The 70,298-nt window shown below is 41.2% G+C and overlaps 4 protein-coding genes across 5 annotated transcripts in view; 2 read left to right on the forward strand and 2 right to left on the reverse strand.

Annotated features, from left to right (window-relative positions):
- MRPL47 (mitochondrial ribosomal protein L47) overlaps nt 1-3,711 on the reverse strand; it is a 5,312-nt gene extending 1,601 nt beyond the window's left edge. Inside the window, exons 1-5 of the mRNA XM_026045232.1 lie at nt 3,635-3,711; nt 3,288-3,409; nt 2,715-2,775; nt 2,112-2,208; nt 1,116-1,246 (exon numbers count right to left, since the gene is read on the reverse strand). Of these exons, the coding sequence (XP_025901017.1) occupies nt 1,116-1,246; nt 2,112-2,208; nt 2,715-2,775; nt 3,288-3,409; nt 3,635-3,711 (488 nt within the window). The remainder of the gene's footprint in view (nt 1-1,115; nt 1,247-2,111; nt 2,209-2,714; nt 2,776-3,287; nt 3,410-3,634) is intronic.
- A 129-nt stretch (nt 3,712-3,840) lies between these two features.
- Nucleotides 3,841-7,383, forward strand: NDUFB5 (NADH:ubiquinone oxidoreductase subunit B5). The gene is made up of 6 exons (XM_026045341.1): nt 3,841-3,964; nt 4,276-4,361; nt 5,027-5,093; nt 5,836-5,897; nt 6,306-6,412; nt 7,147-7,383. The coding sequence occupies exons 1-6, from the start codon at nt 3,841-3,843 to the stop codon at nt 7,265-7,267; spliced, it is 567 nt and encodes a 188-aa protein (XP_025901126.1). The 3' UTR covers nt 7,268-7,383.
- Nucleotides 7,384-18,640: 11,257 nt separating this feature from the next.
- Nucleotides 18,641-52,915, forward strand: USP13 (ubiquitin specific peptidase 13). The gene is made up of 19 exons (XM_026045285.1): nt 18,641-18,739; nt 22,605-22,665; nt 29,954-30,075; nt 30,507-30,649; nt 30,861-31,045; nt 34,966-35,060; nt 36,760-36,947; nt 38,748-38,819; nt 39,076-39,169; nt 42,513-42,638; nt 43,490-43,643; nt 43,783-43,957; nt 45,011-45,099; nt 45,441-45,605; nt 48,740-48,883; nt 49,584-49,750; nt 50,264-50,426; nt 51,983-52,067; nt 52,784-52,915. The coding sequence occupies exons 1-19, from the start codon at nt 18,641-18,643 to the stop codon at nt 52,875-52,877; spliced, it is 2,421 nt and encodes an 806-aa protein (XP_025901070.1). The 3' UTR covers nt 52,878-52,915.
- A 10,168-nt stretch (nt 52,916-63,083) lies between these two features.
- PEX5L (peroxisomal biogenesis factor 5 like) overlaps nt 63,084-70,298 on the reverse strand; it is a 94,009-nt gene continuing 86,794 nt past the window's right edge. For both annotated transcript variants that reach the window (XM_026045383.1, XM_026045382.1), the window contains 7 exons: nt 69,447-69,563; nt 68,255-68,398; nt 67,345-67,415; nt 65,891-66,088; nt 65,334-65,499; nt 64,854-65,011; nt 63,084-64,077 (listed from right to left, as the gene is read on the reverse strand). In XM_026045383.1, the coding sequence (XP_025901168.1) occupies nt 63,873-64,077; nt 64,854-65,011; nt 65,334-65,499; nt 65,891-66,088; nt 67,345-67,415; nt 68,255-68,398; nt 69,447-69,563 (1,059 nt within the window). In that variant the 3' untranslated portion in view covers nt 63,084-63,872. The remainder of the gene's footprint in view (nt 64,078-64,853; nt 65,012-65,333; nt 65,500-65,890; nt 66,089-67,344; nt 67,416-68,254; nt 68,399-69,446; nt 69,564-70,298) is intronic.

The raw sequence follows: 70,298 nt of genomic DNA on the forward strand, positions 1-70,298 counted from the left end.
TGTTCAAGGCAAAGCGATTAGACAATATTAGCTTTGCATCTTCCCTCTTGAATTGTACTAGACTTGTTTCTGCTACAGGTTTTTAATGCCGGTGTTTGAGCGTAACATGAAGTACTAAAGTGCTTCAGCAAAAGAATATTTCCCCTCTAAGCATAAGATTCCCTTATTTCTGTTTGGCTCATAGAGACTTACCTCCAGTCTCCATTGCATCCAGAGCAGGCTATTATTTATACACTGCAGCTACCTGCATGCGCTCAGAGACCCTTTTGTGTGGTGTCCACCCAGCCACTGCTTTAACTGCAGGCTGGACTTTCAAATAAGGGTCTAATCTCCTCTCTTTGTGGGCATTGTTTCCCCAAGAAAAGAGAAGCACAGAAGCGTTATCTACAGCAATATAAATCCAGGGGATTAGTATATTTGATACTCTATTATCCATATTTATTTATGGAGTGTTAAATATTTAAAAGTTATCATTACAATAACACATGCCTTTTTCTTACCTACACTTTCACTACAGAATTAAATTGCATAAAGACCACTTTAAATGCCAATACAATAAGGGTAAAACACTGCAATGAAAGAGCAGTTCCTGCCAAGGACATCAGGATCATCATTACAGATTATTTAAAGTTTCTGGACATTAAATAGTTTTAAGGTAGAAAGTTAAAATTAAGTATCTGTAAAGAGTACAGCAGCAAAAGAGCAGCAAATTCCAATGTAAATATCCTCCCATTCAGTATTTTGGGAGATGCAGGACACAGCAGTTATCCTCAGTGTGTGGATGCTGCCCTACAGCAGGAGCCTCCAAGCCAGTTCAAGCTGAGCAGTACTGCTGCTGCATGGATAGATGCTAAGGAACCACCACAGTAACAGACATCCTCTCAATAGAGAAACCATTATTTTCATAGGACTAGCTCTGTTTCATTTAAGGGGTGCAGTTTAATGACAGAATTATTTATCAGGAATTACAGCAACATAACCTATCAAAAAGCACCCAGGAGCTGACTAGTAAACATGCTTCCCTCTGCATGCAGGTTAGAACAAAAGGATGTTTTATGCTATAGACAGAAATACTATACAAAAAGTTTGAATATAAAAAAATATATTTTCCATACCAGAAGGTGCGTCCTAAGAAGTTCTGTCTCCACTCACCAGGTACTGGCTTTTCCTGGCCAGTTTGTAAAAGCCTCAAAGCATCTTCTCTTTCTCTGACAACCGTATCTATTCCTTTCATAGATTTTGCTACCTGAAAACATGAATTAGTTGCAGGATAGGCCAACAGAATACAATCTGACAATTTAAAAGAATCTCAAGTGAAGATCTTTTAAACAAAGTTTAAAAAAAAAGATATAGGTAAAATATATTAGAAATCCCATCATGCGTAACCTCACATTTATGGACTAAGTGGAACAGCTTAGCAAGGCCTACATAGCAGCTACATAAGTGTGTACTGGAGTACTACAGAGTAACTGTTTTTAAAAGCTCCCTAAGTTAAAAGGAGATCACAGATGCAATAACACACCATCTGAACATTCATTAGGAATTAGCTGCCTAACGCATGAAGACTACATGATGGCTCTAATGCTGATGCCAGAAGTACAGACAGCTCTGAGGCAGGAGAAAGGAGGAGGAGATATGTTATGCACATTCATGTCAGGTGCCCTGGGGTGCCTGCATGTTATTGTAGTTTGCACTTTAGAGCCTGGTTACAGTATTTGGGTCTGTTAGTCCGTTAGAAATAGGCACTGACCAAACTCTGACATTCAAGGTGAAGGTTTTTAAGTCTGTCATATAAGATTATTGTAACACACATTACACATAGCAATGTGTTAAACTCTCTGGGATAATTTTAATAAGCTGATTGCTAATATTTGATCCTGGTGCTGTCAAAGTATTTAACTGCTTATTGGTTGCCGCCTTCTTTTGGAGTGAGGCTCACAAAAGCAGACTTTACTTTTTCAGGTTTGGCCAAAATGAATTTGGATAAATAATGAGATATCAGAGAATGTATTATACATCCAAAAATAAGTTTCTAGAAATCTTCAAGGGCAATTTCTGGGAATGAAGGCAGTAAAATATTCCACAACTCATAGCTTATAGGAAAAGGTTACCTTTTCTAAGCGCTCTGGACTTGGCATGGGCCTGTGCTGTCGCTTTGATTCTTGTTCTAAAGTTAAAAGCATGTTTCTTTCCTTCAGTAGGACATACCTAGACGAAATACAGTAATGCTTCAAAAATAAATTCTAGATTCACTGGCAAGTATTCACACACTACTCTGTTGGATGGAGTACAGCTGTCCAACTTATAGTCACATATCCTACGCATTAGCTTCACAATAAGAACAAAAAGATCCCAGTAGGTTGGAGAGAGCCTGCAGAGGTGGGCAGGGCTCATGTACGTGTCCCTTTGTACCAACTTTTTTTCTGTGTTTTGAAAAACTCCAAAGTTCAGGATTCTACAGTATCAATCTTGACCTCTTTGCCCCAAACCTGACCCCCCTCTACGCCGGAGGCAACTCTGTCACCACCACCACCAGGTGCATTACAGTTTTCATACTCTGACTAGTACTAGAACTTAGGCTGCTCCAAGGCCAACGCAGATTTAATCGTGTGGTGCTGTACAGCAGGCAACTTACTGATTAATGCAGTCACATTTTTGTAAAAACTGCAGAGCTGCTTTAAAGAAAGAAATGTTAGTTCACTGAAGCTTCTTACCAAAGTTTGTGCAAATCTTCGCTACTCTTGCCCCTTAGCTGCTTTACATCCCATGCATCTCCTGTAAGTTACCAAAAAAAAAAAAGCACAAATCAGTCCAACAGCATTTAGTTGTTTTTCTGAAAACTTCTGAAAACATATACTTCCTATGTAGACCCTGATTGTTCAATAAATAGGACCTGCTAATTAATTTAAAATACTACCTCTTAAAAAAATTCTTGTTTATACTCAGTTTTGCTTTGAATATTCAATTGCCTGTAAGTCCTTGGCAAAGCTGTATGATTAAGTAAATAAATGAAGAGATTGTTCAAATATACTGCTGGAAAAGAAACATAAATGCATCTACGTAGAAGCTAGTACCATGTAAGGCCAAGACAGGTGATAAACCCTGAATATTTTGCTTGCATAAGCACAAAATACACAAAGTTAGTTATCAAGCATGTGGGCACATAAACATATGCGAGCAATATGTCAGTTTTATGTCATTAAGGAGCACTCTTGCGGGGAGAAGCCCAGAGCTGAGCGGGGCGCGGGCGGCCCGAGGCCGCACGGGGAAGGCACCGCGGCGCTCACCGGACTTGACGCTTTTCGCCCCCCAGTTCTCCGGGTCATCGAAGAACTCCTCGAGGCCGCGGCGGGCCGGCGTGGCGTGCACAGGCCTCACGGGGGACCCAGCGAGCGGGCCCAGCGCTGACCTGTGCAAAAAACAACGCGAAAGGGGAAAATCACGCTCTGCTAGGTGAGAACGCGCATCTCGGGTCCGTTGGTAAGGGCGCGACGCGGCCTAGGGGGCTGAAAGGGCAGGGTTGAGGGTGAACCCGGGGAGGGGGGCCGGTTCTAAGTAACGCGTGGAATGATCGCGGAATAAACACGACTGGAATAAACACGACTAGGGTTTCTGCGCCGCGGCCCGTTCGTACCCGGCGGGCGGCGCGGCCAGGCGGAGCGCGCCCGCCAGGCGCCCGCACAGCGCGCGCACCGCCATGGCGGCCGCCATGACACCCGCTGCCCCGCCGGAAGGAGGCGGGGCGCCCCGCCCGCCTCCAAGATGGCGGCGCGCTGGCTTCACCGCCCCGCCCCGGGAAGGGAGGGCTCGGCCGGTGCCGCCGCCGCGCCAGGAGCAACCATGGCGGCCGCGCTGCTGCTGCGGGCCGCGGCTGCCTGGGCCGCCCGGCGGGCTGCGGGCGGCGCCGCCGGCACCGCGCGGCTCCTGCCGCCCGCGGCGCCCGCCCGCCTGCCCGGCACCCTCGGTAGGGCCGCGGCGGCGGGGAGGAGGACGCGGGCGGGCGGGTGACCTTGGGGCGCGCGGGAGGGGACGGCGCCGCTGTGGGAACGGGGCCCTGCGCGGGAGGGAAAACCCTCCGTGCGGCCTGGAGGGGGCGGCCCGGACACCCCCTGGGAGCGGCAGCCCCCCGGGAAAACCGCCTGCTGATTGCCGGGCCGCAGCTGGCTGTTTTACCCTGCGTTGCTGTCCCCACCTCGGCTGTGTTGTGTTGGTGAGCAGGGTGCGGGCACCGAGGGCAGAGGGAAAACCGCAGAACTCCCTGGGTTTCTCTTGCAGCTCCTGTCCGGCACAGCAGCCATGGGAAGCGAATGTTTATCATCAAGGCAACGAGTTTCTATGATTCCCGGTTTCTGAAGCTGTTGGTGAGTTTAAAGGATGCATTAGGTTTGGTGTAATAAATCACCACCAAGTTATGTAGGAATGGAGATTTATGAAAAAGGTGGTTGCTACTTGTCACATAGACAAGGATTTCCAGTCATCCCTCTAAATGATTTGCTGTTTCATTGATTTATTCGGCATATGTTGTGAAATCAAGGCAGATGAAGTAAAAAGATGTAAGATTGGCTAAATGGTGGAGACTGGTGTGAGCTTTCACGTCTGTGTAATTTGCAGGTGTTTCTGTTTCTCTTCGCCTCTATGCATCTCCCCAGTTGTGGAAGTGATTATACCACCAGTGATTATATTCCTGTTACGTTATATAGTGTTACAGGGAAATGCTGAAACCCAGTATCACAAGACGCTGGGGCAGCGTTCGTGCAAAGCACTGCTGTGTGGCTGTCTTCAGAAGCTGTCCTCTCATTTGAAGGCCAAATGCTGAACCAAGTGGGCCCGTGGACTGCTACAGCATTGCTGTTTCTATGTTTGAGCTTGTTAATCAATTTTAATGCGCAGTATTACTTTATACACTACATTCCTATGCCGCCTGCAAGTACAAGTCTTAATGGTTTTTACCTAATTTTCAGACTAACTTCACCTTAATTTTGTCAGGCTACTGATTTATTTTTATATTTTTTAATCCCCCATGCAGAGGTTCTATATTCTTTTGACTGGGTTACCAGTGGCAATACTCATAACATACGTGAACATCTTCATTGGTGAGTGCTCTGTTCTGCTTAACATAAGTACACAGTGAAAATTATTAAGTGGCTGAATAGAAACTTTGCTGGGTAGAAATTCCGGTTCTTCTATGGTTTCTTCTTTAGAAGATCATGAAAGAGGTTATGTCAATAGAGAATATTCTCAGTTTCTTTGTTGTTTTTGTTTGCCTGTTGATTTTTGTAAAAGCTTTTTTTTTAATTTGGAAATTCAAATGAGTGCTCTATTTTTTCTGAACATTTAGGATTACTGAATGGTTCTACTGTATTCCAGTAAGGAGGTGTCTCTACCTGGTTTTACATATTTCTATAAGAATTCTGCATATATTGTGTGTTGTTAGCTACCCCAAAATAATGATAATAATTTCAAAAGACTAGTAATCTTTGTTTTAAATGTAGTACTGTAATAATTACTATTGAATTGATTTAGTCGAGAGATTATAGAAAAGTATACTTTCATATTTTAAATGGGCATTTGTGTGGACTTAATCTTAGTTATTTCTTCTGCATAGTTGCCAATTTTGCCCTTTGGTTATGTGATTTTAAAATCTGTGAGCTAATGTGATATACCTGGAAAAAATCAGAAGTGCATTTTTTTTTTCTGAAGAGGATTCTATTGGAGGGAACCCTCTCCTTGTGGAAGGGTTTTTTTTTTTTTTTTTTTTTTTTATGTGGAAGGAGGAATATGTAGTATTTTGAAGATTACTTATGTGAAATGTTCATCTGCTCTTTTACCTGTCAGGTGAAGCTGAGCTTGCGGAGATTCCTGAAGGTTATGTTCCAGACTACTGGGAATACTACAAAGTGAGTGTAACTTTTAGCAGAAATAGCTTTTTTTTCCAACTAGTTTGGGGAAGAAAGTGTGTGGAGTGAGATAATAGGGATGACCATATCCTCTTGTGGCAGTTCAAGGAAGTTAATTTCATTAAAATCAAAATACATTACATCTCCTCCATTAACTTGTTTTTAATTTTGCTACAGAATATTCTCCTACAGATCATCTTGGCATCAAAATAACAAAGTTAAATACAAATTTTTAGGACTATGGTCTTATAAAGAAGATGAGTATGTATTTAGCTTTACTGTAGTCATCTGAATAGCAGTAGTTGGAGTTAATCGTGTGTTTGGGATTGGAAACATGCAATGTGATTTATGCATAATAACATTTTACTTGGGAATTATGTGAATAATCTATGCTTTTATATTTGCTAGCATCCTATAAGTCGTTGGATAGCTCGTTACATCCTTGACCCTCCAGAAAAAGATTATGAGAAATGCATGGCTCTGCTTGATGTTGAAGCCAAGAAAGCTGAAATGAGGTAGGGTTAAGAAGATTTTAAAAGTGGATATATGCCATGGTTCACAGTTGTATTTTGCTTAAAATGCAGAGTTGGTTGCTGACATAATGTACCTGCTTGTCAAGCCTCACTTCACCTGGGCACTAGCTGCGCTGTCTGGTGTTGAAGCCTGTTGTCTGTTGGTGTTTTGGAGTCCCTACCTTCCTGATATTAACTTTTCCAGAACTGGAGCAATCCAGAGGCAGTCATTCAGAACAGCAGTGCCTCTCCAGAACAGTTCATGTTTGTACAGTTGCGACTCTGTGGTTGTAAATCAGGAAATGGAGAGCTCCTGTGCCTCAGCTACTCCACGTTTAAGTTTATTGAAATGTTTCTTTTGGAACCAAGATCAAGTAGGTCCAGCTACCACCATGATCGGTTTTTGTTTTCCCGTCACCTGTTTATTTTTGACTGAAAGCTGTGTCAGAAACCCATTTGCTAAGCAAGAAACTGACAGAGGTTCTGCAGATCCTTTAATTACTGTTTTGTAAAATGGTTTCCTTGGAGGGGGAAAAAAAAGAAGAAGAAACAACAGAAGAATGTATTATTTCATGTTCTAGTTGAACTCTTCATGTTTTGTTACTATGTATGTTTCGATAGTACTTTTAAATGCAGATGCTAAATTTACTGCTGTTGTCAGCAATGCACTGTTACTGCTAAGCATTATTGTCAAAAAAACACCCTATATGTTCACTGACTCTTGTTTCTTTCTAAAGGCTGATGACATTGGAGGCACGCAGATTGATGAGGGCAAGGGGAGATGGACCTTGGTATCATTACGAAACACCTGATAAAAATCTTACCGACGATTCTTTCAAATCCACACCTGACAACTAAGAAGTCCTAAGACAGTATGCGGAGTTTTAAGTGCATACCAACGAATTGTGACTGAATTATGCAATATGCATCCTGTTGTTCACTGAACTAAATAAAAATAAAACTTTTTTTGTTGATTTCAGTTATTTGAAAGAAGCTGTGGCAGCTAAGCGAGTGCAGCTGTTAAACTTATAAATTGGAGAAAAGGCCTCAGGTCATTTGGTAGCAGTGATTTCCTTTTTCCCTGGAGTATCAACATAGATGGATGGCCTAATCTGTGTGAAGCAACTTGATAATGTTAGTATCCATCATGTGATTTCTTGTACCCAAACTTCTAAGCAACAAGCAACTGTAAGGCCTTTTTTTTTTTTTTTTTTTTTTTTTTAATGTTTAAATACTCAACCTGGCCATTTCAGTTCAGACTTCCATTTCTAGCAGATCTAAAGTGGAGCCAGATACTCCCTTCATGGGAGAAAATATCTTCATTGAGGCAGGCTTAAACAAAGGCAGTGCTCTGTAACATGCGATAGCAAAATTTTACTGAGAGGTACTTACTCTTACCTCATTTTGATTTTAAAAATGAGTATCAGGTGACTTGGAGAAATGCATGTCTAGTAGTTCTAGGGAGGATTGTCTTTAATTTTTAATGAGCTTTTGATTTTATTATGTCAGCTATTATCTGTGCTTTGAGAAGGCTCAGTTGAGACAGAAGCACTTGTCTAAACCTATAGCGGTTATGATTTATACTATCACTGCAGAACTAAAAAGAAAATGAAGAAATTTTAAACTTTAAGAGTATTTAGTGGATATAAATTTGGTTAAGGATTTTGTGAATGTCTTTTGCATACTATTGAAAACATCCTGCAGTTCTTAGTTCTAAAATCTATAGTCTGACATGTAGAACTTGCTTCATTATTAGGAAGAGTCAAAGTGAAGAAATATGAAATTAAATATTTCCTTCGTAAATTATGTGTATCTATTTTTGATACTGTTGTTAAATGGACAGTTTTCTTCCTGTAACAAGCATAATAAGGTGAGGCTTATTAGGCCTCGTAGAGGCCTAATACAGAGGCTATTACAAAAGGATCACTCGAGATATGAAAAACAAGGATCAAGATGGAGAGAACTGCATTTTTTTTTTTAATGGATAATAGCTGTTAGGTAAACAGGTATTCTGCTGTGTCATTTCAATTTTTAGTAGATACATAAAATAAGTCTTAAATAATACCAAGATGAAAATTTCAAAACCCTTATCCTCCAAATATATATATAGTATAGAGAAAGACCATGTAAGAGAGTTCCAAGATGTTAGTATTTAGGGTATCATATAAAGACCTCTTTCTCTAAGGTGGTGTGGAATAATAATAAAAATGTACAATTTCAAAGTTCTTACGTTCTTTTTCTATACTATTTTGAGGGAGGAAAAAAAAAAGTGGAAAGATTATTTATCTGACAGGCTCCTGCCACTAGAGGGATATGTTTCTGCAGATTTTAATGGCCGTGGTATTCCTCTAGTTATAAATCACAGAGTGAAGGACTGTGCCTCCCAGAGTTTGTGGTCCTAAATTACCTGAGGATTTTTTTTTTAAAGGAAATAAGCCAAATTTCTGTAGCAATTTTTTTTTGTCTTGTCATGGTTTTAGACTGCAAAACTAATGAACTTCCTTGCACTGAACAATAGTACTTAGAATATTTGAAGTAAACATAGCCTCATTTGCTGTTTCCTGCCAGTGCCAAACATGATAAAGACGTGAGAATTTTATGGCTCTTTGATGTGAATTCTCTTTTTGTGCAAGTCTAAAGCCATTTCACTGAGCTCATACTTTGCTCTCCATGTTTCACAATTTCCAAAACTTTGAATTTTGATTGAAAAACCCTGCTGAGCACAGATTGTGCTGGTTACTCACTCCTGCAGCCCATTTCTTTATTGATGGATACAAAGTCCTCATTTTTTCAGCTCTACTATTAATTCAGAGCCACTTTTTCACCCTTCAGTTTTTGAGGTAAAGAGCAGTTCTAGCAGAGATCATCCATGTACAGCTTGCTGCTAAGTGACACGAAATCAGTGTTTTTAGTTACTATTTTCCAAGTCACCTACTGGGGAGTCACCCACGAACCCTCGCAGATCCTGTCAGCTACAGCTGCGAGGCCACTTAGATGAATTACATGGCTTCATTTTAAATGGATCCATCATTTCTTTAATCCTGATGATGGTCCCGACAGGATGCTCCTTGGACAGACAAAAACAAAACGGGCATTTCGTGCATCTGGCCGTAGCTCTGGTTCCTCCTCCCCGTCCCTCACGCGGAGCGCGGGTCAGACCCGCCGCTCTGCCCTGGCCGCCGGGCGCCATCTCGCGCCGAGGCGGTTCCCGCTCGCGCCGCCCGCAGCGGCTGCGCCGAGGCGGGAGCTCTCCCTGCCCGGGCAACCGCCGCCCTGCCCGGGCTGCCCTGCCGGCGGCGGCGGCGGCGCTGCGGGAGCTGCGCCCTTGGCGGCGAGCGCGGCAGCCCCGAGTCCCCATAACGGTCGCTCGCGGCGCCCCTGAGGGGGGTCCCGCCTTCTTCCCGCCCCTGCTGGGACCCCGAGGTGCCGCCGCAGCTGGTGCCGCTGCCATTGCAGTATAAATAGCATTTTCCCGCCCCCTGCCCTCCCTCCCTCCCTGCCGCCGCCGGGCCCGGCTCCCGCCGCCGCCGCCGGGCCCCGCTGCCCTCCCGCCTCCATTGCCCGCGCGCGCGGCCATGCAGCGGGCTGCGCTGCTCGGCGGCGAGGCGCAGATGGCCGCGGGCGACGTGGGCGAGCTGCTCGTGCCCTACATGCCCACGATCCGCGTGCCCAAGTCCGGGGACCGCGTCTACAAGACGGAGTGCGCCTTCTCCTACGAGTCGCCCGTGAGTGCCGCCTCCGCGCCCCTCTGCCCCTTCCCTCCCTGCCGCGCTGCGTCCCGGGATTCCCGCGTTTCCGTTATTTTTCCCCCCGTTCCGCCCGACGCGGCGGTGCCTGGATGCTTCCCTGCTGCCTGCGAGAGGAGTTGGAGGTTGTCCGAGGTGTGCGCAGCCTTTGCAAGGGGAAGGAGCTGACCTTCCTGCTCGCTTTGTCTTTCTTTCCTTTTTTTCCATTTTTTTTTCTTTCCTTGTTAGGAAAAATGGAAAAAATGGTGTTTTATCACGCTGTATAGCTGCTTATTTCTTTATGTTTAGGATCTTTTAAGGAAAGTCTTCAAAGAAAAGGTTGAAAGTCATGGTGAAAGTCTCCCTGAAACACTTTCTCTCCAGGGATTTCAGTTACGTCCCTGGACTTCAGGGAACTTGTGCTTCCCCCCTCGCCCGTTTAGTTTGCGCTTAAGTGAGTGTCTGACCTAGAACAACCTTCTGTCACCTTATAGTTGCCTTGCGGAGCATCCCTGAGCTCCGCGGGTGCATTTTCTGTTGCGGATCTGGGGCCTGACTTGGTTCTGTCTTTGCTGAGAACGTTGGAAACGCCAGCTAAATAACGAGCGGATGCTGTGCCAGAAACACGTGCTTGGAAATTACGTTGTTTAAACAGAGTTGAAATTCTGTAGGAAGTTGCTCCTCTGCATTGAGCAGAGATTTCTCAGTGGCGCTGGGGGTGAGATGCCGAGGAGATGTTGACGAGAAGCTGAAGTTGGTGACGGAGCCTAAAGGCATCGTGACAGTCTGGTCAATGAGAGATGGGTTTGGAATGGGTTTTTGAGGGCTTTCTCCCCCCTCTCTTTAATATTTTCCTCTAATGGACAAAATCAAAATTGCTTTCAGAGGTGACTCAGCTGTCTGGTGCTCATCACGGCTTGTTGAGCAGAGGTTATTTTTACCCGCGCTCTTCAGATCTCAAGTGTCACCCAGCGGCCCTGACCAGCCCGGGAGGCGGTTGATGAAAACTGCCAAATCAGACTCTGCTGCAGAGGTGCTAATTGCATTATATCCTAAATAAGGTGTTTGAGCGGGGGAAATCACTGCACAAGAGTCCCCAGGTTTCTGTTTGGGTGAACGAACACCTGGACCTTTGGGTCCCTTGGTCCTTATGGTTTATGAGAAGTTTCTTTTAATCCGTTGAAAGGGGTATCAAATTCTGCTACAAATTAAAAAGCATTAACACCTTTCCCCCTGCTAAGCATCAAAGAAATAAATAAAGCCTTTGCTGTGTTTCTTTTAGCAAAATTGTGTATTTGAGTACAACTTAACGCATTTGAGCAAAAATCAAATAAACATGACAAAAACTATGTATAACCACAGTGGAAGAGCTGGAATCACCAAGTGTCATTTTAAATAATGTTTCATTCCGTTCATTTTAGTAGGAGGAGACTCAGGTTTTGGAAATGTTGCCCTCAGCCATTATAGATTTTTAGTTTAGAGGTATTAATTGGGCAAAAGACTCTGACTCAATCCCTAAAATTTATTTTAGACTAGTTACTGCCTGGTTTTTCAGCTTTCCAGCCTGTACTGGTCCTCGACTTATTTGGGTAAGGGACTTACTTCAGAAAGTATATTTGTTATTCTCATGTAATCTAACAGATATTTGGGTATTGCTTCTAGTATAGGTGATTTTAAAAGATAAATGTGTGCTTTTGGGGGTAAACCCCCATCACTTATGAATTGAAAATAGCAAAATTTTGTTCTTACAGCCTTTCATATGGAAGGAAGGTGAAAGAAGAACCCATGAACCCATGGCTAAGGTGTTTATCTTGGTATGCTTTGTATTAGATTGGCTTCATGACTTATTTTCCTAGGTCAACTATGGAAAACCAAAGGAAGCAACTTCCTGAGGTGTCTTGCCTGTCTGTCTCTTCCTGAAAGACATGCATTTTTCTCTCCTATAACATTAAGCAATCAATGTTAAAAACATATCTGCTAGGATTTATTGTCAACAGCCAATTCCCCCCAACTTTGTCAACTGAGCAGGTGTTTTGTGTTTTCCACTGTACACTTATTTCTCAATATTTTCTTGCATCTTTTCATTTTGGCATTTCAGTTATGTTCTCTTTTACACTTGCATCTTCAGCACTTCTCTGCTTGGAGTCAGCTCAAGGTGAAGTGTTTTGTTCTGCCACTTTTCTTCAATACCAGATTTTATTTATTTATTTTTATGGTGTTGGTGGGGGAAAAAAAATGTTTCTCAAGCATTACTCTTGATTCTTCTTCTTCCAGAGTCCTTCCCTATTTTGGAACCCAAAACTTTAGGCAATTAATTTTTGCATGCACTTCTCTTAAGTGACAGACCCAGTCACATGGCATCTCTATGCTTAATTTTCTTTTTCTATAAAACTTGTGAATTATTACCTTCCCTGCAAAGGGAATATTGTGATCTTTAAAATACCCTAAAAGCTGTCAGATCTATGGGTATGTGGTACAAAGTGCTATTTATAGGGAGAAGGGTTCTCCAGCAATTTTGAAGAACACCGGGAGGAGTGGGACAGCGAAAGCCAGAGTTGTTTGGTCAAGTGATGCCAAATATCAGGAGCTACTGTGTGCAAGTGGCTTCATCTTTTAGTTGACATTGCAGCACACTCAGGTTCGTACAAAATATTGATTTGGCAGAGTATTTCTGTCAGTCTGTTGGTTGCATTGTCTTGTCCAGGTTTAGCCAGTAAAAGTGTCACTGGAGATCCATGCTCTGGTAGATAGAGGTGGTTTTGCCTCCCTTTCTCAGCATCTGTTGACTCACTGTTATCTTCGAGTACATTTTAAATCTTATTTCGCTGAGTGGAGATCTGAGAGCAGTAGAGACTTAGAACTGTGCTACAAAGAGTGGCACTGGTTTCCTGATCTCAAACATGAGAGGGTAGAAGTTTAAGTGGATATTAGGTATATTTTTTTTTTTTCCTGTGTGGATTAACATTGGCACAACGATCTTCTCAGAAAAGTAGCTGTTAAAAGGCCCACAAGATAAATGGGAATGAGATTTTTCTGAAATCTAAAATTCTTGTCCTTAGATTTGACCCATTTCCAACAGACAGTCCTAGGGTTGGTTTCCAGGGAAGCTGGGAGGAGCAGGAGGAGAGTTTCTGTGCATTTGACCACCCCATTGGCAGTTCTCAGCTTGACAGCCTTAGAAGATGAGAAAATTGTGTTTTATGACTTGATTTTTAATTCCTGTCTTTTTTTTTGGTGGCTTCTAGAAGAGCTGTGTTTCCTTGATGAGGGCTTCCATTCCAAATAACCTTTGATTCCTTATACTGGAGTTCAGAAGGGAAGGAAGGCAGCTTTACAAGTACAAGCAAGGTTTGGTGTGAGTATTGCTCCCTGTAGTGATGGGTCCCAGGTGCTGTAGTAGCTTCCACCTTGTGGCAAACTGAAGCATGAAACCCTGTAGCTCTCCTTCTGGAGACCTGGTGCACATTCCCTCCTGGTGATGTTCTTATTTTCCGGTGCCTGTGCTGCTCTAACGCACTTTTTTTCTCTCCATTATTCTGTCTGCTGCAACCTCTCTTCCTTTGCTGGCAGCTGAACTTGACTTTGTATCATCCAACAGAACATGAGATATAGAGAGATTTTATTTACATAATCTTTTGTCCACTGTGGAGCTTGTTATTTATGAAGAAGTGCAGGATTCAGCAGGAAATTCCACCCACCTTTATATGGGATCCCTTTTCCTCAAATCTGATTATTGAAGATCAGATGTATTAGAGAGAGATGATAGCCAGAAAAGGGATATAAATTGGATTATGTGCAGACTATGCATGTGGATGTGCTCTGAAACATGCCCCAAGAAGGGCATTGAATGTTGCAACTACAGCACAGGTCGCGAGTCCAACACTGCCTTAGGACAACCAGTCTCGTTGCTGTAGATTACCAAGATTGTCTTTGTTTGTGAAGCTTAATTTGGCCTCACACTGCTGGAAAATCTTGTTGCTGACAAGAACTTCCTGTGTGGATATTACTAACTTCATTTTTGTGGCTTGGGAAGTTTATAGTGGTTATGTTAGGATAATTCCCAAAGGCTAAGCTGTGCTAATGCTCTGCTGTTATCAGTTGAAATCCTTGAGAGTCTGCAGTGTGTAATGGGCATCAGTGACCATAATGTGTGTCATTTTCTCTCTGTAAATATATCCTTTCTGGCTGTTTCTTTGGCCAATATTCCTTGGAGAAAATTAGAAAGCTTCTAGAATGATAGGCAGGTATCTTGTCTATATCGATGGAATGGGAGCATCAGTGAGAAAAAGAAATGTAAGAAGATTGAATACACCCAGCCAAGTTGAGTATTACCTGCAAATTACTTTGTCTAAGTGGCAAAATACACTCGAAATTACTTATACAATGAAGTGCTTTTTGCTGTTACCAAGGTCCTTAGGTTCCTGTGACTTCTTCTGTCCTGGGCAGACAGCGCTGCCTTTGTGACCAACAGATTTGTACAGCTAGGGCTCTGCGTGATGCAAAACTGTCTCTAAGTGCTATGGAAGCAGCACACGTGCAAGTACCCGTGTGGTGCTTGGCTTGAGCTAATGAACACTGCTGGATCTGAGCTCGCTGCCAGTGTCTTCTGCAAATCACAGGGTACAACATGATCCCAGACAGATGGGTTGTTGGGTGCGAGCTCTCCAGTCTTTGGGGTGGGTCGCAGGCATCCCTGACCTCACATCACTTTGCTCATCGTACAGGCACACTTGAAGCCTTGTTGCTGCTGGTATGAACATAATTCCTGCTTCAGGATGGTGTGTGGCCTGGAGTGCTGTGTAGCTGATGGACGTAAAGGAGATCTAGGGCCTTGTGTAGGGAGGGTGGTTTGGTTTCAGTTAGCATATGACTGGCCATAGTGGGGTTAGGTGGCATTTTTCACTGTGGGCTTTCTTTTTGTTCTACCTGTTAACTATTTGTGTGTTATTCTGGACAATATTCACAGCTGAAACATGTTACTCCATTTTAGCCTTTTGAAGAGTCCTGTAATAAAAGACTTGTCATTTAATCACACTGTTGTGGGTTTCAATGTAGACAGGGCAGTCACTCTGAACAGAGCTGACACAGCTCCTGATTTTGTCAGGCCACATTTCTGTGGAGACATATTGCAGAATACAGGGGTTCGGTGACCAACCCTGTGTCATAATTGGGACTTTTTATATTATCTGTGATGGGATGGACAAACAGTTGATTCTTTATATTTGGGCTTTGGAGACTCATGAAGACTAGAGCTGCAATTCTACTCCCTTCTCTAATACTTTTATTAGTAAATTTTACCACTGTTTTGGTGGATCCAAAGCAAGGAGCTGGGCTGCAGACATTGCATCTGAGTCTGTAACTAATATGTTATTAGATACATCACTGCAATAGGTCTTTTATAAACTCATTATTGTTACTGAGCCACATGAGGAACTGAAGTTGCTAAACCCTACGCTTCCCTCAGGGCACTAAATGACTTGAAGGCTGGTAGCAGGATACAGACTTGTAAGTTCACATCTAGATCAGATCTGTTAGTGCCTGATGCCATGAAGGGGTGTGAAGCGAGATGTTGATCTCGCCCACTTTCCACGTGCACCAGTGGATACTTAGGCTTTCTCCAGCATAACCATTCACGTACTTTTAAAATGAACATTATTTGCAAAGATTTCCATGCTGCAGCTATGTAGAAATGCAATTCCTTCCAGAACTGGTTGTGTTCTCAGTGGGTGGAACTCGCCAGCACAAATCCTCTTAGGTGACAGTCAAATGCACTTTGAGCACCAAACTGGCCCTTAATCCTTTTGCAGCCTGTTGCAAGGGAGGCTTTTTCACCTGGTGGAGAGATTTCGCCCCCCCCTTTTTTTTTGGTGTGACCTTCAGGCTTTTGAATGTTGTCCTCTGCAGGCTGGATGAAAGAATAGCCTGCTTGCTCTCTCCAGGAGGGATAACTGTTTTGTTAGTAACCACAACCAACTTGCTCAGATTCTACATTTAGCCTGGATTCTGAAAGTGTCAGGTTGTTGTCATAGGCTGCTTATCATAAAAGGTTCTGTGCTGTCTTGGACTTCATCCAAAGGAGGAGAGAAGGATCTCTAAGAAAACAAATTTGTAAACAGACTTCTCAAGACCCCTGGACTGCCAGTACTTTCTCATTTGATTGTCCATCTATGGGATCCTCTTGCAGAAGAAACAGCCTTGGCTTTATCAGAGAAGTAGATAATACATGATGGCTTGGAATGCAGGATGTAGAAGCAGAGAGCCAAGGTGTTGCTGGCCTTACACTAGATAGATTATGTAGGAGTGAGTGGACTTTAAAATCATATTTTAAACTATATTTTAAACACTATTGTATATTATGAATACTTTAAATATTAGGCATGAAATTTTCTTTTAAATGTTGAGTTACTTTTGAGGACGATTGTAGTTATTGGCCTTGCTTGAACAAGGCTTAGAGGTTTTCCAGTTTAAAGGAGTTGTTTTCGAAACAGAGTTCTGAGTGTTGTGTGGATCAGAGATGAGATGGCTAGAGAGTTTCTTACTCACTCTGTGGAGAGACCATCCTTGTGGTATCTGGATGCTCTTTCAAAGACTTCATGGCATATATTAGGTTTGAATGACATAAAGCTTCAGCCCACAGATCTGAATCCCGGAATGCTCCGTTCAACTTCTTGTCCTTTAGAGGCAGGTAGAGCAAGGGCCCCGCTGCTCGTTCTGTGTTTGTCATTCAGCTAAATGCAAAGCCGAAGCTCATCTCTTTCGGCTCGTGTTAAGACAACCAAGGCGGAGATGTTTTTAGTTCTGCAATCAAATATCATTCTCCGATTTCCCCTTGTTTCCTGTCCTACCCCAGCTCTGCTGGTTCTTGTTCTTTTTCCCGATCTCCAGGGCTTCTGCTTGCCACTGCAGAAGAACCAGTATTTACTGGTGTTCACTTCTGGCGGTAGTAAGTATTGATAAAAATAAGCCTGTCTTAACAAATTCATGTAGAGAGGAAGGTGGCAGGTCAGAAGGAAGTCTAGATTCATTCAAGTTTTACACTTGGTAAATATACTTAGTACGGTCTTTACAAAGAGATGGGGAGAATTTCCTGGATTTAGAGCAGCACATTGAAACCTGATTTTGGGGACAGTACCGGGAGAGGAGAGACTTGTCAGGCCTCAGTGGTTTGTGTCTACCCTGAAGTGAGCAAGAACTGCTTTCATGTGGTGGCAGGACGGGCAGCTCTTTCCTTGCCCTGAGAGAGGGGCCAGGTTGGGCTCAGAAGCAGAGCAGGGATTTCTGCCTCCAGAGCTTTGGGGAAAGGTGCACCTGGCCCTTTCGTAGCATTTATGTGGCACAGTGTGGGATGGTACTCTGTCAAAGTTGTTGGGTTTGCACACATGTGGTAACTTGTGCTCTTCTGTGAGTCTTGGAGTGACCTTTCATAAACCAAGTGGTTTCTAACATAATTTGGTGTTTACATGTCCTACAGTTTTGGTATATAGAATCTGTTTTTGGTATATAGAATCTGCCTCTATATGCAAAGGTTGCTGTAACAATTCTCAATCAATGCATAATTGCAAGCGTGTTCCTAATGAAACTCTTGGTGACTTGTTACGGAGATGCTTTCTTTTTGCCTCCCCCTAAATGCCTATAGGTGAGTTCAGCTCATGCAGTTCTTAGGGAGCTGAAGGTGGTGGGATGTTTCATGCCATCCAACAGCACAAACGAATTCACAATAGAAGGAGGGTCACAGTGCTTCTGCAAAGCCCATTTTTTGTTATGCACCCTCTCTTCAAAACAATGTGCACTAAAGAGGGCTTGAAACATTGATCCAGCACCTATGGGCCAGTGGCTGAATGTCCTCCTGGCAGTCTGAAGGGTGAAGGGGAGATCTGGCAGTGAAACAAACCCTTCAACACCCAGCGTGTGGGAGAGCAAAAAGTAATGGGACCCCCACCAGGTTATGTTACCAAAACTCCTTGCTTCCCGCTTCTAAGAACTGTCAGCTCTCTTGTGAGATCTCAAACAAGATGGTGATCAACAGCAGAAACTGTGTCTGAATTCCTAGACCACCAGTTTTGCACCACTTCCAATCAGGAATGTCACTCTTGCAGGCAAGTGGCCCCCAAATGTTTTAAAATTTAAAAAAAAAAAAAAAAAAAAAAAAAGTTTATGCTTCGTTGTTTCTCTGCCTGGCAGATTTCCATGCCTACAATTCCCTCATGGACTGGGCGCTCAAGTAGAGTTTTTCAAGAGCAGCTTTTGACCTCCAATTTAGACACTCTCTAAACTGTAGTTTTAAAGTAACCCATTTCAATGCGTTGCTACGTGCTGTGATATCATGTGCAAGATTCTTTGAGGGCTGATGATGTAAACACTGTTCTGTCGCATGAAAGTTGTATTTTAAGTTTTTCCTTTTTTTTCCCACTGCTTGCTGATCCCTTCCTATCCTGTCCGCTGCCTTCTCTGCTGTAACTGTTTGTGTCATTCCTTCTAGGATTCGGAAGGAGGTCTCTATGTGTGCATGAACACGTTTCTGGGGTTTGGAAGGGAACATATTGAAAGGCATTACCGGAAAACAGGACAGTGTGTGTATATGCACCTGAAACGCCACGCGATCAAGGTGAGATTGGTGGTTTCCTAACAATTCTAGCCAGTTCTTGGGGGTCTTTTGCCTGTTTGGATGACACATTTTGGAGACAGACCAAGTTTTGAATGAGGGAAATGAACGTGTTTGTATTTGGGGTTAGCTGTCAAATTCAGGTTCTTAGATCCCGACCCATCATACAGTTTCACTTCTGAGCCGAATCACAAGCTCTAAAGGACCAGTTCTTAAAGGCAACTTGTTGCCCAAAGAGGCTGCTAATTGCCCTATTTCTGCTGATTCTTTACTACATGCTTCCATATATTATATACATATTGTATGTAACTAAATACTTCATAGCAGCCTGCTTTTGAAGTGTAGATTTACTGGTTTCAGATTTGGCTAGAATTTCTGGGGCTCTTTTTTATGTGAGGTTTCAACTCAAGGTGACAGGATTTCTTTTCATCCTAAGATTTATACCGTGAGCTTTAATCACAGCCTGACCTGTGATTTGAAACTCATCTTAAATTGATACTGGATGCTAGATCTAGACACTGCCTACAGACAGTGTTACACCCTCCCACACATGGATGGATGCCTTCAAACTTCCTGCTCACTGTTCTTCCACAATATCACAGCACATTAATAATCATTTATAACTAGTGTTTCATAACATCTGTTTCTATGCAGTTTGTCTGGTATCTTTAAAAAGTTATTAAGACTTCTAATCTGAGCGATATGGGTAGCACTGGGTTTGCTTCTGCGTTCTCCTGTGAACTCTCTGTCTTTTGGGCAGTTAGGGAGCCTAAAATAGCTGCTCAGAGTGGGACAGACTATTTCCTGTTTCATTCTCCAGCAGTGATTCCCCTGGGTGTCAAGGCCCTGGTGCCCTGATGTGACTGGCTTTATTTTTGCTGGAGGATTGTTCATATTTTATCTGATCAATTGTGGGGAGGCAGATTACAGATGTCCCCTGAGTTGGATTTGGTGGTGGTGTTTGTTCTAATTTAAAATTCTCTCTCCTTTTAAGAGTGATAATTACATTTTCTTCACATTGTTAACTCTAAGTTCTTGTAGAACCTAGGCTGGTTTCAGCAACAGAGTGACTTAGGGACTCTTGAAGGCTGGTGTCTCTGACTACAGAGAGTCAGGCAGAAATCTTGTCAGGATTCCTGTGTTTAAAGTTCTTCCAGCATTGGTCATCCAAAGCGACTTGGGAATTTTCAGTGTTAAAGGAAACTGGGATTAAAATGAGCACTCCCCCTCAACAAACAAACAAGAAAAAAAAGAATCCTGGTTAAGGATTTGACCTGAAGGGAGAGAAATAAATACACTGCCTGTTGTTCAGTGTTTGAGCACACTTTGGACTGAAGTAGTTCAGTGGCTCCCATCCCTTCCTCTTGTGAATCATGATGCAGCAGAGGGAATGAGTTGGGTGTACAGGGGTGACACTGGTGCATGGGACACACTGTCTGCAAGAGGCTCTGACTGTCCAGTTCAGGTGAGGATCGTGTCATCTAACATGGACTAAAGATTGGGTTCCTCACATGTTAACTGTGGATTTTTTATTTGCTCTCCAAGTTTTCTCTGATGGATGTGGAACATTGCCTTCCCTGAAAGTCTTATGAAGGGCCTGGCACATGCTACGTTGTAGCTTTGGTTTCGTAAGCCAAGCTTTTGATGGTGTAGGATACAGTAAAGCCGGAGGTATTGGGTGTACTGCTTTAGGATTCTCTTGGCCAGGCTACTATTCCAGCTCGTAGTTCCCTTGGCATCATGTTTGCAGAATGCAACACATTGCTGCAGAAAGGCTTGTTCGCTTCCAAAGGTGTTTGGAATAAATACCAATTATGTGTTCACAATTGAATTAGAAAGCAAGGGTCAGAAGGGTCAATAAAGCTACAGGGATTGCCAGCAGCAGATCCGCATCAGAGGCATCTGCTCAGTCATCAGAACTGTCTGCGAGAGCAACTTAGAGAGCACCTTCTGGTAAAATGCTTAACTAAATCAACACAGTGTGGGGTTTTTTTGTTTGTTTGTTTTTGATTGTTTTTGTTTGGTGTTTTTTTTTTTTTTTTTGAGAGAGATTAAAAAAACGATTGCCCAGGTAGTATTTAGCCTAAGGTGGAGGTTTAGCTTCGTGCTACAGTGATACTTCAGGCCCTGTTAAAATCATCAGACAGATCAGTATGAAATATGCTTCAGTGTGGGTTGCCAGATATTAGACAATGGCACTTATGTTATAAGAACATAGCTGTTGATGCAGTTTATGGAGGTGTAAAATAGGAGAACTGACACCTTGTGTGAGAGACATCACAAACAGAACCCAATGCCAGAGCTGATGTGTTGTGAATGAGAAACACGTTCAGTGTTGTCCAAAAGGTGGAGAAACTAAGGCAAAAAAATGTCAGGTCCTGATTTGGTTAGAAATAGCAATTTGGCATCTACAACTCTAGTTTAGAAATATTGAGCAGCTTGACAAATCAAGCTGAAGAATTTAATGTTAGGCTCTCAGTCTGGAAACACTCCTTGTGACTGTTTCTTTGAGACCTGTGGTCTTAATGACTCCCCTAGCGTCCTACTTGGTCATCAAAATTCATCTGGAGCTTCTCACTTCTGAAAACAATATTTCTTAGTAATAAAGCTCTGATCCTGAGGACGTGTATTCAAATATTTTTATACTCAGTTTATACTGTATCTTGATGTTGCTGCTTTAGAATAAAAAAAGATGCTTGGATAATAGGTTTTGTTCTTAAGTGCAGCCAAGGAGATTTAGTTGGTGTCTGCTCTTTCTAAGAATGGAAAAATTTCCTCTGGCCTGCAAGGCCTTATTGATGATTCAAGCAGATTTCTCTGGCCAAAGCTTTATTTACATGGTGAAGGGAACCACCCAAAATATGTGACCCTTTCACCTACCGGGGAGCGGAGGCAAAACATGAACTTTCCCTCAGCTGACAGGTTCTTGGCTGCTTTCTCTCCACCTGTTGTATCCTAATATTATTAAAAAAGAAGTCACCTAACAACCTCACCACTCACACTAACATTATACACCAGATAATAAATCTTGTTGGCATTATAGCTACAGAGGCTTATTGAGAGATTTAATGTATTGACGTATGTTAACGAACAGCTTAAATAGGCAGCATGTATGAATGCATTGACTTAAATGTTTGTCCACCTCCTAGCGTTTTGTCCAGTAGTTTGAGGTATTTGGAAGTGAGAAAATTGTGCTTGGAATTGAGCGTCAGTGGAACGAATGGGAATTTACTGTCTCTTGCTGTGTAGCTTAACTGTGTAAAGAATAATCCCTCTCTGAACTGTTGCTTAGGTTTTGCCAGGTTTCCTCCCTACTCTCTAACAGAGCATGGCCATAACTTGGACTGATGCTAGTGGAAGCAGGCTTAGATTCTGACTGAACTGATGGGATTTTTTTTTCTGAATACAAGCAAATTAGCTGAGCCAAGGGATCAAATTGAAGTAGAATGGTCATATCGAAACTTAGTTATAGAGTACTTTTTTTTTTTATGCATCTTTTAAAAAAAATCTTTAGTCATTAAGAAATACTCTAGGCATCTGGCGATGAGAGGTCCCACATTGATGATGGGACAGCCATCACCCCTGGTCACCATCAGATGTGCTCTGCTTCATTGCTAGTAAAGGGAAGTGAAGGGGTTTGGGTGCTGATTTACTTGCTTGCTCCTTAAGGGTAGTGGACAGTGATGGGCCTCATTGTCAGAGGTGAATGATGAAAATTCACGTTTGTTCTCAGTAGGGGCTGTCATTTAATAGAAGGATCAAGAACAGATCCATGTTACTTATCAAAAAGGTGATGGTGAAGAGCTGTGGCTGATTCGCTTTTGTTTCATTTGATGGATTTTTAATTGTGTCTCTCTCTCTTTTCCAGAAGGTACCAGGGGCATCTGGTGGAGCTTTACCCAAAAGGAGGAATGCTAAGCTATTTTTAGGTATTGTGAACAGCTGTTTTTGCACAGTCCCTTCCTGACCCTGTCTGCATGTGTTCTTGGGTTCTGTCCACCATTGTGTCTGACTTTGGGGCTCCTTGTGGGTTTTTTTTCTGTTTTTTTTTTTTCCCTTTTCCATTCTATTTTTTAAAGTTTGTCCAAACAATAAGTAATTCTCATGAATTTTGATGTATATTTTGAAATATGTGTACATATGAATAAAACCTTTATTTTAAGCTAAATTGCTCCCTCCACTGTTCAACTTTCTGTTTAGTTCTGGCCTTCCCTCTGTTTATAATATTCACATAACACCTTTATATTCAAACATGTATCTGTACTTAATGCTTTGATATAACAGGGCCCCAGTGTGGCACTGTTCTGCTCAGCAGCTGCTCACAGGAAGGGTTATTTTTCACTTCAATGAAGGTGTTACACACGTAAAATGCTCTTGTGCTTGCTCTGGTCTCCTGTGATGAATGCAGCAGTACATACATCGTGACTCTCCCTTACAAGTTTCTGTTCAGTTATGTCCACCATTATCCCTTCACCTTACAGAAAACAGCTTTATCTGGAGGTGTCTTTTTCCTCAAACACTAATATTCTTTATTATCAGTTGATTCAGATTATCCAGAAAACCAGAGGACTTCCTAGATATGTATGGTGGAACATGATGTAATGCCCGTATTTTGTCTCATCCCACCCTTTTGGGGTAGTTTTCTTGAGTCTCACACTATTTATTCTCATTTCAATACTAACAGCAAGTGATATTTTTGTCCTATTGTCAAAGAAGTTAAATATTTTCATCGCAAATAGCGGTGCTTATGGCTGGGGGGGAACAATAGCATTGTCCGTCATTGAAATTGCCTCGATCTGTGGAATGTGTCCCTAAGAAGCCCTTGCAGTTTGTGATGAATTAAATAGTTGTCATTAACATCTGTAAGTTTTGTAAGAAGGGCTTAGAGAAAAGAAGTCTTAGTAAGATGGGTCATAAATAGATCAAACTCCTTTTGTAGGAAGAGGCCATTTAATGAGGAGTGAGTTGACAAATGCTAGTTCTAAATGCTATTTGCTATTAATTCTTATCAAAAATGTTTCTCACGGGACAATTATTGGTTGGTTCAAAAGCAAAGCTGGCTGTAACGTAGCAATGGTTGTACAGTGTTAGCAACTGGGCTGTAAACAAGAAGTGTAAAAAACACAGCCAACTTTTATTCCTGCTGATAGGAATACTCCGCATGTCTTTGAGGGAAACCAGCACATGTTGTACGTGGCTACGTGTGTCTGGTATGCTGTATTGGAGGGGATCTTAAATTCCACCTTTGCACATGAACATTTTGCTCCCACTGTGTAGACCTGGAGCAGCAGATTCAACTGTCTTGGTTCCAGTTAATTTATGAGCACAGTGCAATTTCCTTGGGATGTATTTAGCCCTCCAAATTGTCACTGCTTAATCCACGACTCCTGCAGTCTGATGCATTAGTGAAAATTTATCTCATCTGATCTGTTCTGCTGGAGTCTTCATTGCTGCCTGGAAGTAAAATGGTATCATCTGTCTGCACTGGTCCTTTAGGTGATATTTCCAATTTATCTGAGTGCTCTCTATCCAGGACTTTAGACTTGTAGATTTTTTTTTTTCATACTTAAAGAAATGAGCAAGAAATTATTCCTGCTCTCTCATACTTGAGAAAATTGAAGCACACAGCAGTCAGCTATGTTGATTAAGTTGCAAGTGATATCAGAGATGCTCTGGTGCTCTGGGCTCTGATATCAGCCCATATATATGCGCTGGTGATATCACTAGCCCATATATTTATATATGTGATGTGCAGGGCTTCCTCCGTTGGACAAGAATGGGCAATGGCTATTCATGACTCCAACATCCCTGTGTTTCTAGGTGTCTCCATCTGAATAAATCTCTGCAGCCCCAGAGAATCACAGAATTAAGCTTTGTGTACAGAGTCAGTCTAGTTTGGGCATTTGTTGCATTGCTGCTTAAAATCTTCTTTGAGGTAAGGCTATTAAGCATATTCAACCCTATTCAGTCTTAGGAAATCATCTTTTGGATGCTCATAGATTGCTTTCTAGCACTGCTGCTGTCCCACAAATGCAAGAGAAACACACACTAGTTGAATCAACCCATTGTGAACTTTATTTTTTTGTCCAGATATTGACAGATCCAGTGTATATGTTAGATTTTTATTTATTTCTTTATTTTTGAGAAGGGTGAAGACTGTTACCTGTATGAATTGTTTGTTGTAGTCAGGAGGCTTAACAACACTGTAGGTGGAAATGTGCGAGTTGTCTTTAATTGAGCTTGTTCACAGGCATTGCCAGGCAGTGGGGATAGGATAACTTTAGCTCAGATTGTACAGACTTCCTGGGGGTTTGGGATGATGTTTAAAGCAGTTTGAGTGCCCAATTGACTACCTTGGAGTATTATCTTCATTGCCTTGTTACCTGGAGTAGGAAATTGGAAGCTATTTTGTGCTTGTGAGTGTGTGCAAGTTTTAGATCAAATATGTTAAGTGAAAAGAAATTAACTGATAGTACCAGATGGTATTCCCCTAGTGCTTTTGAGGTAGCTCATATAAGAAATTGGCTTTCTGCAGTGTGCAACCTCTTGCTTAAATCAGCCACAGTGCAGTAAATGTGACACTGATTTGAAAAAGGGATCAGGAAATGTGCTTATGAGTAAGTTAAGTTTTCATATTAGCCTATTTGGGAGAAAAGTAAGGAGCAGAGCTAATAGAAAGTTGTATAAATAGGGCAGAATGGAATAGGAAAAAGTGGCTTTTAAAGTGGTTAATATTTCTAGGTTGGTGAGAGTGCTTTGAGATGAATATGTTGATACATGGGTGTGAATCCATGGATAAGAGTAATTACAGAAGATAGAGAAGATACAGAAGACCCTCACTTAGGGGGTCTAGGACAACATGTGAGCTGCTGAGGTTTTCTTGGATGACATCTGCCTACCTATGGTAGAGAATCCACTTGCACCTGCAACTTAGCTCAGAGCATGAAGAGTAGCCATAAAGCTCCACCTAACTGTCCCAGGTCTAATCATAGCCAGAAGCAGAACCCTGTTCTCAAGAAGGACAGACTCAAGAGGACTTGTGAGGAGGGCTTTCATCACTGGTAGTTTATGCAAGTGATCATGTATAGACTATGGACAAATTTCCAAGTGATTTGGGCCAATTTGAGTGCTTTCTGACAATTTTTCTGAAAAGTTTGATGGTTTAGTTTTCCTTGTTTAATGAATGACTGTGCTAGAAACCTAAAATGTGAGATACATATGTAGTAATAAGAAGAGCATATTAATGCTTTGGAGTGTCACAAGGTGAATGTGATTCTACATATGGCAAATGATACAAATGATCCTATCAGTGAGTACTGCTTTTCCTTTCTTCATATATGAAAATGTTATAGCTATAATGTGTATTTATTATTTACCTTCTATTTCTTTGTTTTAGTACTTCCTCTGATGAGTGTTTTTAGATGTGATTGAAGACAAGTGAACAAAATAGTTTACAAAGTGTTGCTGGAATTCATGATGATTTAGAGGCTTCAAGAAGAAATGGTTTGGTTTAAAGCTGCAGTCCTCCACTTTCTGTCAATACAAACCTGTCTGTTGCATTCATGGAGAGCAGGGTCAAGCCCAGATTCCTCAGATGACTTCCTAAGGTTTCAAAATCAGTTGTAGACTTGTTAGTCACCATCCTCATTCGATTTACACATTTGTGTTCCCCTTCGCAGGCAGAGACACATCCATATCACAGGAAATCCTGTTTCGGGGTCCTGTCTGGAATCTCCTCCTACCACTATTATTAGTGCAGTTGGTTGGTAACTTGTCTAAATCTGCTCTGGCCACGTCCACGCCTCCCCTTGCCTTGCAGCAGGTCGGTTTGCAGGACTCTCTACAGTCTTACACCTCCAGCTGCTCTTTTCACTCAGTCCAGCAGCAGTGGGTCTGTGAACTGGAGTAAATTTCCTCTCCTGACGGCTTGCCTGAAGTAACGTGACTCCAGCCTCTGTTTTAGCGGGTCTGTTATTTTGCTTTTGCTGTCGTCCTGGCCTCCCAGCACAACACGTATGACCTATGGGCACTTTGTTTTAGTGACGGCAGCGTTTACTTGCAGCTCTGACTCGGTACTGTAAAGCTGCTAGTCCCCTCGAAAGGGAACGTTATCATGTGGACATTCCCCCCCAAGCTGTCAGCAGGGCTGCAAAACTGGTTGTGTAGTGGTAGTCTGAGGAGAACTAAATAAACGTGCTGCTGCCCAGCGGGGTTCCTTTACACACTGTGCCTTGGCATCTTGGAAGGCCATCTTCTCACTAAACTAATGTGCTCTGAGCAGAGACCTGGATTTGGAAGAATGAGTAGGTTTTTAAGGTTTTCAACTTCACCTCATTAAGGGGTCAGTCTGACAGTCTGCAGAAGGGATTAGTTTAGGTTGTCTGCTGGATGAAGAGATTGGAGTCGGTGACCTTAGAAGTCCCTTCCAGTTTTATGGGCTGAATTTGAACTCTGAAAAGCTGAGTATATTCAGAGTGATAATTGTGAAAATGACAATTGATATTGGTGATTCTTGCAATTCTGATTAAGAGGGAGTGTATGATGTGGAAGTATTCCAGCTTTGCATGGTTACTTTTAAAGGGGGAATTGCCAGCTAAATCCTCCTTTTTTTTTTTTCTTTTTCTGGATCTGTCATAATGCTGTGTGTATCTTTAAAATAAGAACTGTGATACTGTGGTGTTGGTGTGTCAGACATTCAGAATGGCTCTGCTGACAGGACCTCATTTTCCACTTTTGAATAAGCTGAATGGTTTGAAACTTGAAGAGGTAAAAAGGAACTTTCCTTCTCTTCCCTTTGCACACAAAAGGCTGGCCAGCTGCTAAGTGTGTGATGTCCTTAAGTGGCAGAGGATGCTCACTAATAGGATACCCAGTCTTTCATCTCGGGATCACTGGTTCAAAGCCAGGTCAGGTCAGTAGCAATAAAGTCACTACCATTGTTATCTGGCTGGTGAGATGAGGTGATGTGTGAGTGTCTGAATCTTGAACCTAGGTAACTATATCACTGATTGAACCAGAGCTGATTGCAAATGCTAAAAATTGGCAATACCGGCTTTATAAGGAAATAAAAATACCAGTGGACCTTACAAATGTCTACAAATAACAATTAATGGCTGCTGCGAGCTGTCCTCAGGTTCCCTCTGGTGGCTGAGAAAAGTGTGAGTGCAAGCCCTGGAAGAGGCATGTGCTGCCTTTAAAGCTCGCTGGATATACAGTGAGTTTTTATTCCAGTTGAGGAACCTGCACAAAACAAAACCTCTGTCTTCCATTGATATTGCTGTGGCCAGCACAACATATCTGAAAATACTATCGAATTTCAGGATTGCTGTGTGAAACCTCAGTGTGGTATATTGCCATAGGTATCAGCAGCTGGAGAGCACTCGTCTTTCATTTGTAAAGCAAAGGAGCTTTCTGATGCAGGCTGGAAGATTTGCATCTGTTGAGAATCTCTCCTTTTTCAAAGCACAAGATTGTAATACAAATTGTGCAAGAAGCCCTAAGTAAAGTGAGGTTGGTGGTGGTTTGTACTATGCTGCAGTAGCAGAAAAGACCCTCATATAGAAAAAATGTGATTCAGGGAATTAGTAATGAGTTCTTTTTTTCTTCCTGCTTTTGCAAAGCCTTCTGGTATGAGTAGTTGTTGCCTTGGTGTCTGTACTCAGCTGATGGGAAGGACATTTGGTCAGTCACTGTGGGGCAAGAGGTCATGTCACCAAAAGTCACTGATGGTGGGTGTTGTCACCCCCTCAGAAGTGGCTGATGCAGAAGGTAGATCAAGAATTTGAAAGGAAACTGGTCACTGTTCCTCTCAAGAGGGGATCTTTCCAGATCAACTTAATATATTTTTGATATTTAATACAGTTTTTATCACTTAGGCTGTTCATACTGTTGCTGTTCTGTGTATCTGTGACCTTAGTTTCCTGAATTGAGCCATGTCATCTTCACTCCAGAATATACATCTGAGGTTTCAAGCCTTTCTTGGATGCAGTGGTTGCTGCCAATGCTTGCTTAGTGTTGAATCACTTGCTACCTATGTGCATGTGTTTAGAGTGCCAATTAGGGCTAGGGCTATATTATTGTTAGTAGTAGTATTTTTACCAATTCCTTTTCTTTCTTGGACAAACTTTCTCCTATCAGTGACTGTCTGGTGTGTAGGAATATGATAGTTTCTAATTTTTGAATGCTCCCCATCATTGCTCAGTCCCTCCTTGTGGTTGGGTCTTGTGCAATGTGTCGAGCACAGCATGTACGTGCTTGGTCTTAACTTCTTCAGTTGTCTTGGGAGAAACTGAGGAATTAACTCAGTCTTGTCTGCATGGATAGTTATGTTTTTGATAAAACCTGTGGTGTGAACACTAACCATACAGTTTGTTTGAATACCTTCCGGGCCTCTTTCTGGGTGCACTCCTTACTGTACAAGCATGTTGTCCACTTTAGCTACTGTTCCTGGAGCAAGGTTTGCATTTAAGTGAGAAAATTGTCCTCACACTGGAGTAAGAGGGCTCACACATACTAAGTGTGATCTTCAAAGCCAAGTTTTGCTAGCTTATATTGTTATAAGAGATATAGTTACCCTGGTTACAGAATGGAGTTGACAAGATTGGGATAATGCTGCTGTAATTGTACCTGCTCTAAATGCTTGAAACTATGGGTGGCACGTGGAGACCATGACCACAGCCAACTTCATGAGAGGAAAAGCCAGAGGTACAAGCTGGATGGGAGCTCAAGTGTATATCAGCAAAGTCTGTGATCTGGAAAATATGGGAATCCAGAACAGAAGTGCGGTGTCCTTTCTCGGCAGTTTAGTCATAGCTAGTGTGATCTTCTCTCCGAATTGTAAAGTCATTCAGGATTTTGCATAAAAGACACAGCAGCCTTGTATCCTGCTTATCTCCAAAATCAGCAGAATTTTGTTAGATGCTGCCCAAATTGCAGCAATGCTTGTGTTTGGAGAAGGGCCACATCAAATGTGCTTGTGAATGGGGTTTAGATTAAGGGGAAAGTTTTGGTCCTTGGCACATCCCTTGGCAGAAATCCTCTGGTTACATTTTAGCCTGGGTCAGGATTTCACAAACATTTCTGGCCAGAAAAAAATATGGACAGTGTTAGCTGCCAGATGGCTGTGAGACAGGCGATACTTCATAGCTGTACCGCTGCCACGGTTTAGGAACCTTCATCTTGGGACCATGTCCTAATGTTTCCCATCTTCTTTTCCAGATCTAGAGACAAATGGTGACCTCAGCAGTGATGATTTTGAATATGAAGATGAAGCAAAGCTTGTTATATTTCCTGATCACTATGAAATCTCCTTACCAAACATAGAAGAGTTACCAGCTCTGGTTAGTGAGTGTATGAAATAAGTGATAGCGATTGTCTCTCACTTCCATTTTTATCAAGATTTTTTTTTCCCTTGAGTATTGTGCTTGTTTTTAAATAAGGGCCTCTCTTTACCAACTGTAATGGGAACAGTCTTTTTAAAAAGTCTATTTTGTTCTTATTTTTGGGTTTTGTTATACCTCCATTATTCCTACCCTTACTGTGGTGACAGCTTGTCCCTTGGAAACTCATGCAGCTTGCTTTGTTGTGCTTAACTCTCTTACAATATTAATGTTAGCAACTGCAACCCAGCAGAATACTTGTGTATTTAAACATATCAATAGTTCTACTGATATCCAGTTATGTATGTGCTTTGCAAGTGAACTGGGTGACAGCTTCTGTCCAGTTACTGAATGAAATTAGATTTCAGATTTAACTTGCCTTTGTTTTCCAGGTGACAATAGCTTGTGACGCCCTCCTCAGCGCAAAGTCACCCTACAGGAAGCAGGACCCTGACTCCTGGGAAGAAGAACTGCAGGCCTCTAAGCACGCCAAAACTCTTGTACAGTTAGACAACGGTGTTAGGATCCCCCCCAGGTGAGGGTAGCAAGGTTTGTTCATTGTAGGTTCTCCAGTGTAATCCAGAATAAAAGTGTTACAGTCAACAACTTGGCCAGGAATTTTCTTATGTGCCTCCTGATTAGATACATATATTTGGTTTGACCTGCTGTAATAATTTGGGAATGCAGCACTGGTTCATGCTGTACTTTTTTTTTTTTCCCTTTGTTTTCTTTGTTTTCTCTTGCAGTGGTTGGAAGTGCTCAAAATGCGACCTGCGTGAAAACCTGTGGCTAAACCTGACGGATGGATCGGTGCTGTGTGGGAAGTGGTTCTTTGATGGCAGTGGGGGCAATGGGCACGCGCTGGAGCACTACAAGGAGATGGGGTATCCCCTGGCAGTCAAGCTGGGAACCATCACTCCTGATGGAGCAGGTCAGCTGCCTGGCAGCCTCTGAGATGGGGTGTCCTTTGTGCATGACAGTAACACTGCATATTCATTATCAAGTAGGTTTGTGCCTCCAGAGCAAATATTTGAGAGTCTGAGATGGAAAGGAAGCTCCATGAGTTTGTGAATCCTGGGAGTGGGGGCACACTCCATTTGGAGAAAACCAAAGCCCTTGCCATTTTTACATACACTCTTCCTCCTGTTCTATATATGATGCAAATGGATTTTTGCTTTTGTCTAATGGTAGATTCATAACAGATTGGGAAAATGGTGCAGTTTTGAAACAGTAGAGTCTTGAGAACCAATATTTTCAATTCTACTACATTTGCTATGCGATTATGGCAAATAGTTCTATGTTATGTAACAGTGAAGTAACAGAAGAATAACAGAAAACTCCATTTTTATGGACATATCTGTGTTGATTTCATCTTAAGGAAGCCATGCCATTTTTTTCTTGTCTATTCAGTAACATTTTCATCAGTCTAATGAATGCTCATCTTCGTGGAACTGCTGTGATGTTCATTTGTAAAAAACCTGAAGATCTTAAGAGGGGAAAAAGCTGTAGAAATTATCTTATTGGCAGACTATAGAAGTATCCTTGTTTGCATGTGAGTGTGACATTGTGCTGAGCTGCTATGGAGAGGATTGTGGTGTGTGAGGATTAGGCAGAGCATAAACATGAGGAACTGAAAAAGTCATAAGTTGAGGGATCTTTTTCTGCAGCTCAAAGGAGTTTATTACTCTATGGAGTAATAAAAAAGGAGAAAACAAATGCCATGATTATTTTTCTAGTGCTTGTGGCTATATGGGTGAAAAAGAGCTGTTTTGTGATCAGTGAAGATTTTTCAGCTTTTAAATATTAGCGAATTTCAAGGAAAAGATACTGTAGTCAGATTCACTCAGCTGTATCACAATCTCTGATCAAAATCTGTTCTCTCCCAGATTAAGTGCAGCTTCCTTGTATATACCTGATCTTGAATGATTTCTGTCTGAATCTCTCAAAAATTGGAGTTTTTTAGGATTCACCTGGTTGCGGGTTTCAAACTCATCTAGAAAATAGAATATTCTTCACTGTTTGTTTTGCTGGGATTTTTGCCATCTTTAGGAGCAGAGCTTGTTTGCTATGTCTGTTCCCCTTCTGCCTCCTACCTATCAGCTGCTTCCTGTCTTAGGTGGCCTTTGGGATGACAGGAGACAGGCTGCTGTCCTCCCCTCTGAAAGGGAGGCTGCAGCTGTTCTCCACAGGCCTTTGTTCTGGGTGACATTAACTTTGTTTCCCTATAGAAAATGACTCCTGCCCCCAGCTCCCCTCCTTTCCTTTGCAGTAATTGCTCTTTCTGAGCTGTATTGCAGTGGGAATCGTAACTGCTCTATGGGGCTGCGTGACCAAGGAGGCTCAGAAAAGAGGCTGTAAGGCTGAATGTGGCTCAAAGTCTATCTGCTTCCTGCCTCCCTGGGCTGCAGATGAGCAGGTGAGGGGAGAGGTGTAGTGAATGTTAGACCTTCTGCTGACTTGCTTCTTTTCATGCTAGTGAGGAAGAGAAAGAGGTATTTGCAATACTCCACCTATCCCTACACTACTTATTCCTACACTACTTCTGTGCAGAGCCAGCAGAGGCATAGGCTCTCTGCATCTCTCTTACATGAACTGTGAAAGATTTCTGGTATATTAGCCCCATTTTTTAGCCTTTTGTCAACAAATAGATCTGGAGCCAACTCAGAAATGGAACCAAACTTGTAGCTTCCAGTCTGAGATCTCAAAGATGTACAAAAGAGTCAGAGAAGTTGCCTGCTTCTCTGAGTACTTTATGAGAGACTGCTATTCTGTTAGTTCCTGCCAGTGTCTCTAGGTTTCTTTTCAAGAGGTGAGTGTCTGAAACTTGTTTGAGGACTGCAGAATAGAACAAGGGTTGGAAGTAGAAGGCCCTATCAAATGCCAGTTGCAGCAATTGTCAGATTCTTCTCTGGAGGATCTTGGGGATCTTATCTCTTAAGGCACAGTCTTACCTTTGCCCCGCTTAGTTTAAGTGGATTGAGGTGAAGTCTGTACAACCAGAATAGGTGTATGATATCAGAATTTGTTCATTACATTTGCTGACCTGTCTACATTCTGTATCTACCAGAGTCTGTATCAGAGCACTCCAGACCTATCTTTGAGGCACTTATATTCCAGCTTTAATTAGCTCTGATCTCTGATTTTATTTGTTTATTTATTTAATTATTTTTAAATAGATGAATTCTCTCTCTCAGGAAGTTATCCACACAAAGCAGGGCATGAGCAAAGATTATTCTTTGTCTTGTGTTCCGTTTCTGCTGCTCTGGGTCAGCAGTCCCAGATAGTTGCTCCCTCTTCAGTTGCCAGAGCTGAGGAAGAGTAGTACACAAGCTTCCATGTTGAAAGCAGTTGCCCAAGAGCAGCTGATGTGTCACCTCACTCTGAGAGGTATTTGAACTTTACAGGGTTTTTTTGGCCATACAGTGACCTCATCAGAAGAGTATGGTAATGTTGTGAGCCCTTGTGTATGGATGACCTGTCCTGCCTTCTGGGAATGCTTGCTACCACACAGGGGCATTGCAGCAGATGTGTGTGCCAGGCAGGTCACCCAGGACATCGCTAAGAGGGAGAATGCCCTCTCTGTGCAGCAGCTGGCAGCGTGACTCACAAGCACCATTCCACCTTTTATTTGAGAGCATGAACGTTTTCCATAATGTTCTCCCAGGTTTATTAATCCTTCTGGCTCAGGCTTCTCTATTGAGCTTGGACTCGTATGGGCAGAGTTACAATGCAGTGCTCCATGGACACGAAGAAACTTGGGTGAGAGAAGTGCAGGCTGACTGTCCTGGGACTCTGGCTTTTGGTGTGAGGGGAAACGAGAGCAGGGAAGTCTGGTCACACACTACCGAGGAAGAGGGCAAAGAAAAGAGATGGTGAAAGACCTGTTCAGGTCTTACCCTGAATGCATGAATGTGTGTCTTGTCCCTCATATCCATGCTGGATGCTTCCAGCTGTATTGTTATTTACTCAGGAAGGTGAAAACTGCTCCGGACTCAGCCTCATGATGAGACTTGTTTCGTTAACACTAACGATGAGCTGCTCTTTTTGTCTTGCTCTTGGATTTATTAAATTTGGTTTCCTAAGGCAAACATCATTGCTAGATCTACTGCTTTTCTCCGCAGTTTGAGCTTTGCCTTGCAAAATCTCTTTTGTGAGTTTACCTAAGGCCATGAGGATGGGTGGTGTAGGTAGAACTGAAATCCAGATCTCCTGTGCAGTAAAGTAAGAGACCTCAGTCACCAAACTGGCCTCTCAATCAGAGAGATTAATCTTCCAAATCCAATGTGTTTCTGATACATAATCTATCACTTGAATTTGCAGGCATTGCCCAATTTTCTCCATCTCCACAGGAAAAGGGCAAAAGAGGATTCCTTGAGCTGTGATAGCAATTAAAATACCATTGGCAGTAGTCATTTGGCTTCATATACCAGCAGTTTTAATGTGTCAGCATGTATCTGATAGCTCCATAACAACTCAGAATTTCTCATCGCTGTTTTCAAAATGCGGAGTGGATGCATATCTGAGCATGCTGTGTGCGCCGTTCCTTGCTTGCCCTGCTTGTTTTGGGGAAAAAATCTGTAATAATTACAAATATTTTTAAATTTAGGTTTTAATACTCTGGGAAGATGCAATTCCTTTTAAAGAGAGTAGTTCAGGTGTGAAAATTTGAGGTGTTTACTAAGCTCTATGGGTCTGTATGTGTGTGTTTTTCTGCAGATCCCAACCAAACCTAGAAACAATGAGTAAAACATTTTGTATAGGGGCTTTTGTACTGATAATGCAATGATGGTTATCAAAGATGAGGGATAACATTTGGTGCAAGTTGTCATCTGCTTTTCTTTGCTTTTGTAGATGTCTATTCCTTTGATGAAGAGGAGCCGGTTTTAGATCCGCATATAGCAAAACATTTGGCACACTTTGGAATTGATATGCTGCAAATGCAAGTGGTAGGAAATCCATCTTTTATTTAGATTGCTGTTTACTCTTCTTGCTGAGGGGACGGGGACAGTAGAAAGGTCATACCTGTAGCCTATATCTGTGTGATTACTAGACACTGCCGTGCTGATATTTAGTTTCATAAAGAGTTCTACCAGCCTGTCCATGTTTGATTCTTTGTGCCTGGATACAGAGTGAATCCTAAACTCCAAATCTGAAAATTCCCTTCCAAAAGAGTTTGTAGTCCATAGTTTACATGCTTCACTTACAGTATGTCATGTACCATTTTTTTTCCAAAGGTGAGAGAATTTATTCAGTTAGAGAAGAATATTTGAAATTTTAAATTAGTGATACGGTTAATGGAAGAAAGCCTATTGCATGTGTAAATAGAAGAAGCCTTAAACAAAAATAAACTAAGTAATGGATAAAAAACATGATTACCAGGTTATTTCTATCAAGCTATAAATTTGAACATTAAGTCTAAATGTTAATAAATCTTCAAATCTCTAAAATATAGCCCCTCAAATACTCTCCCTCAGTCTAGAAAGCAATGTGAACTATCAGCAGAAAGGGACTTAGGCATATAGGTCCTATATATTGCAAGCAGGGCTCAGCTTGTTGCTAGTCTGTATTGGTAGAGATGTCCCTTTGCCAGTCGGTGCCTCAGTGGATGCTGGTTGCAGTTGTGTTGAATTGATAAAGAAGTCTGAATGGAATATGGTATTGAGGCAGGTGTTTTTATTTTTTTTTCACTCGAGCACATAGGCCAGTGGGACTGACAACCAAAGCATGAAAATTACTAAAATGAATAAGTTTGGTAATTGGTTTAGTCTATTTCTTTGTACAAACCAAAAGAAAACTAATGATAAACTGTAAAATAATAGAGAAGTAGTAAGCTGCATTTCAAAGGCATTCATGGTACTAGTAAGTAGTACTTTTGTATATTCATTTTCTTGACAATACCATGAATAAAAAATTTCTTATAGGCAGAGTTGCTTCTGGAAAACCCACTTTACTCAGCAAAACTAAAAACTTTGTTGCCGTGTCAGGTGTGGTGAAATCAGAATTGGGATGCAATCACTTCCTTATAGCAAGGGTCTCACTTCCTGTCTTCAGAGCAGTTTGTAAAATTATTGGTGAAGTGGCAGGGTAGTGGTAGCAGTAAGTGACCTGTGCCAACAGGCTGTGTACGTACAAGCTGAATGCTGGGCTTTGAATAGGATGAGCTTTAGCATCACAAATTTGGCCTTTCCCATGTGAGTGAAGGGAAGAGTTCTTGGATCTGCAGCTTTCACTTGTTTTATTTGCTCGAACCATTTTCTGGAGGAACAGTTACTCCTGGCCATTACAAACATCAGAATACAAATCCTGAAATATTGGAGCGTTTTTAATGCTGAGGTTTGAGCTTGCAGCCCTGAGAGAAACTGGAACTGAGGTCACAACTAGAAGCACTCAAAGCCAGTGCTCTGAAGTGAAGATCTAATTGCACAGACAGGACAATCTAGAAGATAAAACCACTAGTGTCCTGGTTCTGATCTCTTCCTCTACAACAGGGATTTACTTCCATTTTCCCGTTGATTTGGCTCTTCTTTTCTAGAATGTAGGCCACAAAGTTGCAATGATGATAATAGCATCATAATAATTATGGCTGAAGGTGTATGTTCTTTCTTTTCTTTTATTTCTTTAAGAGAACATTCTTGTTGCTTTCAGACAGAGAATGGACTAAGAGATAATGACATCAAACCAAGAGTCTCTGAGTGGGAAGTAATTCAGGAAGCTGGTGTGAAACTCAAGCCCATGTATGGCCCAGGATATACTGGCATGAAGAACCTTGGAAATAGCTGCTACCTCAATGCTGTCATGCAAACCATTTTCAGCATCCCAGAGTTCCAGCGAGCGTAAGTAGTTCCAAGCCAGCTTTGATACCAGCTGCTGCATTTCCCAATCTCTGCTTTTCTAAGCAAAATAGTATTTAGAGACCTGCAAACAGGTCTATCCCAGGCAGTTTAGTGGCTGTTTGGAAGTAGTGATTGTCTAGTTCTGTTTTCAAAAAGATTAGAGCCTGAAGCCCTATCTGTTTTGGAAATCAAAACTTGCTGTGGTTTCAGTGGTGGGAAATCAGTTGCCACCTTGCAAACTTAATTGCCCCATCCCTGTTTTTTATTTATAGATCAGGTCATAGTATCCCATGAGATAGTGTTGTGGTTGGTGGTAGTTTATTTTTCCAGCTGGCTCATGCCTTCCTATAGCTGCAGGAATACCAGTTCTATTCCTACAATGTCACTTATGCAAACACACTATATTAGTGTGAGCATGTTAATATTGCTTCATGCTAATGTAAAATAATGCACTTTTTGTGTACCAGCGTGGTTAAGAAGGGGGTAGTATGCAAGCTAGAGGTTTTTTTGGATGTAATTTCTCTTTCTTTTTTTAAAAAAAGTCTACTTTCATAAGAAGGGTAGTGTGAGCATATTCTTCTGCTGCATAATTAAAAGAGAAAAAGAATAAAAGCATTTTTGCTTGTGTCTGCCCATCATTCATCAGAACACTAGAGAAGAAAATAAAATATACTTATCCATCAAAGCTGAACAATCATCAGTACAATGAGAGAAGCTTTCTCTTTTGTGAAGGACAGTCTATGATTTGCAATAAAACTCAGTGTTTTTTTATTTCACAACGAAGTATTATGTGCTCTTGAAGTGACGCTTTTATGTCTTGGAAAGGCTGTCAGGTTTTCATGTTCCAATTGCCTTCTGGTAAAGAAGTAGAAAACCTGGTTTTGTTTACTTTGTTAGCCGTATGGAGCACGGTCTGTAGACTCACTGTGTGTCAGCTTTTCTGTCTGCGTTTTGGAGAACAACACACACCTTACCATGGTGTGGTCCTTGGAGTGGCCTTGAGCACTTACTCAATACACCAGGGGAGATCTTTAATGAAAGAAGAATCCAATAGAACTTGGATATCTTCTTTCGACCTGGCCCTGCGTACCTAGTCTGCTATGCTGAAATGGAGCAAAGTGTAGATAAAGAGGGCTGATAAAGGCTCTGCTTTTCAGCAAGCTGGCTAAGACAGTATGTAACTGGGGACTATTGAAGATGTAGCCTTCATTTTTCTCAGGAAGTTGCTCAATAGGTGATTTACTTAGTGTTTTGGTCCTGATGTAAATTTGGAATTCAGTTGACACAATTAGTTAGGGTTGGGAAGCAGCTTATTTCTCAGCCCAGTTCTGTGGTTTTGAGCAAAACCTCTTAGTATCTCTGCTCTTCACTGATATGTAATTATTTCATGAAGATGTTTAGAGGCTTGCTTATGGTAAATAATGTGCATTGGAATGGAAGCTGCTAAAAGTAAGTTTGTTATTTAGTAATCTCTTTTGAGAAATGCTTAGAGATCAAAAATTGAGAGAGTAGATCAGATCTTGGAATAGAATTTAAATCCCAGAGGAATAACAGTGCAGTTGCTTTCCCTCTGGATGGAAGCAAATAAGCAAAACTTAAACATCCTCATCTTAGCTTCTTTAGCAGCGTTTTTGCATGGCAGAAGCACTCACTACGGCTAGATAAAGTCATAGCCATGATGTAAAGCTTGACTTGACAGGACCTTGGGAGTTTGAAATATCACTGCAATATCTCCTAGGGAATCTCTGAGTAAATATCACTGTGATATTTGAATGGTTCTGCTTTGTTCTTGCTGTCCAGGTATGTGGGAAACCTTCCAAGAATATTTGACTACTCCCCTCTGGATCCAACACAAGATTTCAACACTCAAATGTAAGTGATAATTTTCAGTGACTTAATCTGTCAAATATAATCTAAATAATATAATGTCAGAACAAAAGAGCATCTCGGCGTGGGCTTGCAAGTGAGATTTAGCACTGGGGTTGTTTGTGAAGCTCTGCCTTTTTTAATTACAGATAATGATTTTTTTTTCTCTTCTTTCCAGGAAGAATATCTTCCCTATCTTGTCTTATTTTCTGATTTTTCACTTTCATTTTGTCTTTTTCTCTTTCCCCTCTCTTTCCTACAGGGCTAAATTGGGACATGGCCTCCTTTCAGGCCAATACTCTAAGCCACCCGTGAAATCTGAGCTTATTGAGCAGGTGATGAAAGAAGAACACAAGGTATTTGAATGAGCTTGTGCAGCCTGGTAACTAGGTAAAAGTGATATCCCGGGAAAAGGGAACAGGTGCCGGGCATCGGAGAACGCGGGTGGATCCAGCATGGGATGCTTAGCAAGGTGGAATGTGCAGGATTCTAGTCAGGAATATATTAGTCAGGGGCTATTTGTGCAGAGCGTTAAAGCAGCCATTGGTTCTGCTATTAAAGTATTCTGCCGCTCCAGTAATAAGTGCAAAAGTTCAGAGAACTCGGAGCTTCAGTTCATCTTCTCTGAGGGACTAAGGAATGTTCTTTTGAGAGACCTGAGTGTTCAGAAGCAAACTTCTAAATTCTAAATTTCCCAAAGAAGCACCTGACAACATTTCACTTGACTGCAGAAGCTTTCTAGATGACATAGGAATTAGAGATGTGAGGGTTTTCATGCCTGTAAAGCCAAATTTAGAGCAGAATTAACATTAGAGGGATACTGGGAAAATAGGTCCCAGTTTGTATCTGTGTCCCTGCCAATCTCTGGTGCTATCCCAGGCTGCAGGTGGACTCAAACCAAAGAATTCAAAGTTGGAATATTTAAAAAGGAGAGCTCAACTAATAACCAAAACCACCATATGTAAAACTTTCCATTGTGGAAAAAGTATCCCTTTCACTAGGTTATATTTTTAGAGACAGTAAAAGTTGGGCATACTTATGTCAAGGAAACATTTTGATAGTTTCCGTGGAAATAGATATTTTATTCTACTTTCATTAGTTATTCATCTGCCTTCATCAGAATACTGGGGAGGTTTTGAACAGAGATCATCTGGTATTCAGATGAAAACCCCGTGTCTCTTGATCAATTGCTTTGTGCTCTAGCTATTCATTGTTCTGCAGAAACTGAGAAATCCTGCTCATGCTTCCTTTAAATAAAATTTAAAACCATCAGTGAATCACTGTCACTAAGGAATGGTGGGATAGTTTTCAACAGACTCCTCATATTCAATTGTGTGCACTGACTGACCTGATTTGTTAAACACACACAGGATATCAGTGAAGAATATTATATTGGAAGACCAGGAAAATGAACCCTTAGAATAAAACTACATCTTAATGTTTGCCCCAGCTGTGACTGCTAGCAATAGGTAATGAAGTACTGAAAACTTTGTAATGGCAGGTAACATAAACCTCTGCTAGGTAGTAGCTGTCTGCTGACATCTCAGAACACTTGTATTGTTCAGAATTTTGGTTCAATGATGTTGTAGTTACATGGGTCAAGTGATGTCTTTATTAAGTAAGTAGTAGCTTGTATTAGGAGCTGAAACAGCTTTTAATGCTTCCATTTTTACTGCATTGAAGATTGTTTTGAAAAATATAAAATGCAGATATTTCCTGCTGCTTTCACTCTGAACTTGCAAAATTAGGAACTGTTTTAGAAAATAGTGCTGAAATACATACAGATTGTATTTTACCATCCAGACAGTTGTACGGACATTTATAATAAATAAAATTGCATAGGATTTTAGGCCTTCAGCTTTTTCAAGTGCTTCTGCTTTGTGTCTGTTAAATTCATTTTATTTTTATTCTTTTACATTTTTTTCCCCTCTCTTATCTGCAAAGAAGTTCCCTAGCTCTTTGGTTCTTTGGATTTCATCCAAAGTTTTGGGGAGCTGTTGCCTGTGGAAGCGTTCATGTGAGATCTGCAGTGGTCCAGCACAGTCTATATTTAGCTAAACTGTTTTGCAACTGTTGATGGGAAAAGTATGCTAGGTATTCTATAAATATTCCTGGTTCTGTGCAGAGCTGAAATCTTCTTTTCAGTACAGGAGTTCAGATTGGGAATGGCAGCAGGTTTTCTGGACTCGCTTCAACATGAAGCAGGCTCAAAGCCTAAAGTCTTTAGCTAGCACTTGGTTTTCTGTTTAGAGCTTGACCATTTCTTCTCTTATTTTCATGCCCTTTGGGTAGAAGGGTTATGAAGGGTATGACACCTACGCATGGCACATTTGTGTTCTTTCTGCTCAAATGGCTGAATAAAAGGTGTAAATCCAAACATGCAGCATTAGGCATAAGGACAAACGTGCCACCCTGCGGTATTCTTGCTTCTGACAAGGAAAGAGGCCAGGTATGTAGTAATTTGAGTTGTTTTTAGTATTTCTCTCCCCAGTCCTAGCTATGATGAAAGGCAGTTGAGGACACAGAAGTGATACATAGCCCAACCTTCAGAAATCATCAGAACATCTTTTCATGTAGGCAGGACTACAACTCTGTGCCTTTATGTGGCCTTTTAAGAACATTTTAGCCTAATGAGATTGCTGGTGTATTGCCAGAAATTGAAAAGGCATTAAGACTAAAAATCTGCTTCTGACTTCCATTGATTGAAGACTGCCTTACCCTGGAAAAAACAAGAATAAAGTTTTGATCTTTCAGTATGTTTGATGTGCCTTCCATTTCTTGCTGCCTTTTCTATTTTTATACCGCACAACTGCAGTGCGGACTGGGATAGGCTTAGTGTTTAAACGCCAGCCCTCCAACGTAAAGGCTACACGTGTGCTTGGACTGTTTTGAAAGTTATCCTTGTGGAGGATGAGGGCAAATATAAATGAAGGGTTCTGACCATCTCAAAAGTGGTATTTAAATGTGGTGTTATCCCGTGTCTTCTTGAGGATGCAATTTAAGAGAAAAAGGAGAACTGAAGCTCTTTAAAGTGGCATAGATAGAAAGTCATAGAAAGTCAAAGCAAAGACTCTATAAAAAACTAGAGAATTTCTGATTTGGGCTAGTGTTTTTTCTGCAAGAATTTTGCAAAGCTAAAGGCAGTATGTTCTGATCCTAAACATAAATGATGCTTGCAAATGGTAAGTTTATGTCTAGTTTTAACTACTCACCTGGGAATACTGCTGTGCACTTTAGTTACACTCTGATTCATTTCATTTTTGGAGATTGCTGGGAAGGTTTTTGTCTTGAGTAAACCTGCTAGCTGATAGGTTCAAGTGCCTTGATGCCCACATGTTTTAAAAGAGGAGTAATGGTCTGAAAGGAATGTCAGATGTTGGCAAGCAGTAGGTCATGTGGCCTTTCTGAAAACTACTGTCCCTTAGCAAGTCTTTAGTCCCCTCTTTTACCTCACAAATCCTGTAGAAAGGCAGAGTGAAAGTTGCAGGAAATAGTTCAAAAAACATAAGGCACCAAAGCCTCATGTTTCAGAACCATTTTCTTTTTTACTGAAGTGGCAATCCAGATGAAACTGAAGCAAATGTTTATCTAGTGCCAGAAATGGGCTTACATATATGTATAGTGGAGTAACTTCAAGTTATTTGCTCTAGAAATTAATAAAAATACTTAAAGTTTTCTCTTTCTTTTATTTATTCTTAGCCTCAACAAAATGGAATATCTCCCCAAATGTTTAAGGCTTTTATAAGTAAAGGTCACCCAGAATTTTCCTCAAATAGACAACAGGATGCACAAGAATTTTTTCTACATCTTATGAATCTAGTAGAGGTGAGACAATTTCAGTAGCACTCGTTTATTACTTGAAGATTTCTGTGTAAAGTATTAGTTCCACTGAGTTCTGGCTCAGTGCTGCATGCAAAAGACCCAGAGGTTTGCATTTTATTTATGCCTTTCTGGAAGAAAAAGCCTACAAAAGCACCTGGTTTTGATTTAAAGCTTTTTTTTTTTCTTCTCTCTCTCGTCCATCCTTCCTCCTTCCTTTTCCCATTTGCCCAAGAATCTAGGATGTTTATTCATGTGATGTGTTCTGGATGAAATTAGTCACATTAGCCTGCATAATATTCTGCATTCCCAAAACACATGCACTGGTTATATGGTTGTCAGAAAACTCTTTTTTCCATTTTTTTGCCTGATAAATAGACACTAGCATGAAAAATAAAGAAGAGTTGATTATTCGTATAACATTTCCATTTGATAATTAACAATTTGTTCTGTTTCAATACAAGTTCAGAGTGCTAGGAACAATCCTAATTGCTAAAAGAATGCTCCATGGTATTTAACTGAGCTCTTCTGAGCTCTCTCTCTCTCTCTAATGTAACCTGCCACTTTCCTACCATCTTCTCCTCACCTTGTTTGTTCAGTTGATCAGATTTGTTAGGTCTATGCCCTGCAAGTTAATACGTACAGAAAGATCCTGCTGCATACATGGGTGCTGAGGCTATCAGTGGGATTCTCTGTGGGTGCACGAGTCTTGCATGAGAAAAAAAGTGCAAGCTGAGCTGTTGGGTCTGGACGCAAGAGTGATGTCTCTGTACTCACCATCAAACGACAAACATGTTTTGGGTTCTGTGCTCATTTTGATGATCATCACTTGAGTGACTGACTCCTGTGCCCTTCAGAGGAATGCAGTTGGTTCCGAAAACCCCAGTGATGTTTTCCGCTTCCTGGTGGAAGAGCGCACCCAGTGCTGCCAGTCCAGGAAGGTCCGCTACACGGAGAGGGTGGACTACATCATGCAGTTGCCAGTTGCCATGGAGGCAGCCACAAATAAAGGTAAAGGAAGACATAGATCCAGTGCCTGCTTCTCTGGTGACTCTCAGCCAGAAAAGCCAGAGAGAAAAACCAGAGAGAAAGAGGCTGTGGTCTCCTGGATGTGTTCATTTAGCTGTTAGTGTCATTATATATTTCTCAGATGAATTAATTGCCTATGAGCTGAAGAGGCGGGAAGCAGAAGCTGCCAGGAGAGCCCCACCAGAGCTTGTCCGTGCCAAGATCCCATTCAGTGCATGTCTGCAGGCCTTTTCAGAACCAAACAACGTGGATGACTTTTGGAGCAGTGCTCTTCAAGCAAAATCTGCGGGAGTTAAGTAAGTGTCTGGCTGCAGTGTTCTCAACTGTCAGACTGCAAGAGGGGATTTGGTCTGGTATCTTGTGGCTTAAATGTCTGCCCATGTTTTAAAATCAGATACCATGTATGAGCTAGTGCTAGAACTGTGTTGTGCTCTGACATACCTAGTCCAGTTCTCTGTGCTTTGGCCCTTGATGTTGTCCTCTGACTGAAAATGCTGAAGGGAATTGTGTGGAAACAGGTCAGGGTGCAGTGAACAGAAGCTGTAATTCTTGTGTGAGCAATTTCTTTAGCTGGATAGAGATTTTGCATTTATGACATGGTATACTGAAAACTTATATTTTTATTATATTCATGTTATACGTTATGCGTGTCTGGATTTCACCCCGTCCACCTCTGCATGCTATAGTGCTTGGTTACATCTATTAAACTCAATTGCTGTAACTCGTATGGAGCTATGGTGCAAGCTGGACATATAAACAAAATAAAAAGGAATATACCTGATGTGTTTATGCTCAAGTAGATAAAAGATATAACCAAGAACATCCTGGTCTTAAAAAACATAAAGAGAGAGGACAGGAGGTAGAGGTCAGTGCAGTTTTCAGGGCCAGTATTTCTTCATGCGTGTAAAAGTCAGTCCCTTACTGGGTTCTATTTCTGAAGTTCAACAGCAAAGTGTGGTTGGAAACTGGGCTCTGCAACTGGTTTGCTGTGCCTAGGTGCTTTGTTATTTTTAGAGCACTTAACGTATCAGTGGCTCTGCTCCCTTAGTGTATAGCTTTACTGCTGACATTGTATTGACAATAGGGACAGAGAGAAGGCAGAGTAAATAGCAGAAAGAATGCGGCAGAATTCTAAAGGTTTTATGTATTAACTGTGAATATATATTGCAAGAATATTTTAATGTTTAAATAAATAAAATTTAAATCTATTGTTGTTCACCTCACTTAAGTTATGTGAAGTTCCTCATCTCATGAGGTTTCTCGTCTCATGTGCATGAGGTATTGAAGTGTATGTTTGTGGTGGTTTTTTTCATCTGTTTTCACTGAGTTTTATTTCTGGTGCTTCCCAGAACGTCTCGTTTTGCTTCATTTCCCGAGTACTTGGTGGTGCAGATAAAGAAGTTCACCTTTGGCCTTGACTGGGTACCCAAAAAGCTTGGTATGTGCCTCTTACGCTTACCTCTTTCACGTCCTGTCCAAGATAACCTATAACACCTGTACATACATCTGTATACACACATTTACAATGAGGACCTGTTTGAGTTGTCATTTTTAATTCTTTACTTTTATTTTAACTTAGGTCATTGTAGATTATGTAGCCTTACCTTCTAGTTAAACTCTGCTTTAGCATTCTGAACTTCTCAAATAGCTGTTTTCAGGAGGAGAATCCTGAGTGTGTTTATAGCTTGTGGGTCAGAACCCTTTCTCTGAAGGCGCAGGTTTGTGCTCTGCAGTCATCTTGTTGCATTCATAAGCTGAGCCTATTTCTCTACGTTATAGATGTTTCTGTAGAGATGCCAGATATACTGGATATCAACCACCTAAGGGCCAGGGGTCTCCAGCCAGGAGAAGAGGAACTTCCAGACGTTGCTCCTCCCATTATCATTCCTGATGATCCCAAAGGTACCGACTTCTGTTCTCCTGGTCTCACTTTATCCCCTCCAAGTCTAGCACATGCTGATTCCCTTCGATCTATACCCTTCAGAGTTGCAGATAAAAAGCAGTTCCACACTTCAGTAGCTGGACGCTCCTGCATCTCCCCACAGCCTTTCTTCTTTCCTGCTTAACAACCCTAGTTCTTCCAGCTTCGTACTGCGGTTCGTGTTTTCAGAGTTGATGGTGGTGGTTGTTTTGGCCTCTCTCCAAGTAGTGCATATCTGTTTGGAAATTGCTGTATCCAAGGATAGAAATTGTATTTTGTGAAATAGATTGTTTCACTTGCTTTGCTGGCTAAAGTTTCCTACATATCTTGCCTTGTGATGCAATGCCATGATGCTGTTCAGTGGGGATCAGCTTGCACTGCATTTTTGTTGTTTTGTTTTTACATACTGAATTACTTCATATATTCTGTTTGCATTATCCTTTCTTAAGGATGAAGTCTTTATGCTCATTATTAATGAACCATATTGATCTCCTGACTTAAATGGCTAGGGAAGAGTCTGAAGATCTCGAGTTTATGAAAATCACCCATGTTTAAAGAGCATTGGCTCACTGTGCATGTCCATGATTCCCTTGCAGTAAGGTCATTGTGCACTTCCCAAAGTCTGGTGCAAAAAACTTCCTCTCGGAACCCTACACAGGATCTCACGACACGTGTCAGAAGTGGTGTGGAGCTTTAACCTACTCATTTCTTAGATGGTGTTAGGAAACTACTATTATCTTAGAGCACTTTTTTTGCTAAAATTTATCATCTAAAACCTGATGGTAAAGTAGTCTAGGTGGTACTGTAGCTAAATCAGCTCCTATTCCTCTCTTATACACAGATTGTTGTCCTTCCTTGTCTGAAGGACTTGCAAAATCTGTCATCTATTAAGGTATGTCCTGTAGGATTTTAGTGTTATAGTTCCAAGCAGATATTGTTATGTTCAGCCATGAAGTTCAGTTGCTTCTCTGGTGAACAGTTCGATTTATAATACCTCAAAATTTAATGCACAGAGGAGTACAGTTTAGTAAAACAGCTGTCCCAGCATAGATTAAAGTTCAAATTATTACACATTTAAAGTTCTAAAATTAGTTTTTAGTATGACTTAGCAGCTGCTATGTGATTCATTTCTCTGGGTGTACATAGGGCTGTACAGCCCATAAAGAAAAAAGCAAAACAAAACAAAACAAAAAAACCCCCTCTCTTTTAGAGACTATGTTGAACAGCTGCCTGAAACTGTTATAAAGCAGAAAAATGAGTTAATAATATACTGTGCTGTTATTTTTCTTGTATACAGTTTCTTTTACTCTAACATGCAGAACAAAGAATATTAGAATTTCTTCCTAGAGCCAGGCTGTTACAATATCCTGTGGATACTAAGTTTGCATGCCTCAGTATTTAGTAGTAGAGAAAGCAAGTCAGTGCCTGAAACTGTGTCAGGCCAAAGGCTATGGGAAAATTCAGCTCTCTGAAGGTTTTAATTCTGTCCCTCATCTGTAACTCCTTACCAATGTCTGTTCTTCCTTTAAACCTCTTGCTCAACAGACTGACATAGTTTTAGTTCAAGTGTGTGAAGGTAGCTGCTCATTTCAATAGATTCTTGCTTAAGTCATTTTGCGTCAGTCATCAGCTCTTACTTGCTCCTGGTTTACTGTAGCAGCATGGCTTTGCTCTGAGCTGAGTTGGGGAAACTTCAAGGCAGAGAAATCCTTGGTCTTATTTAGGGCAAAACATCAGAAATGTAAGATGTTGATGCACTGCCTGTGTGAGATCAAATGTTTCTACAACTTGCATTCTACAATGTGTTCTACAATTTATACAACAAATGCAGATTTTATTCTCATGAATTTTCTCAGTCTTCACATAAATCACTTTCCTTCCTCCCCATCCTCATTTTTTTTCTTTCTCAATTTTCAGATCATATGATGAACCATTTCATGGAGTGTATGTATATCATTTTCCTGAGGCTGTCATTTTAACTGCTCAAACCAGTTGCCCTGTTTTGCCTAGTTAGTGGCTGCTCTGTCTGCATGGAGATGCATGAAGCTTTGCCTGCATGCTTCTAAATGGCACTTGACTGTGTTCTGTGCTTCACTATGGGCATGAGGGCTATGAGCATACATACCTCAGAAACCTCTCTCTGAAAATAGTTACAGAGCATGAGCAATAAATGTATGGGTAATGATTTATGCTAGAGTCCAAATGGAGTCTAAAATGTAATCTGGTCCTTCTCCTGTTGCTGTTAGTACTTTTTTGGCCACATTTTTTGTGATGAGGGATGCATATATCAGTAATGTGAATATTTGCCGTGTTGGCAACTTTTCTTCTTACACAGGATGTTTTCTGCACTACTTTCAGTGGCAATTTATCAATGAGAGAGAGCGAGCATGCTGAGAGGCTCCTCATCATAGCGCTGCCAAGGATCAGTGTGGCTGTCGGGACAAATGGATTTTTCCATTTGTCAGTAGAGTCAGTGGCAGAAATACTGCTCTAAGCTGAAAGTCCCATATAGAAATGCAGTGCTGGGTGATAGAGGGGACGCTGCCCCTCCTGGGCAGGACGGGCTGAGCTGCTGCTCGTGTTCAGAGTAGAGCAGGAGCGATGGGCTCCCATCTGCAAGATGCTGCTGATCAGCAGCGTCGTGCAGTGCTGGCGGCCACAGCTGTTTGGTCCTGGCCCCTTCTGAACTCGGATCTCAGCTGAAGCTGTGAACCCATCACCCACAGGTGAGGTTCAACTGGAGACTGCCAGATTTGGCAGCTGTTGTTGCTCCTACCTGCAAGATCCTGCCTTTGAGAGGTTGGCTCCCACTTCTAGGTAAGATGAGTACCTAACGTCTCTACCCTCTTGAAATCCAGTGGTGAGCTTTGTATAAATAAGCTATTTGTATAAATGAAGTCCCCAAGAGTTCTTCACAGTGTAGGGATCTCAGTAAATTACGGAGACTTATCAGTCTCAGCGTTATCAGTAAATCCATTAAAAAAAAATACTACAGTGCTTTGCACAAGGCTCCTTTCTAATGAGTGTTGATTTGTTGCAGTACTAAAACAAATTCAGTTGGTTTGTGATGTAATGTATGGCACCATGAATGACAATGAGAAATATTATAAAATAGATTGAATTAGACTTTTTTATTTTAGAGCATCCTTTCTTGCAGCTTTAGATATTGATGAGTCTGCAGTTATGCAACTGGCAGAGATGGGTTTTCCTCTGGAAGCGTGTCGGAAAGCTGTATATTACACTGGCAACATGGGTGCTGAGGTGGCTTTCAACTGGATCATTGCCCACATGGAAGAACCAGGTCAGTGGTGAGAAGCTGCAAGCTCTGAGTACAGAGCCCTGAAGCCCAGATGCTTTTCTTTCCTATCAGCTTCCCTTAGCTCAAGCTCAGAGCATTCCTGATGTACTTAGAAGAAGCCCAGCTTGGTGCGTCTACTGATAGACTGGGCTGGTATATATTCTATCCTTCTTGTATCTCATTCATGAAAAACTTGGGCCAGTGATTCCATACTGAGCATGCCTGAACGCTCCATCTTCAGGGAGCTCTGGATTTGGTTGAGGTTGCATTTCGGTGTGTGCTTTTGTGTTGCGTGTAAAAATACAGCAAGAGTATGATCTGGCCTTCACCAACATGTTGTCTCAGTCGTGGACTTAAAGAGTTGGTTTAACACCTATGTGTGTATCAGCTGGATTGTCTGCTTTTCTGGTATTGTGATGGTTTCCACATCAACCTTTGTTACTTTGCTGAGTTTCACTTCTGCCATGTGCTGAGCTGTTCGAACCTGCTCAGTGTGAAACTTTCCACCTAGATATTTTGTAATACTCATATTTGTCTTGTTATTTTAAACTGTCCATACACGTAAGTTTGATTTGGACTAGTGAAATGAACTCCACCTTGATTTCAAGGCTCCTTTTGAGATCTTGTTTGCTTGTGTGCTGGTTGCTGAATTTTCAATTCAGTGGGATGAAAGAATGAAATGATGAATGTGTATTTGTTCCAGACTTTGCAGAACCATTGGCCATATCTGCTTTCGGAGGGGTTGATCCCACTGCAGCGGCTGGTTTAGGAGCTGTTGGACTAGATAACCAACCTCCTGAAGAGATGGTTGCCATCATCGTTTCCATGGGCTTCCAAAGAAATGTAGCAATTCAAGCACTGAAGGCAACAGTGAGTTTCATGAGAACATTTAGGTTCTGCTTCATATGATATGCTTTGCACATTTCCATATAGGAGCCTGTCAAATACATGTACGCAAGTGAAATCCAGATAGCGGATGATGCACATGGAGACATCCTGGCAAAGCAGGATGCCCAGCTTGCTTGGTTAGGTTGGAGGAGAGTGGCTGGTGTGTTTCACATGAACGTCAACTTGTGGAGGGGAAAGTGAGGACAACTTAAATTCTTTTACCATCTGCTGAGAAACTTCCTGGCTGCTGCAGGACTGTGTATGTTGAGGATGTGAACACAGGAGCTGTGGGGAACAGTTGTGGGAGGATTTCATTTCCATCTGTCAAGCTTTTGCAGCGTAATACAGAATATTCTTTGCAATGGAGGTACAGCATATGTCTTATATATTTCAAATGCTGTTGAATGTGGTCCTTCTGCTCAATGACCAGTATATAAGTGGTAGCTTGTTGCTAGAGAAGGTGTTAAAGGCTGCTCTATCACTTGTTTGCCTCAGAATCATAATTTGGAGCGTGCACTGGAATGGATCTTCAGCCACCCTGAGCCAGAGGAAGAAACTGTGCCTGCTTTGGACGTGATGGATATGGAGAATAATGTTAATGCCAACATCCTCGCAGCGACAGGGTCAGAGGAACCCAGGATCAAAGATGGGCCTGGAAGTAAGTTCTCCTGCAGTTTATTGTTGTTTATCATGCTGTTGTATCACACCTGTACCATTCATAGAACTCCCTTTGGTTTTGAAAGTGGCCCATGTATTTTTTTTGACGTGACCCAGGGAATGCTTTGGAAGCTGAGCATGACTCCCTGGGTGTGCTCTGTGGGCTGTGTTAGTGTTAGTTGAGGCCTGAACCCTTGTTGTAGGATAGAAGAAGGACCAAAAACAAAAAAAAACAAAAAACAAAAAAAAAAAAAAAAAAAAAAAAAAAAAAGTGTAGAGTTATTTTGTCTGAACACCCCAAAGATAAAATGCTGCTGTTCCAGACCACTTCAGTGTGTGTGCTCCTGTGATCTTGTGATCTGATGGAGGATTTGCTAATCCCTTGTACCAAATTCCACGTTCGATGTATGGCAGGTATAACTTATATCCTGCATATTCATGTACTTTTGGATTATGTTTTTTTCTCTGGGCTTGTAAGTCATTGCTCTTACTGCTACTACTGCTCAGCAGACCACAAGATGGGGCTTTTGTACAGCAGTCAAAACTACCAAGCAGGCAAAGACCCCAGTGTAGGTCTAAATGCACTACAATACAACAGCATGGTGGTTATGCTACGTTAAAGATAATATATTACTATTTTTTAAAATGTCTTTAGTCACCTATTCTAATAACTGTATTGAGTATATTCTCAAGTTGTCCCTGAACTATCTTGGCCTTAAGGGTCAAAAAAATTATTAACAAGCAATTTGATTTTGTTTCTGTAGTTGCTGTTATTATATAGCAATGCTCATTTCTTTGTTTGTGACATTACAAAGTGCAACCTTAAGTCTCTTGGAGACATGGGAAACATTGATTATCATTAGGTAATAAAGATTTGGAATAATTATTTTTTATGGTACTTAGCCTTTATAGACTGAGACCATTTATTGAGTGCTTGAAATCCCGGTAACCAACACAATACTGTAAATGGCTCCAGAGTACCCTCTCCACCAAAATCCAGGCCTCTGTCCTTATGCAGTACCCTGAAAGAAGGTACCCTTTTACTCTTAGTGGTTATTTTTGTGAATGTTATGGCTGGGAGGGGATAGCAAGTCCTCTTGCTAAAGGAAGAGGTTTCTTTCCTGTCCTCTCTTTGTGGGCTGCTGAAGTTTACACATTTTGGTGTGTTTTACAGGGGACTTGTGATCACATTCATAAACACAGCTAATTTGTGTGCAGAATGAACACCACATCTGGCACTTTGTATGGTGCTCTCTCTGAACTCGGAATAAATCTCTGCTCTTCTCTCTCTTTCAGCAGTGTCTGTGATCACAGCCCAACTGTACGTGCCTAGATCTATATGGGTTTGATTAGGGTTGTGTTAAAGCTTGACAGTGAATCTGAATGCTATATAAAGTACATAAAGCACAGCAGTGTAAACTGTGGAGGTGCAGAGTCTCATTTAGGAATGTTCAGTTCTAAAACTATCTTTAGTTTTAGAAGGAAAGGGTTTCCCTGGCTCCCTGTTGCAGTGTTAACAATGAAAGGCTAATGCTCTTATTTGTATTTGTTAACCAGGGTATGAGCTGTTTGGGTTCATCAGCCACATGGGAACATCCACAATGAGTGGCCACTATGTTTGTCATCTCAAAAAAGAGGGAAGGTGAGTGGATTTTGTAGAGAAACACAAAGATGAGCAAATGCTTTCTAGGTAATATGCATCTATGTAGAACAGGGTGTTCTGCACTGTGGCATAAATACGTGTGTTGTTACCATGTAAACACTTTCCACTGATGGAATGAAGGTTATGAATATTTTAAAGGGAGATTGATTTTGTTACTGCTTGCAGATGTACTGAGTCTGCTTTAATTCTGCCATGGTCTGTGCTCATGTGTATCACTGACTCTCCTTTGCTTGCAGTCCCAAAGCTGTTCCCCTCGCTTTGGGACATCAGTTTTGTACCTGGCTTTGTTTATTTGATCCCCCCCACAACTTTCTATTGCTCCTTGTCAATAGAAACTCATCAAACTGTGGCCTGAGATTAGTACTAGTAACACTGGTAATGTGGATTTTTGCTGGTAAACAGATCTTGGCTGTGATTTTCATACTTTCCCATTACTTGGCATTGAGGATCCTTGATTTTCTTTCATTTAAATCCTAACTACACTGCTCTGTACATCGCTGTATACATCACTCTTCCTTTTTCAATTGCTGATTCCGCAGGCAAACTTGCTTCGGTCATTTCTCTGCCCTTTTGTTCTTGATGTGATACTTAAATTTAGAATTTAAGCTACTTGAAGTTTGAGTCTGAGAAGTCCCTGATAAGCTCTTGATGATATTTATACATGTGGAATTTAATAAATCTTGTTTTTGTTTCAGATGGGTGATCTACAATGACCTTAGAGTCTGTGCCTCAGAACGACCTCCCAAAGACCTGGGCTACATTTATTTTTATCACAGGATACCAAGTTAGACCTCAGATCTCTTATTTGGCCTTATGAAGCCATAGCCTTTTTACCTGCCAAAAAACATTTGCAAATGATAAAATCTGAAACCAACAAAAAGACTAGCCTTTGGACTGCAAAGGAAAACATGGAATATTTATGGTTTATTTAAAAACAGTCAATTGATGCCTTCTTAACTATTAGAGGGAAGATTTCTTTTAGATGTACAGTAGGTTGTTTTAAATTTATATACCTTAAGGGATACCTCAAAGACCATACAGATTACTGGTGTATTCTGCAGCCAGCGTGTGGAGAAAACAGATGTTTCAAAATTGGACAGAAACAAGTCGGTCCAGCCCAACTCTTGCCTATTCAGTCCGTGTGTCCTTTGAGGGCCTTGAAGAAATACTCGTGTCTGTGGGAACTGGGAGCCCCTCGGAGTCCAGACCATCAAGGGAAATCATATCCCATATGATCTCATATGAAGTAAAAGAAAGGGGGTCTGTAGCTGTTCTTCAAAACAGAAGTGGTCTCATTTGAGATATTTTCATTGCAATAAGAAAAGTTGACTATTACTCTTATCTGTTGGGATTCGGTCAAGTGGTGTTTTCTTTTGCATTTTTGATGCCTAAACTTAACAAAATGGAGATGGAAGTGATCTCCTGTCAGTGACATGTATGTCTTCTGCCAAAGAGAAATGTTGGATTTAATTTTTTTTTTTTTTTTTTTTTTTTTTTTTTTTTTTTTGAGGAAGATTTTTTTTTTTTTTTTTTTTTTTTTTTTTTTTTTTTGTAACTTCTGACATATGGCTAAAAGAGGCACTAACTTTAAAAGTAAATGCACACAGCTCAGGGAGAGCAAGACTATTGTGTAAACTTATTTTCTACTGTAGGAGCTAAGGGTGGTGTTTATGTCCCACCATTTATTGTGGGGAAATTTGCATCCAAAATATTGGCAGTCCTGCTCAAATTAACTCCCTGGCAAAATATTTGCAGTATAATTTGGCTTTCCACCAAAGTTTCATCCGTGAGTGGGAGAATATTGCTCAGTAAAATTACTGATTTATTGATTCTCCACCCGCTTTTCCTTTTAAAGGAAAAAAAAATGCCCCGTAATGATATTTCAGCTATGTGGAAACTTGCAAACATACCAATAATATGATCTCTTCAACATGCAGCTTTTATAAGGAGCTTTATATTTTCTTTGGTGAGGATGGAGGAGTTGGGTAGGTAGGAACTGGCCTTTCCTGTCCTATTTTTCCATATTGTTTTTTTTTGGTTGGCATCACAGGGAAGAGTATATCTGAGGGTTTTTAAATTGTAAATAAAAACATTTATTCTGAGGAAAAAGAGTGATAAATGTGAAAAATTTCATGATTCAAAAAAAAAGTTCATAGTGTGTTGGCTGCTGCTTGGAGACAGTTGGAGGAGTTAGCTCACATAATTTTACTGAAACCTCAAAATAAACTTGTAACACGCCAAAAAAAACAAAAGCAAACCCTGCTTATAGAGTATGAGAGAGACAAGGAGAGGTAATTACATTTTCTCTGCAGTGAAAGCCTGCAGGTTTTTAATAGCAAACTCCAGGCAGCTACACACTACAGAAGAGAACTCAAATTCCTGGTTGTGAATAAGGCATTTTATTTTTTCCATCTTTGGGGAGTAGGAACAAAGTAAAAGCTGTTCACAAGTTTTCTCCTTCTTCCAGCTATTTTTTTAGTATTTCTGTATTGAACCAAGAAGTGCGACATTTGAGAAAGTGGGATTAACAAATGATGTGGTGACACTCAGATTTTATGTAGCTTTATTTGTACTTTTTTGTTGTGGCAGTGAAGAAGTTCAAAAGACTTTCTCTTTTTGATGCCCAGTTATATTCCAAGGAACTTTAACACACCTGCCTCCTCCTTGCCTCGTGTACTTAAAGGGCTGTTTAGAAACTATCTGGTGAGCCTTTATTCATAGTCTATAGGTAAGTAAAAAGCAACAGAGTTGTACATGGGTTCATTATTCAACTGGAAATGTGGCTGGTCTCCTGGGATTAAGGATGGAGCTTGGGCTCTTACAAACAGAGTTGGATACAGACTAAAACTGAAATGGCTGTGGGCCTGAGGTTGATTTCAGTTAATGTCAGGCACATTTAGAAAACTGGCAGGTGATAAGCTGAAAAAAAGGTGAACTATAAAGGGGAAGGCTGTTACCTGGCAGTGGTACTTTGGAGGTCTTTGCAGGTCAGCACTCTGGAGAACCACCAGCCTAAGCTACACAAGGGTCAGAAGTCCRGGGAGCAATCTAGAGGAAAGACTTAGAGCCTTTCTTTAAAATGTAGACTTGAAAAATCATCTGTTTGAGGGCATTTTTTTTCCCCCAGTGTTTTGTTTTCCCTTCTTTAACAAATGACCAGTTGAGTCATTTCACTCTTGCAGTGGGATATGGGTGAAGAACATCAGCAGCTCTAGGGAAGCAGGTTGTGCCTCCAGAATACAAAATAAAAGAGCCTGCAGTGAATAGATAGGGTAGTAATAATAATAATAATAATAGAGTCCTGTCTGAGACTGGAATTACTTTCTATGTAAATTGTGTGCCTGACTGGGCCAGGTCTCAGTGTACAACCTGAGCTGTAGCTGATGGGAATCTCCATGTGTCTGGCTACTGCAATGAATGTAAGAAGATYTGGGGTAGACTGTGAGCTGCTTCCCCCAAAAAGATGGGAGAGAAAGATCAGCCTAATCTCCAGTCTGAAAACTATGGTAATCCATGGGTTGATTGYAAATTTTGCTCTTATTTATAAGATTGATTTAAATTTCTGTATGACATGTTTGTATGACATGTTTAAAGAGGTGTGGAAGGAGGGAAAACTCAGCAACATTTCCTCTATTTTTCCATTTCCATTTTTCACCGCACACTTGGATTTCCGATAGAGCCTAATTCTGAGTCRCAATCTGCTCTTCACACTCATGTAGATACAGAATCCTTTTTAATCCTGCTAGCTAAAATAGAATCATAATTTATTGAAAGCTGTGGTTTAAACCAAATCCAGATGTTTTCAAACTCCTATCACTTGTAATTCTACTGTGTTAAGCAGTATTACTTCTGACTTTCATTGGTATAACTTAAAGCAGAATCCATCTAGTTTCTTGAGTTCAGGCAGCCTCCCTGAGTTGTCTTGCACGTTCTGAATCTGGATGCAACTGGAGCTCTCGAGAGTATTTTAGAAGCATCTCCAATTCATTCCTTTTGTTTTCCCTCCTGGCAGCAGCCATCTGTATTTCAATGCATGAAAACAGCAAAGAAAAGACTATGCAAAATGAGTAACTGGATAGAACATTTTATTCTCTTTCCATCCTTCCTTTTCCATTCATGTCTGAGATCAGTTGCTGATTTCCATTCAGTTTTCTGAGGTTTTACTGTTGTATCCTGGAAGTGTCTGTACGGGTTGATTTTGCACCATTCAGAATTGTTTGCTTGAAGCACTGTTAACAATTTGGAGAGTGTTTGAGATGAGTAAGGTTGTGAATGACATTGTTGCAGCTGTTTTAAATTAAAAAAAAATTTCACACATCTTTGGGTTGTGTAGATTTTTGCCTCTTTCTTTTCTATTTGAACATAAGAAGAGCAAAGGGAGAATGCTTTGATGCTGCCTGTTTTTTCTTACTTTAAATTGTTTTTATATTTGGTATTTTAATAAAAGACCTGCACAGGGAGTATAAAGTTTGTGAGATTCTTGGTTTCTTGTGACTCATGGGAACTTTATGGATGCACAAAAAAACCCCAGCAACCCTGGGCGAATATAAAACTGTATGAGAATACTAAGCGAATGGCAGAATTATAAAATAGGATTTAAGTTTTTTGTTGTTTGTGTTTTTTTAGGCCAGTTGTTTTTGAAAAATAGGAGCTGATGATGCTAATGTAGAAGCCTTGTCATTTTTCATGCAGCTTTTTGCTGTTTCCCCTCACTAAACCAGACAATAACCTCTCAGGTGTGCAGCAATGTGCGTAACGGAGGCGTTGGTGTTAGGATGAGTACCATAAAATAGCAAAGAAAAACAGTGTAAACCTGGCAGCATGTGTCGAGTGGGTGAAGATGTTTTCAGACTTATTTGTCACTGTCCAGTGATTTGAGTGGAGCTTTGTGTGTAGCACTTGGCACTAATGCTTCCTTGCCAACTGCTCCATTCCCTTGCCTTAAGGACCATGTACCACGTTCCTGGTAACAGAGCTAAACTAACCGTAACATCTCCAGGCAAAACAGACCCGTGGCAAGAGTGCAGCTACTTGATTCCTGGTGCTTGGTGGGTTTTTCGTTCTTGTTGCCTCTTCTTCAGGAAAAGGCTGTTTCAGTTAGAGCCATGGAGAGCAATTCCTGTTGGCTTTTCTGACAGAGCTTGCTCTCTACAGGCATGGTGTGAGTCTATCTTCTGTTTTTTTCTGGTCAGACCCACATCGGGCCTCAGAGCTCTCGGGTCCTTGCTTGCTTTCTCCACCGTCCTCGTTGGAGCTGTCGCAGCCCCGTGCTGCTCCGTTCCCGCTCTGCCCGTGGTGAYGTGTCTCAATCTTCCACCTTTCCTGTCTCGTGCTGGTGCTCCCGGTGTCCGGAGCACCGGCCCTGAAAACCCCTCAGAAAGATTTGGTGTAATATTACTTTTCTTTCAACTTATTTTCAGTGTGCAGTTACCTCATCTTCAAGTAAAAAAAAAAAAAAAAACTCTCTTAGGCTTTTTCTGTTCCTTCTTTGGTGTGTGTGCAAGATTATTAGAGCTCAGCTGGTATAGATTCCAGCTATAAGCATAATTGATTGGTGTGCTGTTGGAATAAAAATAAATGCTTTTAAAAAGCAAACGTCTTAGAGTAACTTGGTGGATTTATTTAAAAAATCTGCTGATAGGGAAAAAGTTTCTTATGAATTTATTTTTTAAGCACACAAGGAGATCTCTTGAGAAAGAATAGGAAAGAAGACCATGTAAAAAAAATTCCTTTATTTCACTTACAGATCAGATGTAGGTCCCTTCTTTCATTTTAAGTAATTATAGTCAAAGCCATCTTAAAATCCAAAACAAATTTTGAAATATTTGAAGCCACAGACAAGTTTATTTTTAAAACATGTTTAAAAATTGCACAGTTATAAATACGAGTAAATAAATATGGTTTAATATGTGGAAAAGAACCCACATTGGGAATCCAGAGGAAGGCATGCCCGCCATTACAGTACAAAAATACTACATTAACTGTGGTGCTCTGCAAATAGTAATCTCTAAGCTTAATAAATTTAACACATCCAATATGCACATAGTAAATTTCTGAGGAAACGGGTAATTTTAAAGAGCAGTGCAAGGAAACATCAGATTAAAGCATCAATCAACTGCAAGTCTGTGTTAAACATTATATACAGCTGGTAATGCACTGAATATACAGGGGTGAAGTTACCTGTTGTAAGAAACTGCCCTTTTACTCCGTATGTTCTTATGGATCCCCCTGGGTCGGTAGGAACCTTGGAACCGGAGTGTAAACGTTCAGTGCAGGGCTGAACTCCCGACAGGGCCTGGGCAAAAGACTTCTCCAGCCCTAGGATCTCCTCTTTCCCGTAAGTTGGCTTAAAAATAAAGCCAAAGAAAGTGATGCAAGGCTGCAAAGGCTTTCGAACAGTTTACAGCATAGAGAAGAAGCTGCACAGACTGCCTTTCCAAACTAGATATATTCATTTACTCTAGATAGGTTATACTCTGATATATAAAATATATATAAATGTTCTGATTTTTCTGAATTTACAATAGATTACTGATATTAAAAAGGCTATTTAAATGAAAGATTTAGCCAATGTTGGGGTTCTATAAATGTGGGAAGGGAAAAAACAATCAAAGCACATTGAGTCTTGACCATGCAAGCTTGCTCAACAGGATGTTACATTTCCAAGCACCTGCAAAATTACAGCTGATTTTAGGAAGCTTTAGGTTCCTTCTGACTGTCTCTCGCCCATACCTAGCACCTATTGTTTTGTGTRTTGACTCTGAATCTTTCTGTATATCCTTTTGCATTTTCTCTAGGTTTGTTCAAAGCATCAGTGGTCTCTTCATGCGTGACACTCTATTCTTTTGTATTTTTTTATATATTTATATTTATTTTACCAGTCTAGTAATAGAACTATTATACAGGAATCTGATTTCTAGTCTAGATGAGGTCTGAGTAGTAGAGAATACTGTATTGCATACCCACCATCTTTTTCCACAACGTGCAGAGCATTTTGTRTATATTTTTATCTGTGAATATTTGGTATTTTATAAACATTTATTCTATACATTCACTGTACAGACTGCTAAACTGATAACACAGGTGACTAGAGTCTGCATTTGTCAGCTCTGCAGGTTATTGATGCTAAGTAACTGATGTGTCCTTTTGCAGATGCACGTTGGGAAGACACCGGTCTCCAGCCAGTCTGTGACTCAGTCCAGGTCTCGCTGGCTCCAACGGGCAGTGATTTAGGCCTCAGTCTCTGCTTCTGTGTTGCCAGTAACGCTGTAAGTTGTTATCTCTGTACCACTGGCTTGSGTGTCCTGGAGGCCTCTGGCCACACATCTCCTAGGGGTCACCTGGCTGAACTGTTGGCCTTGTCATGGTCCTTCTTTCTACCTCACGGGCAGGCCTGAGTTCTCTCAACTGCCACGTGAGCTCCTATGGCCTCACCTGATGCTCTGAGCTTTCAGTTAAGCACCAGCAGAATGATCAGATGTAGTTCAGAGCCTTTGACATTGAAGGTCTGCATACGTCAAGCAGGATGGCTGGACACCTGCCACCTTCTGAGCTAACGGGTGAATTTGGAAAGCTTGGTTGTGCTACGTGTAGGCCAAATCAACAGCTATCTCAATSTTTGGCGTGGTGGTATCAGGTTTAGGCTTGTGAAGAAAGTATGAAAAGCCCTAAACCAGCTTCATTGTAAAAGCTGTGAATTAATCTTTTTATTTCTTAGAAGGAAATTGAAAACATGTCTGCAAAAGCTGTTACTATGGATTTCCATCACTAATTAAACACCTGAAGAAAACATGAATCCACAACAGAAGGAGGGGATTTAAAAAGTGATCTGTGTTGATCTAATCTGTTGCACATAAACACAAAACTGGAATAGTTTGTGTTAGAAGATGCAGCGTGCTTTTTAAATATCCCATAGAAGATACCAGTCAATAGTTTAAGAATACCCTATGTGTGGGCCTTATGCATGCATTCTGCAAGAGCATATGCAAGTAGTATTACACCATGCTTTGGGTTAACATTTCAATGTAACTATTTGTTAATATAGTTGCATGCAATATTATCATACGTGAGGTTTTGTGTTATTTCAACCTCTTCCTCAATGTTTTTACAAACGCTGTGATTTAGCAGATATTAAGAAAATGCCACTAGATAAGGATATATGTATGCATTGACCTAAAAATCAAATTGATATTTTAAACATAAACCAGTTTCTTTTGACAAGGATTTAAGTCACTTCAGTTTAGAGAGATCAGCAAGAAATGGGCTTTGCCCATTGCTTTCACTGCAAAGTCTTCTCCCCTATCTAGAGGCTGTTGGGCAGGAGCAGCGCGGTGGGAGGGGAGCCCTGGCCCAGGACCTGGGGGCAGGCACCCGATCCGAGYGCTCCCGTGAACTGCAGCGCTGCAGTGGTCAGCAGCTTGATGCACCAGGCTTGCAGGTTGTAAATATTCATACGGCTTTGCAAAGGAGAAGGTTAGGAAAGCATTTTTAACCGCATTAAATGTATAAAATAGAAGAAAGACTCAGCAAGCTGGAATCAATTACCTGGAAGTCATAAATCACTTCTAGAGAAAGCGGGGAGTGACAGGAAGGGGAGGTGGTGACAAACCCCTGCGGCTCTTCCATTTGCTATCCCACATTTATCATACATTCCTAGTCCTGACGTGTCCTAGGCCCTCTTCTTTGCTGAAATAGCTAATCTCTGTGTACATCTGCTTCCTTCCTCACACCTGAGCAGTSTCAGTTGTGTGTTACCTTCTCTGAAGCAGCAGCCTTGCCCACACACACGGTCTGTGCCCTAACAGAGTTGCTCTGCTCATCCAGGAGCATCACATGTGCAGCTGTGGTTTCCCCTCCTGGCTTCCCTGCGCGCCAGGATCCAGGGGGAATGTTGCTTGGTCAAGCTCACAGGGAGCACTGAGAAGAGGTCCCAGGTTTCCTATCTCTCTCACAGCTTGATCTGCAGTTCAGCAGCCTTCCTATTTACCCTGCCTCGTGCCTGGTTAGAAGCACGAGTAGCTGCTTTTCCTCTCCAGGGTGCTAACAGGCTACAGCCTCCCCATGCGTTTCCTCTTGCTCTTGCAGACAAAGCTAGGTGCTTGCCACCCGGTCTGTAAGCAACACCACGACGGAGCAAGTCCAAAGCAGCCTCTCATCCTGCTTTGCATTGGCTGGCGCTGCAGGGCAGCTCTGCCCTGCGTGCGGTGGGTTGGAGCACCCCGGGAGGCAGAGGATGCCCCTCTCCTCTAGGTTTGTGCAGGCAGTTCTCCTGGCACCGATGGGGTTGGGACACGCGTGTCAGCTGATGTGGTTCTGAACAGAGCATCCCAGGATAAACTGAGCTACCCGCTTTGCCTCTTCTTTTTGGAGGGTCAGGAGCTGTGTTAGATTTAAATGCACGGTCCGAGTGCTATCTAATGAAGTTGCTGTATTACTGATGCACATCCAGGAGAAAAAAAGGTTTAGTGAACAAAAGTATTGTGTGTGTTCATGGTCACTCTGCTGAGCCAAGCAGTGAGGTTTGCTGAGTTGAGAGGCACACAAATAAAGCCCTCGGCCATATAAATCCTCTGTATAAACACTAATTATCCTTCCCCATGGCACAGAGGATATTCTAGAAGAGCATTTGTCATGGCAGGGCATCAAGCAAAATCTAAGCGCGTGTGCCCTTGCTCTGCAGCCTCGTCTCAGAGCTGCCTCCCTTCTCTCTTATCGCCTTCCAGATTCAATTGCGCTGCACCTTCTGCTCTGCCTTATCAATAAAGGGCTGTCATCACACATCGCTGTCACAGCAGAAGAGCAAACCGTTGTCAGCAGCTCCCTGACAGCGAGGCTGCTGCCGCTGAAATGGCATTCCCAATCCCAGTCCCTGATARACAGCCTTTAGAGGAAAACTGCAGGAATCCAGTGCCTGCTTGATAGATAAGGAGGGCTGTATATCGGCAGTGAATTAATAAAGCACTTTTGAAAAATCCTTGGAGCTGCTTCAGCCCCTCGGTCCTTTGGAAAGGAGTGATGGGTAGGCCTTTTATTTTAATGAGAATTGATTATTTTTATTTAACAAGTTACACTTGGTGATTAGACGCTGTGATTAGACTGTCTTACAGGGCCGTTTCCTTTAAGTGGTTGCTCAGAATAACACACAGCTGCAAGAAACCTGCGCTGGTGAAGCTGCCGAATTCCTGCAGAGCCTGGCTCTCTGATCTGTGCATTGGGATTTTTTTTTTTTTAATACAGCCAATCTGGCTGATTTTTTTCCTGTATGCTACTTATGGGAAATATGCTGTTTCCCCCACTACTTCTTTTCCTATTTTGGAATGATATCAGCAACTTATTGAAATATCAGCAACTTAAAATTAGCTCCTGAGAACTTTCTATTCCTTTCTTTGGTTGACATGTTCACCTTGAACTAAACACGTTTGCGTGATACCCAGAAGGATTCATTCATCCTTCAGCAGTGCATTCACCACCCTCAATCTCCCACCCAAATACTGTTTCCTTTTCATTCAAGACAGCTAAAATCCATTTTTTAAAAATATATATATATTATCTAAGGATTTGACTTGCTGTCATGGAGGTCACTGAAAATTTTGCTTGTCATAAGAGCAAAAAGGAACAAATTTTAGTCCCAACCCTACAATCCCTAGATAGAMTATTTTTTTTCAGGGAAAATTTTCCCTTGAGCATGGTCTGCTGGCATTAATTCTTATGAAATTTTACTTTATTTGTAATAGAAATCTGCAGGCTTATTATCTTCCAAATGACATAATCCACATACAGCACGTATGTGTGTGATACCTGAAAGATGTGTAATTAAATAGTCTCTCTGGTAGGTATTATTTGTGTTTGCATTTTTTTAGACATTGAAAACCTTATCACATTACAGGAAATAATATTTGGTCCTCTAAGCTGACAAGGCTATCTTGTATGTTTTGTTGWTACTAATTGAAATAAAAGCATAGCATTGATTTACAAAAAGAAAGATTAAAGTGCATAAGTACATAGACTGGTGCAGATCCTGCTGCAAGCGCCTTGGTAGACAATTTCCTCATTCCATGATCAGGGATAGCTGGTTTAAACAACAATTCTAGTGCAAATTACTGCTTCCACTTGTAACATGTCCTTTTGGAAAGTCAACGGCCTAATCCCATGAGCCCTCTTGTACAATGTTCTTGTTACATCCCATGAGGTTTGCAACTCTGTGAGCCTGCAGAATTAGGCCCAGGTTCAACCAGGGAAGCCTCAGAAGCAAAGCTCTTGTTATAAACACAGTCAAAACAAAATACATCCAGCTTACATGCATCTGTATCAGAGCTTACTTAATGATGGACCTYGAGAAAACTGCTGAACAAAGAAACCAAAGGATAGGGAATTCCTGTTGTAGGGAAAAGCGGCGTCAGCATCATGCAATGAGCTGCTCAGCAGATTCCTTGGATGCGCTGCTCACCGTTCTAATGTGCAATAAGGATTACCTGGGTTGGTTCCTATTCTAGTTTTCTCTGTAYAGCTTCGAGATATAGGTTGCATGGGATGAAGTCATTCCTCAGAAATGACTGCTTTGTCTAGTTCAGGGCTGCAGTCCATTTTAATCATTGATTTAGAACTTATATTCTTTTTTTTCTTTTTTTTTTTTTTTGTGCTTTTGAACTTTTGGAGTCATGTCCAGGAGAGTTCCCCTACTGATCCTCAGCCATGATCTTTTGGAAAACACGGTCATTTTGATGTAAGTCATAGAAGAGTTCTCTAGTTCTTAATGCAGCTTAATTGCCTTGTGGATATTTTTTCTTACGGCTCTAGGTTAAAAGCTCTTAACAGAATGTCTAGGTCGCCCACATTGGCAGCTTGGAAGAGTTCTGGCTGGTCCATCATAGACAGGGCAATTCGGAGCGCTGCCCAAATATTGCCTGACAGAGCCGGATGGGGAACCTGCTGTTGGTTCCTGCTCTTTCTTTGCAAACTGAGAGCAGTGAGAAAATTGCTGACAGCCTCTCTGCAGGGAAGAAGAAAAAAGAAACGTGCAAGATAATATGCTTAGTCTATGCTTAGTCTATGCTTAAAGACTAATGTAAAGCTTTCTGAAATACCATGCTAAAATCATATACATTGTTTTACAAGACAGTTCATTACAGTGTTTATGTTATTCTTGCTTGATTTGACTTAAATGAACGGATAACCGTATTGCTTATTGTTTACTAGAAACAGAGCTTGGAGTAGTGCAGAGCTCTAGTCTAACCCTACGTCTGGGGAAGCTGTTGTATMGTTCCACTTCATCTTAACTCTCTTAAGCTGACAGTTGGGACCCTTATGGAGGCCTGGAATATCACCCTGGATTCCTGAAGGAGTTTTCAAAAGTGTCTTTCACAGAATTAGATACTTGAAGCAATTTAACTGACGTTTCTCTCCTAGGGACCAACACTTGAATTCTTCCTTTTGGAAAAGCTCTTAAACACAGGACTAACTTTAAGTGTGGGAATAATCCCACTGATTTATAATAACAGTACATACAATTAGAGCTAAAAATACCCTGCTTATGTAGCTTCCTCAATGCATCTGGTTTTAATTGAAATGCTATAGTTCTGTTAACAGAATGCGTGGATCCAAGAAAAGCATCAATGTTTTGGAAAACACCGTTCGAAATGTTTGCAATAGTTGAGACAAAAAGTCAGAATGTAGCCTCATAGATAACTCTAGCTAGAACATGAGCTTTCACCTGGTAAATGTTTATATGGTCCCTGACACTTCTGTTTTTACATTTGTGTAACTTACCTGTATGCTCCTAGGTTGATGCAGCTTATTCCTAGATTGTATCTGGACCTAATGAAGCCGGGTTGTATTTCTAAAGCACGTGTATAGGCCTCAACAGCTTCCTCGCTTCGATCGCCGTTGGCCAAAGTTGCTCCAAGACGGTTCCATAGTGTGTAGTCCTGGTGAGAAAATGCAGGTTTCCTACTGCAGGTGTCAAGCAGGGACATAATAGTGTTTTCTGCTAATTGACATGGAGCGTGAAGTTCTGATTCGTGGTTACAGACGGAGCCATGTAATGAGCACCATTAATCAGTATACAACTAAAACTGGACACACATAAATCTGTTATAAATGGCACAGTTTGTAATTAACATTTCTGTTTCAGATATTAACATTTTAATGGCTGAAATGGTCTCTCATTAATATTGGCCTGTTCAGGAGAGAGGGGAAAGAAAGAGCTTGGAAAGCTAAACTCTTAAGAACATAAAAGCAGAAAATTACCTCTGGCCGAACAGTTAAAGCAGCACTAAATGCATCTATTGCTCTGCTGAATTCTCCATTCAGGTGGAAAAGAACTCCAAGGCCTGTCTGCAAGTCAGGGTCTATCATATCGCCGTTCTGGTGAGCTGCCTCCAGGTACAAATCCTTTACTTCTTCAAGTAACGAGCTAGAAGAGGGTGAAAAATAACATCAAGCTGCATCTTGCCCTTCTTTGCAAACGTTTCAATATTGGATGCATAGCCTCAATTTAAAATCCTTGCACTGAACGTATCAGCAGTGATGCACTCTTAAAATTTAAAATAAGTTTCTTCGCTATCAGTGTAATGCAGATTTGCTTTCAACTGCTGTTGTAAATTCATTTGCAGAGTATCAGAATTTACTTATATGGTAAAGTCAAAGCGCAACTATGAATCCAGGCGAGATAACGTATTGGCTACAGACTGKGTCTGGAGTTGGAGTTTATACCAAAGGAAGCAGGCAGGACCTCCGTGGCATAAGGGCACAGGACAAAAAGTTGCCATTAAAGTTTCCACCATTAGGGTTTACGCTCCTCTTACCTTTCATCTGATGTCTTAGACATTCTCCTGGTAAGTGCTGGGGACCCTTTTTTGCTTTTCACTATATACTTGTATTTGGGGTTTTGCTTTATCCAATTTCGTAGAGCTTGATAGGCCTCTTGTTGATGGCCGGTGTTAGTATAACTCACAGCCAGGGCCATCAGAGCTTTTAGGTTGTTTGGCTGTAACTCCAAGCACCTAGACAGAAAATAAAAATACTTTGAGCTTTTTTTTTTTTTTTTCTTTCCTATTTTCTCCCAAACTCAACTCAAATAATTTTAGAAGTCACTCATGCAGGTAAGATGTACTCAGTCATGCTTTTAAAGAAGAGACTTAGTCTTATTTTTACATTGTAAATGCACKACACACATGCCCTTGCGCACACACACACACGTGTGTGGAAACACACACGTACATAAACCTGCACACAGGCTTTCTTCTCTTCCTGTTGGTTGTGTAGGTTATTTTTCATAGTAAATATGAGCAGATTCATTTCTATAGTGTCTGCCCAGTCAGTACACAGAGGTGCCTTGTGTAAACTCAAGTTGAGGAATTTAATTAAAAACTTTCAACTAAACAAAAAAGTGTTTTGAAGACAAAATCTCTTCCCCTCTTTTTGATCTTCTCCGTCATGATGGATTCTAAATTACACTTCAATAGAGCCAGAGCCAGTCAATGCCCGTAGCCTTTATCCAGCTACACACCATTAACCAAGAACAGAATCCAGCCTAATTTGTCCATGTTACTGTTGCTCGTTTTAGAACGGTGGGGATGAGCAAGGCCTGTATCAGACGATCCCTTGGAATTATATCTAGGTACCCTAATAAGTTACATATAAACGAGTGAAGGTAATTGAAGTGTCCTTAGGCAAAATGACTTGATGGTTAAATTACTAAATTAAATTTGGAGATTAAATTGGCAATTAAATTTGGAGAGGACACTTTGTTCAAGTGGAAGCATGAACACCCACAACAGTAAGGTAATAATAATACAGATATTTTGGAACTGATGTTTTACATGCAAGCCTGCCATGTTCTCTACATCTTTATCAATCTAAAATATTCTCAATATAATATTCAGCAGCTGGAAGGAGCTCATTCCAATTAAGAAACCTCTTCATTAAAGGACGGACTATGGGAAATATGCTGAGTGGCTGGAATATTAAAAAGRCACTTTATTTGCATTATGCCTATTCGTGTTTGCCAGGCCATGTAACTTTTCTTTTGTGCATCTAATTAAGTTTTAGATTAAATACTTCAATTATCCCGTAAATGGAAACATTAATCCCAGCTCGTGCTTCCAAATGCGCTATGAAGATTTCTCTACGTGTGTCAATGCTTTCCTTAGTTAGGTAAATGCTTGAAGTTACAAGGCATGTGTGAGGGTAAATATACATAGGCTTCCGTCACCTAATTACTGATCAGASCCGTTATTTAGCAATTAACTCCATCTACCTTTGGAGGGCGACAATGGCTGCCTGCTCATTTTCATTCTCTGCTTGCGTTATGCCCAGGAACTGCCAGGCCTGCAAAAATAACCAGCAAACAAATAGTCATTTTTGTACCAAAGTGCAAGCAGAATTACTGACTAATATCACTGTTAAATAGCGGGGTGAATAAAACAGCAAGTGTGTCAGTATTGGCTAAATAGAGATTTTTCTACTGTGAGCACACCAAAAGTACAAATTAATGCAGTTTTGAGTATCCTGGGGCCTCTCCCCATTTGTAGGCAGTGGATGCAAAGGCATCCTGGCGGTGTAAGGACACTCACTGGTTTCTCAAAAGCAGTGCTGTACATTTAAAATGCATTCTGCTGTYGCTAGACTTTTGCAGAAAATGATGAAAAACTGTTTTGTTGTACAGGTCTAAGGGATGCTATAGGGTCTGAGAGTTTGATCTGCTTTTCAAAATGCTGCTGCTTATTTTAGTGTAGCAATAGGCTCGAGGAAATCTAGCTACACATACTGGAAATATATTTAAAGTTTCAAAGASAGCAGACTTTAAATATATAGCCCCTGAAAATAGCAGTATTGGAAATTGGTGCAACTTTAAAAATGAGTCAACATCCTTGTTGACATCATCAAAGATATTCACCTTTTCAGCTAGTGTTTAATAGTTTGAAAACACCAGGGGAAAAAAGTGGAAAGTTTGAAATATTGTCAATTTTGAAAGCTTTTTAAATGACAAATTGGGAATTTTACAGTTTCAAAAGCAGAGTCTCATCGTATTAAGAGCTCCCCTTAATTTCTTTCAGGGCGTGTGCTATTCCAAACCCACCACTGGGTCTGTTCCCAYGGGGCTACCGCGGGGCTGGGCCGGGAGCTCTGGTGTCCGCGCGCCCGGGGGAGGGCTCGGGAGCCGATACCTCTGCGTCGTTGGGCTCCTGCAGAATCGCAGCCTCCAGGTACAAGATCGTGACTGGCAAGTCGCCCTCTTTCATTTTCTTCAGTCCTTCCTCAAAAGCCCCCGGCCAGTCTTTGAAAGGGTTTTCGGTATGAAAATAATAGCCCTGGAGAAGAGAGGTAGCAGACCCATGAGGAAGCGCTCCAGCAAGGAATGACATCTCTGTACAACGGAATGACTCCCTGGCTATAAAGWTCCATTGTATGTAGAAAGTATGAACTAGCCTGTGAAATTTAAATTATTATTTWTCCTAGTAATTCATGTCCTGGAGCATCACTGGACATTTATATTACTGGTTTCTTTAACTTAGATCTGAAGATACACTTGTTGATGCCCATGTGTCAGGCTCTCCTGCTCCGATCAAAGCTAATGGCAACAACTCACACTGACTGCATGAGCCCCGTAGGCTGAATTTGTAGAAAAAAATGGTCATGAAGGGATCACCTATGGGGCTTGTAACCTAATGCCTGTTCAGTCAATAACTTGCAATTTTTATTTCCAAAATATAGAAGCCTTTTGCAAGCCCCAGAACTTCTTTTAGGATTATTTAACTTTTACCTAGTTGTGAGCTAATGCTCCATTTTGCGCGGGAGAAAGAGGCCTAGTCAGAAATGTCTGAGAAGGATCTGCTTTCAGACACTGTGTTTTGGGGGAATAGAAATCAATACAAATGTTAACCTAATAATGGCTCCCAGGTCAAAATACCTATTAGGACAGCAAAGCTTCCTTTCTGGTACTGCAGAGTGAAGGGTTTACATTAATAGCAGCTACATTATATAAGTCAAATTAAAATGTATAATAGAATGAAGGAGAAAGAATCTCATTTTTCTCTTTGGCTGTGTTCAAACTTTCCTGAGTAGATTATTTAATATTTGATCCTCTTACTTAAGTGTCTGTCTTCAAATGTGCCAGGATCTAGCAGTTTGCTTAGTCATCCTTAGGCCAAATTTAGTCAGGCACAATGTGAGTCTAAAAGCATCCACACTGTGGTAAATCCTTTTAAATTTGCCATTCCCACGTGCATTGTTAAGGAGACTGAACCCGTGGGTAAAAGTTAGCTGCCGTGTCTGGGAAGACTTTCCTGGGTGTCCTTGAATAGCTGAGAAGCTCTTCAAACTAAGGTAAGGATGTGCTGGATTAAAAAGCTCTGTTACCTTCTCAATGGTTGAGATGGTGACTTGTCCTGGTGTTTCCTGGTTCTCTGAAATCCAATTCCTGCGAGCCATTTCTTCCCACTCTGCTTGCATCTTATCCCAAAATTCTGTGTCTGACTAGAAGAAATAGAGAAAAGAGAAAGAAAATTAACAATGAAACTTTAAAAACCTACTAAGCTTTTACTTTGTTTTTACTGGTGGTCTGATTCTAGCAAAGTCTGAAATCCTGCAGCGCAAATTTGGTATTCCATATAGCTAAATTTTGTCACTTATATTGTTATGTATTTCTGCAATATAAAGCCCTTTATCTCAGAGAGAGCACATGCTCTATGCGAAGCAGGATTTACAGCAGCTTACACTACATCTCTTTCACTCTAGCAGTAAATTGTTACCTAAAATTTGAAGAAAATGAATGTAGCTAGTTCCCGTCCAAAAAAGAAAAATCAGCTAAGCATACATGCTAAGGAATAACAACAGATAAAACAGTTTAAAAGAGAACAAGTATCCCACTTTGATAGACTCAGTATTGTTTTCAGCTACGTAAAAGAGAAATGTCAAAACATTGATGGCCTTTTGACAGAATGGAGAAATCCTAACATTGCTTCGTATACTGTACAGTGTTGARAGGAAACTGTAGAGCTCATAAATGGTACAGTAATGATAGCAATGAGCTCAAGGACAAAAAGGGAAAAATATATACAGAAAAGACAGAAATAATGAAATAAGAAGAGATTTTACAGTGTGTATCACCCAGAATGAGGGAACCACAGTGTGTGCCAGAAAATGATGACAAGACACAGAAACAAGCCGACAAAAAGACAGGGCAATGCAAGTTAAGCTGCTCTTTTTCAG

This window comes from Nothoprocta perdicaria, unplaced genomic scaffold (assembly GCF_003342845.1).
Source record: "Nothoprocta perdicaria isolate Ctin4 unplaced genomic scaffold, notPer1 scaffold_4, whole genome shotgun sequence".
Classification (NCBI taxonomy): Eukaryota; Metazoa; Chordata; class Aves; order Tinamiformes; family Tinamidae; genus Nothoprocta; species Nothoprocta perdicaria.

Bases quoted from the DNA above. Each gene is read 5' to 3' on its own strand.
- NDUFB5 (XM_026045341.1), top strand. From the start codon at position 3,841: ATGGCGGCCGCGCTGCTGCTGCGGGCCGCGGCTGCCTGGGCCGCCCGG. The intron at 3,965-4,275 runs GTAGGGCCGCGG...TTTCTCTTGCAG, and splicing joins CCGCCTGCCCGGCACCCTCG to CTCCTGTCCGGCACAGCAGC. The intron at 6,413-7,146 runs GTAGGGTTAAGA...TTCTTTCTAAAG, and splicing joins GCCAAGAAAGCTGAAATGAG to GCTGATGACATTGGAGGCAC.
- USP13 (XM_026045285.1), top strand. From the start codon at position 18,641: ATGAACACGTTTCTGGGGTTTGGAAGGGAACATATTGAAAGGCATTAC. The intron at 43,958-45,010 runs GTAAGTGTCTGG...GGTGCTTCCCAG, and splicing joins GCAAAATCTGCGGGAGTTAA to AACGTCTCGTTTTGCTTCAT. The intron at 45,606-48,739 runs GTCTAGCACATG...CCTTTCTTGCAG, and splicing joins TCTCACTTTATCCCCTCCAA to CTTTAGATATTGATGAGTCT.